General features: G+C 38.4%; 1 protein-coding gene across 1 annotated transcript; it reads left to right on the top strand.

The window, feature by feature from the left end:
• Window positions 1–36,546: 36,546 nt before the first annotated feature.
• Window positions 36,547–58,514, top strand: LOC143861924 (methyl-CpG-binding domain-containing protein 5-like). The gene is made up of 5 exons (XM_077372895.1): window positions 36,547–36,959; window positions 39,905–40,259; window positions 57,061–57,189; window positions 57,286–57,970; window positions 58,156–58,514. The coding sequence occupies exons 2-4, from the start codon at window positions 39,933–39,935 to the stop codon at window positions 57,460–57,462; spliced, it is 633 nt and encodes a 210-aa protein (XP_077229010.1). The 5' UTR covers window positions 36,547–36,959; window positions 39,905–39,932; the 3' UTR covers window positions 57,463–57,970; window positions 58,156–58,514.
• Window positions 58,515–72,089: the final 13,575 nt, after the last annotated feature.

Below are 72,089 nucleotides of genomic sequence, written 5' to 3'. Positions count from 1 at the left end.
GGGCTCTTTGAATGGGGGATTCGATTAATTTTCTTGGTTTCTTCCCCACTAATCTCAAGCTCTCTCTCTCTTTCATCTTATTTTGGTTCTCTAGATTGTAATACTTGGAATTTTCATCAACAAAGATCTCTCCCACTTGGAAATTTGGTTCAACACTATTCTTCTTCAAGTTTATGTTTCGGCACCGTCATATCTCTCGGCCAAGGATTCAATCATTGCGAAAAGACTAAGTGTTCTTTTATTTTTGTTCTTTCTTCCAAGAATTAGTTCAATGTATTTTTGTTTCAAATTCAATTAAAGTAGAGCTTTCTTTGTTTATTTTAATGGCAATTTCAATTTCTCTCTCTATTCTCTGTGTTTCTTTCCTCTTCTCCATGAGTAGCTAAACCCACAATACTTAGGGTTTAGATGAAGTCATGGGGAAAGAGAAAGAGAAGTAATTAAAACAAGTAGATTATATAACAAATTATGTAGGGTTTTGTTTCTGTACAAATCCCAATCATCTATGCCATTGGCTTTCCCCTTTCGTATGGATGATTGTTGATTGACAAAGATTAAATTCTATATAATTAATATAAATTAGGAGGTTAATTCGATTAAATACTCATAAATAATGACATCTTTTAGATCTTATTATTTATTGACTGTTTAGTTGGATTTTCAACCTAATTCAAATGATTGTTTTAATTAATCAATTTTATCCAAACCCATGGTGGATTCTAACCCTAAGTATTCTCTTATATTAAATTAAAGTTTTTACATTATTTCAAATTACTTTTGCAAATTTTCAATAAACTTAGGCCTTTAGAATTTTGGTTTTCTAATTAAATTAGATAAGTAGTTAATAGAGATCATTAGAATTTTGGTACACTTTGCCTAAATTAAGATTTCCAAATGAAGATTTTAGTTGAATTTGATTCTTAGATTGAATAGAATATACGCTTATATATAGTGTTGGCTCCGAGGTCTAAGTCCACGAAAATCCTGAGTCCATTCCAGGCAACATTATATCATAGCTAGTATTCTAATCTGTACAAGAATAGGATTGACAACTAGATTTCTCTTCCCTAAGTTCGACCCGTATTTACACGATCCGTGCACTTGCGGTTATTTAATATCTCTAACAATAATCATGTATACAATGGCAAGTCCAGAATATTAGACTTAGGCATAGTGTTATCAGCAGTTACTTACTGATGGAGTAGTAACTATAAATTATGTGAGATCAAGTCAAAACTTGGCTAATCCATTAACTAAAGGTCTTGCAAGAGATTTGTTATTAAAGACATCAATGGGGATGGGTCTAAAGCCAATAACCAATGATCACCAATGATGGAAACTCAACTCAACGCTTGAAGAGACATCAAGTCTTGAGTTCAATGAGCCCAAGTACATTATATGGAGTGATTGCAAGCACTATAATATATGTAATTTTCATCTCAAGGGAAAGTGCTTAGTACCTGTAATGTGTAACTGAGGAGGATGAGCAATAGGCTCTTAATAGGCTTGTAACAAGATGTTAGGGTGCTATAGTTACAAGGGCACTCTTAAGCCTACCTATGTGAGTGTGAAGGTGGTGCCGCCTTCTATGATACTTGGCTAGTCTCTAGAGCACTCATGAAACCGAGATAAAGACACAAGGCCAATACATGTGTCGGCTCTTAAAAACTACCTATAAAGATGAAATCATGTGTGAAAATGTATCCGGTTAACCTTATAGAATAGCTAGTTCAAAGATACATCTTCTAGGTAACTTTGATATGTCATCACTAAGTGAAGGTTCAAATCGTAAGATACCTTCATTTATGCATAACATTTCCAAGCCTTATGAGAAAGCTATTTTCATTTTGAAAATGGTGGGGGATTGTTAGAGATTTTCAAAATGCAAAGTGATATTTGAAAATTAAAATGATTTTACCCCGAGCGACTGTGGATTGGTTACTGGAAATTCCAGGAAGGTGTCGGAGGTCGACCGCGGTTCTTTGGATCGTAAAAAATAAAATGGACAGAAGTATGCCAATGGGCAACCGCGGTAGCCCGGTCGACCGCGGCTATTCGAAAAACTATCCGTTGGGAGAAAATAGACATGGCTTTTCACTTCCAGTTTTCATCCTTTCTTCATGTCTTTTCTTTCCAAGAGTCATAGATGTTTTTCAAACACAAAGGACACTTTGTGGGTGATCCAAGAGACTTAAATCACAAAGAGTTGTGATCGAATGGTCATTATTCAAACTAATCAAAGGGATGTCTTGAAGAGATATTTCTCTTGAAGAATAGACATCTAGTGCTCTATAAAAAGAGCAGAAATCTGTCTTTTCAAGTATGAAAAACTGTTATTGCTATGCAATTTTTTTTCTCTCAAAGCAATCTCTCTATTACTAGTTTTTCAAATTATTTGTTCATAAAACAGAACACTAAAATCTGTTTTCTGCATAAACAGTTTTAGTGAGTTTCTCTAAGGCTTGAAGTTCTTGAAAGGGGTGTTTTGGGTTTGATTCCGCTTGAGCAAAGCGTTATCGAACAATTGTAGGGTTGTCCCTACAAGGCTTCATTGTATCTTGGAGGCAATTCATGGATCCCCTTTGCACACAACTAGTGGGGGCGAATATTTCTTAAGGAAAGCGATTACGCGCCTTGAAGCTTTTCATTCTTCTTACTTATATCCTTGACTGAAGGAAATTCTCACCAACATTATCTCTATTCATGATACGACTGTATTTCTCTCCTTAGCCTAGTTTAGAATTAAAGTGAACCAATTCATATGGTGGGGCCCACCAATATCAGCCATGTGCGTAAAGAAAGGCGGAGTACGATCAATCAATCCGGGCCAATACTTTTCGCACTATTCATCATAGCCTATCATCGGATTATGAGAGAAATAGCAAGGAAGAAGCTTATCTAAAGCAATTGAAGGCACAAAAAGGGCCCACATTAGCAATCAAGGACAATCCAAGGTAATTTACCACTATTAAATCAAATTTTGATAATCAATTACAGCAATCAGATGTAACAATTAACCACATCATCTGTCAAGGCATACACGACAATTAGTCGATGCTTCAAGATTCGTGATCCAAGAAATAACAGTTGAAATATCAAGATAAAGAGAACTATGAGATAGGATGGGGCCTGCCTAGAACTAATTGATCAATTTCAGCATGTGACTGATGAATGGAGGCATTTGAAACAGTGGAGATTGACAATTAATCAGAAATGATGGACACACTATAGGAGGACCAACTAAGGCCCTGTTTGTTTTGGACTCTGAGAACCAATTGTGAGTCTGATAATCCATTTTGGGACTCACAATCAGTTCTCAAAACCCAAAACAAACAGGGCCTAAGGCAGAAGAAGATCCAATACTGCAATTAAGAGCATCGAAAGGACCACCAAAAGGAATTGGGCAGCGTTGGGAGCGCAAAGCCCTCCGATCCATCAATGGAAGGCAATCAGAGGACCAACAAAGCAACATGAAGCTATCAAAGGCCTCAGATCCTTCTAAAAAGAAAAGTCAAATGACAATAGCATAAATTATAAATTTATATGGGTCCAAAAGATTTGCATCTATTGAGCTCTCTAAACACACTCAAATTAAATATAACAGGATCCAACTGTTAGATCGATGAAATGGTCATCTCTTTTAGAAATCCAATGGTCAGATTTCATAATAATTATTTTTATTAATTTTGTAAGATAAATATTGACAAAGTACAAAAATTTTGCCCAAATCCCTTCTCTCATTAACCGGTTTTCCAACTGTTTTTCAGGAAATCCCTCCTGTGGACTCACATGCGTAAGTTCTCAATGAGCATCTCTCTCCGCTTTTCCAACATGGGAATAAACTTTTAGCATGGAAACTCAGTTTTTGAAACCAAGTGACAAAATCATAAATAAGTAGCACTTTTAAAAAATAATGTTTATAATTATTTTTTATTAAAATATTAACCGTCAAAATATCACCGTTTTCCGGTTTAACTTCGCCGTTATCGGGTTTAACTTCGCCAACGTTCTTCCCTCTTCATTCGATGCTTTGCCTACTTGACTTCATATATTGCAAATTTTGACTTGATGTTTTTCCAACTTGAGCTGATGTTTTTTCATACCAACTAAATCTTTTGAAAACTGAACTCTTTTTGGCATAACTTCAAAGTTAATGTCATTAATGGGACTGTTATGTTGCTTTAATTGGATTAATGGTGATGTTTTTCACACTCTACCAAATGATTTTCCAACTCAACCAAATTGAAAATTTTGAACCCATTTTTTGCCAACTTGAGGCGATGTTTTTCAAACAATCAAATCTTCTAAAAACTGAACTCTTTTTGGCATAAATTCATCGGAATAATGGCGATGTTTTTCCAACTTGACCGGATGTTTTCCTCACTCAACCTTCTTGTTAGTTCGTGGCTAGTCGTGAGATTGTAAGAATAAGGCTACTTTGTCAATGCAGTCGTTAGAGATCCCGATATGATTCTCCTTGCTTTACTAACCATGTCTTGATGATCCGGTGTACATCATACACACTAATTGTTCGGTGTTTCAAAATGACCACCATAAATTCCACCAGTCCATCGACTAAAACCGTTTGTATAAAATATTAAAAAAATAATAATAATAACTCACTGACTAAAACCGTTCATATAAAATAATAAAATAATAATAATAATAACTGATCGAGGAAAAATCATTTGTTTTATAATATAAAATAATATATATAATAATATAATAATAAAAATCTGTTACATTTTAAGATATTTATAATAAAAATACAATATTCATTACTATTGAGACACTATTCATAATTAGTATTCATGCACTATGCACACCTATAAATAGAGTTGCCAGGAACATAAAAGAATAACAATAAAAAGTGAGAGAGAGGGGGGAGAGAGAGAGAGAGGAAAGAAGAGAGAGAGAGAGAGAGAGAGAGAGAATGAGAGAGAGAAGGGGAATCCAAGAAGAAGGGGAATCCAAGAAGAAAGAGAAAAGAGGAAAAATCCTCTTTGTTAGTCATAATCCGCATGATTTATTTGCATGCAATGAAAATTCTTAGTTGTTCATGCTAATGACCTATAAAAAATAGTTATTTTTTAAGGATATGTATCTTATTCTCAAGTTTTTCTATACTAGCATGCAATTGTGAAATAATGATGTTACATCAATTTCTTACAAATAATGTAATGTTATAAATACTTGTTAAAGGAAAAAGTGGAAAGTAAGAAACTTGCTAAATAATATCTATAAGATATTGGAAAGGAAAAAGAATGTAGATGATATACCAGAAAAAACTGATAAGAAATAAATAACAATAAAGGCATTGGAAATTATGATTTGGTGGATTGGGTGGAGGACGACAGTTATGGGTTTATAGCGCACCTCCATGGTGGGAAATCCATCCTCTAGGGATAACAGTCTAGGGAGCTAGATTATAGTGGAGACATCATCCTTGGAAGATGTTCAAATCAAAGAGCTCAAGTTGAAGATCCCACAAGCAAGCCTAGCAAGTGCCAGTAGAAGCTTGGAGTTGAACAAGCATTGGTGACACCTCATGTACCTCTCAACATGCTTTGAAGAATGGAGGAAGCCACAAGAACCAAATCAAGTTGAAGAAGTTCACTCACAAGTCAGAGATGTCCAAGAAAGTGTGGAGGAGAAGTGCGGAGGAGCCAAGCAATCCAAGAAGACTCAAGAGTATACACTTTAGATTTTATTTGGAGTCCTCTTGTTATTTGTATTTGCACTTTCAAAAAGGGTTTTCAAAATAGTTTCATTAAAACATATTTGATATCTTTAGAAACCATGAATACTCGCCGAAACATGTTTGAAAACCTTCGACAAAAGCCCAAAGACCATGGCCCAAGTCCCTGAAATTTTAAAACTAAAACTGAGATTTCAAACCAGGGCCGGTCGACCGGGGTTCCCCGGGTGACCGCGGTAAGGTGGTTGGAATTCCAGCACCTGCCGAATTTTAGCGAGCCAACCGCAGATATGTTTCTGTCGTTCAGAAACAAATCCATCAGGGTCGGGCCGGTCGACCGCCATAGGGCCGGGCAACCGCGACACCTTGGTCAACCGCGACGGTAAGGAATTTTAAAATAAAAAAGGTGAGCGCCCGATAGGGCGGGCAACCGTGCAACCTCGGTCGATCCGTCGGTATCGAAAAATAGTTGTTAGGGCCTGTGCTGCTTAACTTTCACAACCCCGTTGTTTACGGTTTTACCCCCAAACCATCATATTTTCAAATGGGCTATTTATACCCTATCCAAACCTAACTAAGCAACCTTTTGGAAGATCATTTTCAAATCCCTTTGAGCTTACACTTGAAAATCTAAGGTTTTTAGTTTATCCTCTTCATGCCTTGATTTTGCAAATCACATTTATCAAGAGGACCTCCATAGGCTTTACATTTGTTATTCTTTTGGAGAGATTGTGAGCTACTATATTTGTAATCCGCCTATTAAGAGGCTTTGAGAGTTTTTCTTTTATTTAGTTCTTTATTTGTGAGAGGGTCTCCAATTCGGCCCGTTAAGAAAGGCAAATCTTGGAGTTGTATTGAGGGTCTTCGATTATGCCCATTAAGAAAGGCGAGTCGAGAATTGTGAAGGGGGTCTTACGCTTCGGCCCGTGAGAAAGGAGAAGCTTAACATTGTAAGAGGGTTGCTTGATCCCGCCCGATAAGAATGGAGGATCACATAGTGGAGTACCCAAGGAGCTCAATTTGGAAGAGTGGAGTAGGTCTTGTTGATAGACCGAACCATTATAAATCTAGGTGTTGATTGTGGTGTGCTGCTCTTCTCCCCTTTGCTTTTGGTGATTGGTAATCTCTAACCTTTATTTATACTAATGCTAAATTGAACAAGGGTTCGTAAATACACATACAAAGTAATATCTAAACCCTAAGTCTATTATCTTGCTATTTGAACAAGGGTTAGATTAATAATTGCTTAGTTGGTAAATTGATTTTTAATACCACATCTAATTAAGCCAAAAGTTTTTATTAACCAATTCATCCCCCTCTTGGGTTTCCACACTTGTATTTCATTTGGTATTAGAGCTAAGGCTCTTAAAGAGATTTTTAAATTTAAAATCTACAAGAGAAAAGAAAAGAAAATGGATTTTGAGAAAGGCCGATCTAGTCTAATTCCTCCATTCTTTGATGGAACGAATTATAGAGCTTGGAAAGAGCAAATGCTAGCCTATCTCAAATCCATAGATTTTGACATTTTAGATGTCATTAGAAAGGGGTATTTTCTACCAAGGAAATGTAATAAAAATGATACAAAATTATGTTCCTTAAATTCAAAAGCAATGATTATATTATGTTGTAGTTAAATCCCAAATATTTTTGAGAAAATTTTCACATGTTTAAATGCAAAAGATATTTGGATTATTCTTGAAAACATTTATGAGAAAAATATTTGTCTCGTTTCAACAAATGATAAAAATGTTGTCCTTGGACAAAAAGAAACTTTACAAAAATCCTTTGCAAAAGAAAATACTTTCAAACATTCAATTTTCGATATGGAAAGTCAAATTGAAAATTGAAAATTGAAAATTGGAAGTTAATGAAAGTTTGAAAAGAAATGAAAAAATAAGGCAACTAAGCAAAGTTTTGATAAACAAAAATGATGACTTAATCCAAATGTACAATGCCCTTGGAAAAGAAAAGAAAATTTTGGAAAACACAAATATGGAGTTAATTGAAAAATATAAATTTGTGTGTGAAAAAAAAGAACAATTAAGATCTAGCCCATCTCAACAAATTGATCACTTAGAAGATAAAGTTATTAAGATGAAACTAGAAAATGAAAAACTCATTTTGGATTACAAGAACCTACAAGAAAAAAATGATAAACTTGTTTGTAAACATTCTTGTAATTCATCTTGTTGTCCATCTACCTATTTATTTGCATCTTGTAATTATTGTGGTAGAAATGGACATTACAAATCTAGGTGTAGGGTTAGATTTGTAAAAAATTCCAAGTTTGTTTAGATAATAAAAGATACACTCCTGAAAACAAATTTGAGTGGAACCAAAGTAATTTGGGTTCCAGAGTCCCCTACTCAAACTATTCATTGAATATGTTATATTTAGGGGTTTGTGCTTATATTGTTAAATATTTTTAAAAATATTAAGAAGATACATGCATTTGAAGCTTATTACTTTGTATCCCACATGCACTTGATTGTCTTATCTATTAGAAAAGGTCCCCTAGATGTCCCATGTTGATATCTAGTTTATACTTGTGCTTAAATGTTTCATATTTTTATCTCCAATTCTAGATACCATATGCTTAGTAATTAATCCATCATTTTGTATCTAGTTGGAATGTGCCCAAAATGTCATATCATTTTAAAATAAACTATAGATACAATGTACTTATCTTGTTTTATCTATATGTATCTATGTATATGTGTTCATACCATTGATTACATGATATATTGCATTGCTCTCATGTTATTGTGCAAAATAAATTACACTCTCTTATTGTGGTATGATCATGTAGTTTGGTTAAGTGTTTTGTATCACTTGAAACTCTTTCATGCACTTAGTACCCCTATAGACCCATAGGACTTGCCTAGTTGATTAAAGATAAGTTTTCAAGTTTAGATATCTTATTATCTTGAACTCTAATAGGTCAAATTTAGTGTTTGCTAGATCATAAGGTATTCACCCTGTCTATCATGTGTTGTCTAGCAAAATCAAAACAAACTTGTGCTCCTAATAAGTAATCCTTAAAGAACTTAATATTTTTGGAGTCAAAATTAGCTAATCTAGATAAAGAAGATGAAATAGGATGGGTCAAAACAAAAAAGCTTAATGAATTTTCAAATATATAGGATATATCATGTGAAATTCATTAGTTGTTTCATGAGCTTAGCGTGACTCTCGTCTATGAGAAACAATTAAATTAACTTGGCTTTTGAAGTATTCTCTTTGAACTTAAAATCCTATTTCAATTAAGGAAAATTGATATTGGTTCAATATGGGAAATCCACATGGAATATCTTATTCTCTCATTGAACTAATCATGTCAATGATACTCAATTTGATTATTCATATATGACATGTACATCACTTGTCTTGATAGAACTCTAAGTGAAACCTCAAACAAACAAACAAGTGAAATTTAATTAAAGGATGTGAGGTGCTAAGAAACCTTGATTATCTTAATTCCTTCACATCAAACCTATGTGCACTAGAAAACTAAAAATCTAGTTAAAATCTCTAAGTGTGCACATTAGAACACATTGTCATTATTGAGTATGGTTGATATTTGTCACTTATATATCTTATCCATATGACATTGATAAGTTCACACCATAATTAAACTTGAAACATTCTAGATATGTGAACTTCAATCTAAGTAGAAGTAGCAAATGCTATGATCATTAAAATCCACTTAATGAGCGGCATGTGACATAAAGTGAGATATACACACATTTGCCTATATGTATGTGATTTGTACATAACATCGTAGAGACTCCCAAGATAGATCACCATAAGTTTGAGTCATTTGAAAATATTTACATCATATACTCAAACTTATATATCATGAATTTCATTGATTGTGAACATCATCAAAATCATGAGATTATGACTAAAAAGCCTAATAAGTGCTAAAAAATTGAGATATGTATTTAATTGATTTTAAAAGAGTAAAATTGAAATACAATGTGCTTTGATAATCACACTTAATCATTTAAATTGGACTTAATCTATCAAAACACATCTAACAAGCTAATAGGGAACATAAAAATCAAAATGAAAATGAACATTCCTTAAAAGTTAAAAAAAAACTAGTTTGCTCTTATAGAAAATATTCTAGAACTAGTTGTCTTCACAATAGGATAGAGTTGCTTATCCTATGATAGATTTCTTAAATACGTGTGATCATTAGCTATCCTTGGTATGTATATAATTGTCTATTTGTATAGCACTCTATATATGTGATATACCCTTGTATGGTATTAGCTGCATGGTAAAGATGGTAATCCTTAAAGTTAAAAGCTAATCAATAGGTGCTCATGCCTTCTTTTGAAGGAACGGTACCATCGCATTAATTAAAACATCTAATTACTTTGGCTTCTAGCCAACATCTTAACCATGATAAGTCATTTGTGCATTGAATTATTATATATATATATATATATTATATGCACATAGTTATGGGGAGCATGTGTTGTTTGGATATATCACCATCTCACTTGATATCAATTTTAATATCCTTAGCAAACATATAATTGTAGCCCAAGGGTTGTTTTTCAATTAATCACCTTTCAAACCCTTGGTCACTCTGTATTGGACATCCCATTGGATTCATACTATGTGTGAGTCTCTAACAAAGGGGGAGCTATATAGTTAATATTTGTCCTTCTATCTTATCATATGTTGTTTGATATAGATATTACATTACATATGATAAGATTTGGAGCCCCATTGCTCCATTTGTGTTGTAGTCAGGTTTTGTCTCATACTTTCATTCTGAGATAGTTTCTCATTCATGACAAGTACCTTTAGCCTGAGCCTCAGTGTTACATATTTCTTAGATTTCAAACTTATCTTGTATGGCCTCATGATAGTTATCTCATTTGCCATTGATAAGTTTCTATTCACGTGCCTTATCCTACAAATCCTTGAAATTCCATTCATAGGATCTTATCTGACTTGATCAATCTCTTTTCCTACGAATTCCTTCTCTTATCATGTACTTTTGAAGTTAAGTATATCACTCACCATGATAAGATCCATTGGCTATGCAATCATTGTCACATCTATAGTCATTTTGTATTGTCATGCATTGCCTTATAGGTTTCATCTAAGGCCAATGACAAATATTTAGGGGAGAGCTTAATTATTTTATTCTCATCTTTATATAAACTATTGTGATGTGCTCACAATGCTCATTGGCTCATTTATTGTGCTAAAATGTAAATCATATAGATTAGAAAAGAAAAATATGCTTATCATGCACTGTACTCAATATTTCTTAAAAAATCTCTATGATAAGCTTTAGATGAGCTTGAAATGTAATATCATTATTAGTTTCATGAGTCATAGAAGTAGATTATAGTATTTTGACACTAGTTACCCATGCCCATTACACTAGTTACCTATGCCCATTCATATACCAAACATAGAAGTGTTTCACACTGTTATCCCACATGTCTATGTTTCAGTGTTGCTATCATGCGTATTTCAATTTTATCATCTCAGAATCATGATAGGTAGATAGGGGGAGTAATCTTGGCACTGCTTTTGAATTTTAACTGTTAAAACCTTCTTTTTTGCTGTTGCCAAAAGGGGGAGAATTTTGGAATTGATTAGGCAATCCATAGTTTATATGCACCACTTGCTTTACATTTACATATTACACTTGTGCATATAGTGAGGGGGAGCTATGCTCTACTGTTATATCAATTGATGCTTATTTATCTATCTTTTTTATATCTCCTACCTCCTAATCAATTTTTGTTTGCCATCATCAAAATGGGGGAGAATGTAAGCCCAAGGGTTCCCATGGGTGCAATCATTCACCTTTACCTTCTTGTTTTGATGCTAGCAAACCAAAATTGATTAGTCTTTATGGATTAATGTGTTGTCTTTGAGTGTTGTATCTTGGACAGGAACTTGACATGTCATATCGCCATTACACAACTCAACACAACACATAGCTTGCGGATCAATGAACAATAGACCAAAGAGCTTGCACATACATTAGAGACATCATCCTTCGAAGATATTCAAATCAAAGAGCTCAAGTTAAAGATCCCACAAGCAAGCCCAGCAAGTGCCAGTAGAAGCTTGGAGTTGAACAAGCATTGGTGACACCTCATGTACCTCTCAACATGCTTTGAAGAATGGAGAAAGTCACAAGAACCAAATCAAGTTGAAGAAGTTCACTCACAAGTCAGAGATGTTTAAGAAAGTGTAGAGGAGCCAAGCAATCCAAGAAGACTCAAGGGTATACACATTAGATTGTAATTGGAGTCCTCTTGTTACTTGTATTTGCACTTTCAAAAAGGGTTTTCAAAATAGTTTCATTAAAACATATTTGATATCTTTAGATACCATCAACACTCCCCAAAACATGTTTGAAAACCTTGGACAAAAGCCAAAAGACCATGGCCCAAGTCCCTAAAATTTTATAATTAAAATTGAGATTTCAAAGCAGGGTCGGTCGACCAGGGTTCCCCAGGCGAGGGCGGTAAGGTGGCTTGAATTCCAGCACTTGCCGAATTTTAGTGGGCCGGTCGAAGGGGACCTCCCGGGCTACCGCGGATATGTTTCTATCGATGAGAAACAAATCCATCATGATCGGGCCGGTCGACCGCCATAGGGTCGGGCGACCGCGGATAGGGACCTGGACAAAAATAAAAAGTCCAGGCTGCTCACCTCGGGCGACCGCAACACCTCGGTCGATCGCGATGGTAAGAAAATTCAAAATAAAAAATGTGAGCGCCAGATATGGCGGGCGACTGCGCAACCTCAATCAACCGTGCCGGTATCGAAAAGTAGCCGTTGGGGCCTACGCTGCTTGACTTTTCAACCCTGTTTTTTCAATTTTACACCCAAACGGTCATATTTTCAAATGGGCTATTTATACCCTATCCAAACCTAACTAAGCAACCTTTCGGAAGATCATTTTCAAATCCCATTGAGCTTAAACTTGAAAATCTAAGGTTTTTAGTTTATCCTCTTCATGCCTTGATTTTACAAATCACATTTATCAAGAGGACCTCCATAGGCTTTACATTTGTTATTCTTTTGAAGAGATTGTGAGCTACTATATTTGTAATCCGCCTATTAAGAGACTTTGAGAGTTTTTCTTTTATTTAGTTCTTCATTTGTGAGAGGGTCTTCGATTTGGCCAGCTAAGGAAGGCGATTCTTGGAGTTGTATCGAAGGTCTTCGATTCGGCCCGTTAAGAAAGGCGAATGGAGAATTGTGAAAGGGGTCTTATGCTTCAGCCCGTGAGAAAGGAGAAGCTTGACATTGTGTTTTTAAATCATGGCCATTGACGCTATGATTTGTACATTTGAGACATAATATAGGGTGTACAATAAGGATAGAGTTCAAAACTTTTGGGATTGGTGTTATTAAATCATGGGCATAAACTTTTCAAAATTTAATTACCCTAAGATTCTAAATTACTTCGCAAATGTATCAATGTGGACCAACTGGGAGAATGTTGACGTTAATGTGTGCGGCCCACACTGATGGGATCCACTTTAAGGCAAAAACTTGTAATCCCCTTCGCTCTTTAGTTGTATTTTGCAAAGGAGCCTTGTGTTCTATTCCAAAGTGTTTTAGAACTTCTTGGACTCTTAGTGTTTGAGTTGAGGTTGGATGCAAATCGTGCGCTCCAAAACTCTACTAATAGGTCGGCGCTTGATGTGAACAAACACTTCGTTTTATAGCTAAAGTCCATCCTAAAGAGGGTCCCTAATCTGAGAGGAAGATTGTGCCTGCGATCCATCGTCGAGCCCTAAAGGTCTTCTCATGATTAGAAGATCCTCTCCTATTTGTGCACAGCGGTTCGTGTTCGTGGATCGACGGGATCCGTGATCTTTGATTCTAATCGCCATGGCCTAAGGTATGTTCCGCATTTGTTTTATTAGTATAGTGCTAACACCTTCACCTCGGCTTTTCGATTAGGACCGTTCATTTCCGAAATGATCCCAAGATAGCATTGATCATCTGAAGGCCAACCTCGAGGTAATGTATTCTTCTGAGATCAGCTAGGTAACTGACAGTGGATTTTTTATGATCAGTTGATCAATTTTGAGCATTTTGTACAATGGTATGTTGGGCCATCGACTATACACAGAATAATCCTTTTTTTTTCAGATCTGACGATTCCTCTTCCTAGAATCATGTTTGATTAAAGGCACAAAATGCCTTCTAGTCTGCCCACATGTGCTATGAGGATGTGATCTGGTCTGTTGATCTGACTAGGAGCAAAAGTCTGGCATTCTGCTGTTGACCCCACCTTGATGAAATTATCCTAGCCCCTTGATCCATCAAGTCTGGTTTGGGTTTCTGCCAATGCAAGCTAAACCATTCATTTACTAGTGCTAGTGGGCCCACTGGTAGAAGCAAATCAGGATGCTATTCTTCTTGCTCATTGTGAATCGGCTCGCTATTTCATCTCACTTGAGATATTTGGACAGGCAATAGCTAGGACAAAAACCCTCGTCAAACAGAGATTTATGTTTTCGGTCATCTGATACCTGTCATTATTACTGGTAAAAAATGCACGTACAATGCACGTGCCATCTATTTACATCAGAAAAACAATCCAGTGTTGTTCTAATTTTCATATCTGCACAGCTAAATTTAAATAATTAAGAGTAACATTTAGCCGTGGACGATCTTCACCGAGTATTATTTTTCCATTACCGTTGGGATCTGTAAAAAGCGGACGATAAGGAAGACCCAATATCTCGCCAATAATTCATGTTCAAACAGTAAAATTACAAAATTTTCATGTATAATGACATCATTCATATAAACATCTATTTTCAACTTTTCAAAAGATGAGTAGTTTTTTGTTTTCAAGTTTGAAATAAATTAAGTTTGCCCAAAACAATATGAAAAATGGTAGATGAAGAGAAGGGAGAGGACAGATATGACTTTCAGAATGAAATTTATTGGAACAAAATGATGATTATGACTACATCAGTAAAAAAAAATCACATTTCCACTATTACATCTGTTGGGTCTCTCTCTCTTTTTTTCTCACTTTAAATGGGTGCAAATATCATTCTTCCTTTTTCCCTTGTACAACTGCATAAAATTAGATGGATACAGCAGCCATTGAGTGCTAGTATGTTTCTCATTTAAGGTTCTATTTCATGTTGCAACTTTCAATTATGGTTCCTAAAACAGATCGAGGGCAAATATATCAAAAAAGAATAATATCAGATTGGCCGAAACGAGGCAAACCACTGCTAAATTTTAAAGTGTATTTTTTGGGTAGCTTTATTTTATTTTTATTTTAAGTGTTGTAGTGAGGGCAAATATGTACTTTTGTTTTCATGGGCATGTTGGTCTTTTTGCCTAGCTCGCACACGTGTGAGCCACACATGTTTGCTCCATCTTTTCCCACTACCTACCTATTTCAAATTCAAACCTTTACTTGGAACTCCAAACCCACTACTTCCTTAAGCATTTAAGACACCACTTTCCCATACCCACTACCACTTACCTAAGCTATCTTCTCTTTACTTTCCTTGACCAGGCCTATTATCATTAACTTCATTTTGGTAGAGATTCTCCACTACCTAGACCCCCATTGAAGCTCTCTTGTGTGCAAGCTTTCCTCTTGAAGCTTTCTTCTTTTTTTTGTTCTTTGTCTTGTATATTTTGTTCTTCTCTCATATATTGAAGCACATCTTTTTTGAGCATTGTTCTTCTTCTACTTTGGTTGTTGTTCTTGGGCTAGTGTAAACCTCGGTTGCACTATTTGAGGAGAGGATATTCTGGTGTTGTGAAATCTGTATTTCTCTATATGGTATCAGAGCCACAAGGGTGGTAGTTGGTGCTTGTCAAGAAATCCTTGGTGAAGAAGTCCAATCGGTGCTTTGAAGATGGATATGAGTGAAAGGGTTAATTGACTCGGCATTGAGTTGCTAAATCAATCAAATTACAAGATATGGAGAACATGCATGGAGTCTTATCTTGTGGGAGAAGATTTATGGGAAGTTGTTTGTGGAGATGCAAATGTGGCTCCGGAAGATACACAAGAAAATGGTGATGTGTTGAAGGCGTGGAGGATGAAGAATGCCAAGGCCAAATTTCTTTTGAAGAAGTCTATTTCACATGACTTGTTTGAGCACATCATTATGTGTAAATCGGCCAGTGAGATTGGGACTACCCTTGATGGATTGCTTAACAAGAAGAATATGGCTAGCCTACAAATGTTGGAGAATGAGTTGGCGAATACTACACAAGGTGGTCTCTCTATTTCTCAATTCTTTTTGAAGATCAACAATCTTTGTTCGAAGATTTCTTTATTGGATTCGGAAGAGCCTATTTCGGAGGCACGAATGAAGCAGCATATTATTCGTGGGTTGAAAAGAGAGTATATTCCTTATGTTACGTCGATTCAAGGGTGGGATCGGCAACCTTCTTTGGTGGAGTTAGAGAATCATCTTGCTTCACAAGAGTCTTTAGCTAGACAAATGGCGGGTTGTTCAATATCCGAGAGTGAAGGAGAAGCATTATTTTCAAGCAACAAGAAGCCTTCCAACAAATATAAAGAGAAGAAAAATATTCCAAGTAAAGGTGGATCATCCGTTATGAGTAATGGAAATCGGAAGGGTATCAAGTGTTACTGATGTGGTAAACTTGGGCATATACAAAAGAATTGCCGTGTGAAATTGAAGGATGGTAATGTAGCCGAAAATGTTGATGACCGAAAAAATGAAGAAGATTGGGGCAGATGTTTCGTGGCGGAAACTACTACAGTGGGTGCTTCGGCATCCATCAATTTTGAGAATGATTGGATTGTCGATTCCGGTTGTGGGCATCATCTTACAGGCAACGAATCCAAGTTCCTAAAGTTCCGAAAATATGAAGGCAATGATGCTATCATCACGGCGAACAATACCATACATCTGGTAGAGAAAGAAGGGGTCATCACCATTGGTGAAGCGAATGAGGATCCTATTACACTTAAGAGCGTGTTTCATGTTCCCGGTATGAAGAAGAATCTTTTCTCGGTCGCAAATGCGGTTGATGCGGGAAATTATGTTTTATTCGGGCCTAAGGAGGTGAAATTTCTTCGGAATATTTCAAGCATGAAGGCGGATGTTGTCTATACCGGTAAGAGAGTTAAAGATTTATTTGTTTTATCGGCTTCAACTTTATATGTTGATAAAATGAGTACAAATGATGGTACTTCAATTTGGCATGCTAGATTGGGTCATATTAGCATGGATAAATTGAAGGTCATGGTGAATAAGAATCTAGTGAATGGGCTACCAAATTTGAATTCTTTTGGTGGTGGAAAGGTGTGTGAGGGTTGTCAATATGGTAAGGCACATCGTCTTCCATTTGACAAGTCTCTTTCAAGGTGCAAGTCCCCCTTAGAGCTTATCCATAGTGATGTAATGGGACCTTGTAGGACACCTTCACTTTCCGGCTTCCGCTATATTTGTTGATGATTTTACTAGATTCACATGGGTGTATTTTATAAGGGAGAAATCTGATGCATTGTCTAAGTTTGTTGAGTTCAAGAAGATCGTTGAAGGTGTACTTCACAAGAAGATCAAGCGGTTGAGAACCGATAATGGTGGGGAGTTTACTTCCGATGACTTTTCTATATTTTGTCGTGATCATGGTATACAGAGGGATCTCCCTTGTGCCTATACGCCTCAACAAAATGGATTCGCGGAGAGGAAGATTAGGCATCTTGCGGAAACTTGTAAAAGTTGGTTGCATGCAAAGAACTTACCCAAGGCCTTATGGGCGGAAGATATGGCATGTGCAACTTATGTGATTAATCGGGTGCCTCTTAGTCCAATAAATATGAAGTCTCCTTATGAGTTGATGTTTGGAGTGAAGCCTAGTGTCAAGCATTTCAAGGTTTTTTGTTCAATTTGCTATGTACATGTGCCGGATGAAAGCAGAACCAAGTTGGATGCTAAGGCGAAGAAGTGTATTTTCATTTGGTAAGATGAAAGGAAGAAAGGTTGGAAGTGCATGGATCCTACAACTCACAAGTCTATTGTTTCAAGAGATGTTGTGTTTGGTGAAGTCTCTTCTTATCATGGTTTGGATGGTGGTTCCACTAATGGTGTGGGTGTAGGTGAGCACATCCTTGTTGAGGCTGAGCCTCAAGCAACAATGAACTTGCCGGTGACACCAAATGTTCTAATGGAATTTGGGTCTTCCTCTTCTTTGCCGATGGGGGAGCAAGGTGATAGGGGGAGTGATGTTGCATGTCATGTTCAAGAAGATGAGCAAAATAAAAAACTAATGAAGAGGAGTGTAGTGCATCACATCTTAGAAGATCAAAAAGAAAGATTGTCAAGCCGGCACGGTATCGGGATGAAAACATGGTGAGCACTTATTCTTGTTTTCTTTCCGGTCCATTTGATGATAATGAGCCTTCTTGCTTTGATGAAGCAAAAGGGGTGAGAGAATGGAAAGATGCTATGAATGAGGAGATGAAGGCACTTGTGAAAAATGAGACTTGGGATCTTGTTCCTAAGCCTAAATATGTGAATCCGGTTACATGTAAATGGGTGTACAAATTGAAGCGGAAAGCGAATGGGAGTGTGGATAGATTCAAAGCAAGGTTGGTGGCTAGAGGGTTCTCTCAAAAGTATGGAGAGGATTATGAGAAGACCTTTAGTCCCGTTGCCAAGAAGACTTCCGTTCGAGTTGTAATTTCATTGACCGCTTGTCATGGTTGGAAATTGTTTCAACTTGATGTGAAAAATGCATTTTTGTATGGTGAGATTGACAAAGACATCTACATGGAGCAACCGCCTGGTTACAATTCAAGTGATCATCCGACTCATGTTTGCAAGGTCAAGAAAGCTCTTTATGGGTTGAAGCAAGCTCCCAGGGCATGGTATGGTAAGATTGCCGAATACTTACAATTTTGCGGTTATTTTGCTTCTAACTCCGATTCTAGTTTATTTGTGAAGAAAGACAAAGGCTTGCTTGTCATTGTGCTTCTTTACATCGACGACATGATAGTTACCGGCAACAATGATGTTGAGGTTGCAAAGCTAAGGGAGGAGCTTTCTATTCGTTTTGAGATGAAGGACTTGGGAGAGCCAAGTCACTTTCTTTCTTGGCTTGGAGGTGGAAACTTTGAAAGACGGAGTGCTAGTTTCTCAAAAAGGCTATGCGGAGAAATTAGTTGGAAGATTTGGGATGAATCAAAGTAAAAGATCCTCTACTCCTCTTGATCCCAACATAAAGATAAGGCGAGGAGAAGGCAAGCTTCTTCCGGATGCGCGGCCGTATCGTGCTCTTGTGGGTAGTCTCATCTACTTGACTATCACATGACCATACATTTCTTTTTCCGTTGGGCATGTTAGTCGCTATATGCAAGAGCCACGAAAACCACACTTGGAAGTGGCAAAGAGAATTTTGAAGTATGTGAATTCTACCCTTGACTTTGGGTTGCTTTATAAGAAAGGGGTTGATTTTGTATTGAATGGATTTACCAATGCCGACTATGGAGGGGACTTGGATGATCAGAGATCTACTTCCGGTTATGTGTTTTTGTGTGGATCGGCTAGTGTTTCTTGGTGTAGTAAGAAATAAGACTCGGTGTCACTTTCAACAACGGAAGCGGAATATAAGGCCGCCGCTCTTGCGTCTCAAGAATGTGTTTGGTTGCGGCGATTGATTGAAGATGTCCATTTACCTATCCACAAGGTGACGACTATTCTTGGTGACAACCAAAGTGCGCTCAAACTTGCCACAAATCCGGTTTGTCATGCAAGAACAAAGCATATTGTGATCGAGCATCATTTCATTCTTGAAAAGGTGTTAGGTGGTACAATTGGTGTAGCGGAAGTGAGGAGCAAAGAGAACATTGCCGACATCTTTACTAAGTCACTTTCCAAAGAACCATTTGAGCTACTTCGGGATAAGCTTGGAGTAGTTTCCAAAAAATTACTTTAAGGGGGAGTGTTAAATTTTAAAGTGTATTTTTTGGGTAGCTTTATTTTATTTTTATTTTGAGTGTTGTAGTGAGGGCAAATATGTACTTTTGTGTCCATGGGCATGTTGGTCTTTTTGCCTAGCTTGCACATATTTGAGCCACACATGTTTGCTCCATCTTTTCCCACTAACTACCTATTTCAAATTCAAACCTTTACTTGGAACTCCAAACCCACTACTTCCCTAAGCATTTAAGACACCACTTTCCCATACCCACTACCACTTACCTAAGCTATCTTCTCTTTACTTTCCTTGATCAAGCCTATTCTCATTAACTTCATTTTGGTAGAGATTCTCCACTACCTAGACCTCCATTGAAGCTCTCTTGTTTGCAAGCTTTCCTCTTGAAGGTTTCTTCTTTTTATTGTTCTTTATCTTGTTTGTTTTGTTCTTCTCTCATATATTGAAGCACATCTTTTTTGGGCATTGTTCTTCTTCTACTTTTGTTGTTGTTCTTGGGCTAGTGTAAACCTCTGTTGCACTATTTGAGAAGAGGATATTCCGGTGTTGAGAAATCCATATTTCTCTATAACCACCTTCTAGGATTCATGAATGACAAAAGGTAGAAGCCAGTTTTCTTTTCTATTAACAGAAAACGGAAAGAGAAGTGCCCCCAATAATCCATTTGAGGTTAGAGATGAACCTCCTATTGCGGCTTCTCGCATGGAATATGTGTCATCAATCACATCATGAAGAATTCTATCTAAAACTGTATCTATGGCCTGTAGCAAACTGTATATTGTCTCTGAGGAAAAGGAAAGCAATGACACTATTCAATCTATCAACCATCCAAAGGAATCTGAATACAGATGCTAACTGGTTCTCAAGAATCACAAAAGAGCCACAAAGGCACAAACTATCATGCTAGAGGCAACTCATCACAACATGTGTATGAAAGCTAGTATCTACTCCATCACCGATAAGTATCTTCATCAGACATAAATATAGTTCAATGTTCATGTTCAATTATTCAACATCGCCAATCCCTTTCTCTCCAACTTAATATTTTGCCTCCATGTCTGTGTCCAGAAAAGGACACAGAGCAGTCCCTCACATTTGTTCTCAATGACTACCTCACAGGTCACAGTGCAGTTTTTACCTGATTGGAGGTTGGAGATATGGGTTGTCTTTCATTAATTATATCTTGAACATGAAATTATGAATGCCGATGAGCGTATAGGCCTATGCATGTGCAATTCTTTTAATAAAAAGGACAAATTACTAACATTGTGACGAGACCCAACAATTTCGTCTCCATTGGTTGGTGAGGAAGTCATCGAAACCAGAGAAAGACCTTAAATAGATGAGGACTAAATTCATTAGAAAGAAACCTATGACCATTTTTCTGATAGTTGAGAACGAAAACAGAGCCAACTTTCAAAAATAACAATGGAAAGTACTATTTTTTGTTTCTTTTAGGTGTAAAGACTAAAAAACAGCAAGCATGAAGGTGAAAAGGCTGGAATCAAGTTGCTCATTGAAGACCCAAGACTGGAAGAGCTTTAGTGGACACCAGTGAGAACACAGTGATGCATAAGAATAATCCTCTAAAATGAAAAACTTCCAAGTACCACAAAATGAAGACCAAATTACAGGTGACAAAGAATGCAGTCAAGTTTGTAATCCAATGGATATCTCACAAGAATACGAGAGAAGATGGTAAAAAATTATCTGACACAGTTACTGGAATTGGGCAGTTTCAAAATGTAAAAAAATTGGAAGACATGGATGGAAAATCACCATCCCTATGTGCTCTCTGAGAGATGCCTATTTGTAGCCAGTCCTGAAGTAAAAAAGGGTAACCATTCATCCAATACATCCCGAAAATGGCTTCCAACAATCGCACGCATTCTGTTCTGAAACCGATTCATCTTACCACCTGAAAGGAATAAAAACTATGACAAACTGTCCTTCCTCCAATTTTCTATTTTGCAATCAGAAAATGGGTAAGCTTTCAAATCACCCAAGTCACAAAAATCACTCACCAGGATTTCAGAGCAAAACAACTTCATGGATATATAAAAGAAGACTTCATATGGCATTGGTGTGAAGTTGAAAACCTGCATAGAGAAAAGAGACAAAGAAATGATAAGATTCAAAAAATAAAAGGGAATGAATTGCATTGAACCCTAGAATTCAGCTTGACAATATATGGAATTGATTTTTGGGGCACAACCTGTTTAGGTTATAGTTGATCAAATGGACGGTTTGGATCATCCTACTTTTTGGACTATATGGGCTTACACGATAGAAAATCTCTATTTATACTCAACTCAACTCAACTCAACTCAACAAAGCCTTTGTCCCAAACTAGTTGAGGTCGGCTAAATGAATCCTTTAGAAAAAATTCATGAAGAAGGTAAGAAGAATCTACCCGGCTCTAATCCTGGTTCTAGTTGGGTTCTTCTACGTGGATCATTTTCTTCCATTCTATCCTATCCAAGGTCATGTTCTATGTTATGTTCCTAGCTATCAAGTCTTTCCTCATTGTTTCTACCGAAGTTGTTTTCGGTCTACGCTTACCTCTTTTACTCCATCAATTTGGCATTAGTCGCCTCTTCTCACCGGAGGATCCAAAGGCCTACGTTGGATATGTCCAAACCATCTTAGGTGGTGCTCTCTCATCTTCTCCTCAATTGGTGCCACCCCCACCTTTTTACGAATGTCTTCATTTTTAATTCTATCTAACCTTGTGTGGCCACACATCCATCTAAGCATTCGCATCTCCGTTGCACTCATCTTATGGACATGCTGCTTCTTGGTGGCCCAACATTCTGAGCTGTACAGCATGGCTAGCCTCACAACTGTCTTATAAAACTTTCCCTTCAACTTGGTAGGGATTTTACGGTCGCACAGAACTCCTAAGGCAAGCTTCCACTTCAACCAACCTGCTCTTATTCTATGGTTAACATCCTCTTCAATCTCTCCTTCCTTACGTCGAATTGAACCAGGATAGCAAAAGATATCCCTCTTAGGTGCTTCCTTACATTACTAAAGTTTCATTCCATATATTCTGTCTTAGTCCTACTCAGTCTAAAACCTTCAGATTCCAAAGTAGTTCTCCATAACTCTAGTTTAGCATTTACTCCTGCTTTGGTTCCGTTGATTAATACTATGTCATCTGCAAATAACATACACCACGGCACCTCATCCTGGATACCCTCAGTAAGCTCATCCATAACTAGCATAAAGAGATAAGGGCTTAGACCTGATCCTTGGTGCAATCCTATTGTAATTCGAAACTCACTAGACGTGCCATCCGTAGTTCTGACACAGTTACTGCTCTATCGTACATATCCTTAATCACATCAACATATTAAGTAGGCACTTTTTTTCCTTTCAAGGACCCACCACATAACAGTCCTGGGAACCCTATCATACGCTTTTTCCAAATCAATAAAAACCATATGAAGGTCCTTTTTATTTTCACTAAATCTCTCCACTAACCGCCTAATCAAGAAGATAACTTCCATAGTCGATCGTCCGGGCATAAAGCCAAACTGATTCTTTGACACCTCAGTCTCTTTTCTTAGTCTATGCTCAATTACCCTCTCCCAAAGCTTTATAGTGCAACTCATTAGCTTAATTCCCCTGTAATTGGTGCAACTCTGAATGTCCCCTTTATTCTTATTATCAATAGGGACAAATGTACTCTTCCTTCACTCATCGGGCATCTTCTTACTCTTCAAAATATTGTTAAATAATCCAGTTAACCAAACCAAACCCACATCACCCAAGCAACTCCAAGTCTCAATAGGAATATCGTCAGGCCCCCTAGCCTTACCTAATTTCATATTTTTCATAGCTACTCTTACCTCTGATGTTCGAATTCAACGAACAAATCTCTGATTTGTATCATCAAAAGCATTATCAAGTTCTCCCAAATTTGCTACAGGTTCTCCAATAAACAACTTATCGAAGTAAATTCTCCACCTCTCTATAACTTCGTTTTGTTTTACTAACAATCTTTGATGCTCGTCTTTGATGCATTTTATATGATTTAAGTCACTGCTCTTCCTTTCTCTCATCTTAGAAAGCTTGCAGACATCTTTTTCACCCTCTTTCGTCCCTAACATGTTGTACAAATCCTCATATGCCTTGCCTCTAGCTTCCCTTACTACCTTCTTAACTTCTTTTCTAGCCAATTTATACTTCTCAATGTTCTCCTCATTTCTACACTTACGCAAACATTTATAACACTCTTTTAGACTTAATCGTCTTTTGGACCTCTTCATTCCACCACCATGTGTCTTTAGACGGCGGCTCACTTCCTCTAGATTCTCCAAGTACCTCCCTAGCCACTTTCCTGATATAACTAGACGTCGCATTCCACATAATATTAGTCCTCTCGTCAAGACTCCAAAGTCCTTCTTTAAGCAGTCTATCCTTAAACATCTTCAGTTTTTCCCCTTTGAGATCCCACCACCTAATCCTTGGATGTCTAACAACTTCATCTTTTCTCCTCCAACATTTGATGCATATATCCAACACCACCAGCCTATGTTGTGTGACTAAACACTCCCCGGGTATGACTTTACAATCTTTACAAGCAACTCTGTCCTCTCTCCTAGTGAGGATAAAATCTATCTGGCTACAGTTGTTGCCACTGCTAAAGGTTATCAAGTGTGAATCTTTTTTCTTAAAAAAAGTATTTGTTAACATCAAATCATATGCCACTGCAAACCCTAAAATATCTTCTCCTGCCTCATTCTTATTGCCAAAACCCAATCCTCCATGAACCCTCTCAAAACCTCCACTAGTTCTTCCCACATGACCATGTAAATCTTCTCCTATAAATAACTTCTCTCCATGTGGTATTCCTTGGACTACTTCATCCATATCGTCCCAAAATTGCCTCTTGAAAGAATCATTTAATCCTATTTAAGGGACATACACACTAATAACGTTAATCGTCTCTTCAGCTAATACTAATTTAATTAGAATAATTCTATCACCCTTCCTTTTAACATCTACAACCTCATTTCTTAGGCTCTTATCTATTATGATCCATATACCATTTCTATCCCTCTCCTTCCCTGTATACCATAACTTGAAATTCATGTTTTCTATTTCTCGATCTTTTTCTCCTACCCATTTAGTGTCCTGAAGGCAAGCTATATTAACTCTCCTTCTACTCAGTGTATCAACTAATTCCCTCAGCTTATCTGTTAGTAAACCTATGTTCCAACTGGCTAAACGAATCATACTCTCTTGGACTAGCTTCCTCGGCCCCCACACCCGTCCAGTAGAGTGCGAGGACCGTTGCCCATTTTCCACCACACTTGGGCGCCGACGTGCTGCGTCACTAAGGGAGTGATGGCCTAGGACTCGCCTCCTCATCCCCCGCACCCGCCCATGAAGGTGCAAGAACCTTTACTCATTTAACACTATATCCAGGTGCCAATGCAGCGCGTCTCTAAGAGGGTGTCCCCAGCCAGAACCACACATGCAAGTTTCCCTGCATGTTGCTCGTTCGTGCTTTCCGAGACGCTGCCTATCACTCAGCATGGGAGAAGGCGTTGAACTGCACACTTTTGTTTGTCAAAAGTCTTTTGACTATTTGAAGATGGCGATGGTGATTGAGCAGATGCTTAAGTTGTTTGAGTTTGATAAGCCATTTTCGGTTTCACTTTCTTCTGATTCCCCTTGTTCTCTCACTTCTTCAGGAGCTTCTTCAGAATGTGTAAGAAGGGCAAAATAGTCCTCATCCCTCCTTGTCAGGTGTAAAAATATGCATTGAGGAATTATGATGAAAAGGGAACAGGTAGAGAAGTTGAACGAATTAAGTCGTCGTGTTGGGTGTTTTCCTCTTCTCTCCCACTCTCCAACATGAAATGTTGGTGGGGCCCAACAATTGGTTTATTTAAATCTTTGAAAAAGATAGGCCCCACTCTTACTTATTATCAGAACTCTCACACTTCTCTCTTTGAACAAGTCCTATTAATGAACGGTTTAGCTCTTTGAAGAAGGTAAACACCATATAAATGTATTTAAAAAAAATACTTGGTCTTACTTTGTTCGAAGATCCAAGCCGTTCATTTGTTGTAACCTAATGTAAAAAGGCCTTGCTCCAAAAAAAAAGGTCGTTCCTAACAGTTTGATCCATTGAGATTCATATACAGTGTCGTCGGTCGGAGGGTTTGGATCATCGAGATGATTTTTGGGACATAGCTTATATACATTGAAGCTCAACAAATGAACAGTTTGGATTTTCAAACAAAGTGGCCCCATGAATTTCCTAAAATATACATGTTATATTATGCATGCACGTAGGTAAGCTGGGTCCTAGTATATATATTGTGTCTGTTTGTAGGTGAGCACATATTTCAAAAAAAAAGCAATGGAGGCCATCTTGTTTGAAGATCCAAATCATTCAATTGTTGGGCCTTAATGTTACTAGAATGTGCCCCAAAAATTAGCTCAATTGAATGATCCTAACCCTCTCTTTTGTATGGATAAACTACACCGTATATTAATTTCTATTGATCAAAGAGGTAGGTCATCCGATGGAGATGATTTTCATGGTAAGACATATTTACATTAGGGAATACCAAGTGAATAGTTTGAATCTTTGAATAAGCCGGGCTCCACTCTATTTTTAAAAAAATACGTACAACCCCGTACGTATTCCACATATAACGCATATTCATTACTAAATTCATTGTGACCCACATGATTCAAGAATTCAAACTATTCACCTGATGGGCCCCAACATAAGTGGCCTTTCAGCAAAGACCATCTCCATATGACAATCCTAACCCTCTGATCTGGAAAGGTCGATCGGAGGGTTCGGATCATCCTATGGAGTTGATTTTATTGGTAAGGACAATGTAAGTTGTGGCCCAACAAATGAACGGTTTGGATCTTTGAATCTGGAGGCCAAAAGTGATTTTTTCTATTAAAAAATACATTTTTATCATCTAAGGTGGGCCCAAGGAGGGAGAGAGTCTTACGAGGGACTGAATTTATCACCACTCCAAAAGAATCCTAAAAAAATCTGCATATGCATGTAGACACCCCATTTTGTTTTGTTTTAATCAACAAATAAATTAGTGTGTTAAATCCATGTGAGAACCTGTAGACACCCCATTTTGTTTTGTTTTAATCAACAAATAAATTAGTGTGTTAAATCCATGTGAGAACCCCCTCTATCATTGATTTATATGTTTTAGGTCATTAATATCTTGATCTGACTTTACGGATCATCAATCGGGACAAAATAAGCTAGGGTCACTTCATAGCCCGGACCCTGATTCCATTCCGAGACCCGATTTCCGTAAATCATTAGATCAATGGCAGATCTTGACCTGGGTCTAACCATCCAAAACCACCTAACCTCTCCTCTCATCCTAACCATCCAAACCTCACCTAACCTCACCTAACCTCTCCTCTCATCCTAACCATCCAAACCTCACCTAACCTCACCTAACCTCACCTAACCTTACCTAACCCCACCTAACCTTACCTAACCTCATCCTCTCATCCTAACCATCCAAAACCACCTAACCTCACCTAACCTCCTATCCCATTCTCCTATAAATACCCTCTCATCCCACCATCCAAGAGGAGAAGAAAAGGAACCCCTCTCTTAGAAAATTCATCCCTCTCCCTCATCTCTTCAAGGGTTCGGCCATCCTTGCCGGATCGGGTGATTTTATACGTTGGGTGATATATATCAAAAGCAGTCATTATCAAGCAAGGAATCATCTTCAAGGAATTAATATCAAAGAAAAATCAAACACAAAGTGGATTTTCAAAGAGGTAGGCATTTATTTCAATTCTATGTAGGGTCTGCTTTCATGCATATCTTTTACTTTAAAAGAAAAACCATGTTAGGAAGCATCTAGGATCAATCCTTAATCATATTCTTCTTGATGGTAGACTTTGAAGTTATACATGTTTCCCTCTTCTCTTAACCCATCTTATCTTCATTTTTATTTTTCCCTAATGGTTCACACCCTGGTTCCCCCTGGTTAGCCTCTGGTTAGACCCTGGTTGCACCCAGGTTCGTTGCTGGTTGCACCCAGGTTCGATGCTGGTTGCACCCTGGTTCCCTGCTGGTTCGCACCCTGGTTCCCCTGCTGGTTCGCACCCTGGTTCCCTACTAATTCGCACCCTGGTTCGCACCCTGGCCAGCCCCTGGTTGTACTCTGGTTCGCACCCTGGTTCACACCCTGGTTCCCCCTGGTTAGCCTCTGGTTAGACCCTGGTTGCACCCAGGTTCGCTGCTGGTTGCACCCAGGTTCCCCTGCTGGTTCGCACCCTGGTTCCCTGCTGGTTCGCACCCTGGTTCACACCCTGGTTCCCCCTGGTTAGCCTCTGGTTAGACCCTGGTTGCACCCAGGTTCGCTGCTGGTTGCACCCAGGTTCGATGCTGGTTGCACCCTGGTTCCCCTGCTGGTTCGCACCCTGGTTCCCTGCTGGTTCGCACCCTGGTGCACCCTGGTCCGCACCCTGGTTTGTACCCTGCTTCCTCCTGGTTAGACCATGGCTAGTCTCGGGTTTGCTCCTAACTTAGACCCGACTCACTAAACCCCATACCCATAAGCCTTAAACCCTATAACCATAGCCACACATCAACCCAAGCCATACCTTTGTCCACTCACTGAGGCACACCATTTATCCATAAATTTGGTTACATTAAATCTAACCCAGCCAGGCCACCTGCAGCTTAAGTCAAATCGCCCCAATACAATCCAACCAAGTGGGATCCCAACCCAGCTCAACTGAGTCAACTCTAGCCAACCTCCCTAGTCGAGTTGACCCAACTCTCTAGTCGAGTATGCTCAACCTCTTTAACTAATTGGACTCTCCCCTTAGTTGACTCAATCCAATTCCTTAATCAACCCATCCCAATGCAACCGAGTCGCATTCGACCAAGTTGCGGCCTTCCATGTCACAACCGAGTCATTCCCCTATTCTACTAATGCCCTTTTACACCTAATAGAACTTCCTCCCTTTTGCCTAACCAAGTCATATCCCAACACAATCTGAGTCGCATGTTTGAATCCATTTGGCCGAATCTCATAAGCCCGCCCATTTTGAATTCCCAAAATTCAAACCCTTGATGATTCCTATATGCTCAATTCTTTGATGCAAATTCCCAATTCCAAAATCCCATTGCTAGATCAATGTTTCTGAATCTCAAGTCCAATGCTCAAATACAAACCCGATTCCAGATCCAAATACCAATTCTGTCTTCCAAAATCCAAGCAACCTCCCCTGTGGAACTACGTGTGGCTTGATCCCCATCACGGGGTACGTAGGCAATTTGGCACTCCCAAGTTCAGTCGCACCTTTCTCTATCTTTCCCATTCCCTCACACTATTCATCATCTCGATTCATCTCGTGTCTCTCGGAACCATTGGATTATGGTTTCCGTCGTAAGGACCCTTAGAGCCCAATTTAGGAACACCGGTGTCGTGTCGTGTCCTAAGTTTTAGGGAGTCTTAGGTTTTAGGGAGTCCTAGAGTTAGGAGTCCAGCCTCATCACGGACGTTTGCTATGTATAGCAACCGTGCCATAGGTCTAGTTACACTAGTCACCCAATCTTTCCCTAGGACAAGCCTAGTAAACTAGGATGTAGGCAAACCTGCATTAGTCTAAGGGACCATTTGCATTTAGATGAGAATCATATAGCATCTTAGATGAAATCCTAAGATAATAAAATCCTCAACTTGAATTAAATAACTTCTCCTAAAACTGTTGAAACAGTCAATCCCGTCTAGGTCGGTGTCCTAGTTGAGTTAGGCATAAGTAGCTTAGCTTAGGTGCACCGAACTACGTCGACTCTGATCCCAGTGAGGCTTGGGTACGTAGGCAGCTTGGATGTCTGACGGCATACCACCCGCGAGTCGGCACCACAACAAATTGTGGTGTTTTGTATATTAATTTTCTTGTAAATACTTAATCAAATCAGTTAGGGTTTTCCATGAAATTAGAATTCTAGGAGAACTTTCACTTAGAATGAATCCAGACAAATTAATAAATCAAGATACACATCTAGGATTCACATTGAAATTAGATTCTAGGATGCATGTCACTTAGTTCGCACATTAACATAGAGTTGAATGAGCCATTTAAAATAAATTTAAAAGAGTTAGCTTTTGGAATCGAAGACCGATTATCGGGCAGGAATGGTGCATGTGGTGGATAACTCCCCATACCTTCCATTCTTGTAACCAGGTAGCGAGTCTAGATTTCTGGTTAATTATGGGTCCTAGATCCCACATCTAGGTGGCGACTCTGTCAGTCTCTTTCGTGTGGAATTCGGATTGCCTTAGTGATCCCAAGTCCACAGGAAAGACGAATTCAAATCAATAAATAAAATGCACACGCCAATCGCGTGGGAACGAGAGACCAAAGGAGAGCGCGCGGCGGCTCGCGCCCCACGCCCCTCTCGCGGGATCATGTCCCACAGTCTGGCGACTCTGCTGGGGATCACCTAACTTCATCACAATTCCAAAGGATAACTTATTTGAATCTATTTTAACTGGCTCATGAAAACTCTATCTCTTGTATACTTGTCAGATTAGTTTGTCTTGTTTTATTTTCTCATCACATTTTACTTGAACTTAATCTAACAAAACCTGAAGGCATCATAGATTGCGCAAACATATTGCACACACTTACATCACTTGCATCTAAACCCTTGCATCTCACGTGCACACACGTCCTATTTTAGGAACCCGGAGTGTTATCTAGCATGGTTGACTGGGATTTCATCACCTGGTGCCTCTGTGCTAGAGAAACATTCCACCCTTAGCCTAGTACCTTTATGGTACGTAAACGGATCTCTTGTTCACGTACTGATACGCCGGACACTGGTACAGTATATCGAACAGGGATTCGCGCTAAGGGAACTCTTGGCCTTACCCCTAGATTAACCCACACATGCATGTAGTATACGAACACATGTGCATCACGTGTGTGAGCCTAGTTTAGGATATCCTACCTATTTGTGTCTAGATTAGGCCGTAGACCATCTTCCAATGGCTACGATCGGTCCTAGGTACACAAACAAAGTCATGAGTCGAGATCCTCTCTCCACTCCGATAGATTAGGATTAGGGTTGATGCCTTCAGGTAACACTGTTAAAATGTGTGAAGATTAAAAACTTTCCCTTTGGGGTTAGGATATAAATCCCATCATTTCCAAAGATCTCATAGGATTAGTCATTCATGATCTATCCGTTGAAAGCAATCTTATGCTATCTCATCTAATCTCTTGATCGTGCGTCTTTGATTCTTCTATCATACAATTCAATCGTATCTTCATGCCATCCCCTAACTGGCAGATGCAGAATCTCACAATCTTTCGATTATGCGTTCTCATGATCTGATCATGCCTGGTCCAGATAATCCAATCTTGCTTGTACCCCTGGTCTGTTCCTCCTCTAGGGGCTACCTTTTTCAAGATTATTTTGCTAAGTCCTTCAGAGTTCACTCTCAGAATCCTTGAGCTAGGGGCATTTCCCTATGCGAATCAGTCATCATTGTCCAAAATTGAAAGTATCAGCCATGATGATGTTCAGAACGAACCAGCCTTCGCCGAGCCTTCAACGCCAAACAGTTGCAGCAGTTAAAGTTTTAGTCACTTACTATTTTATGTTGAGTCAGTCATCATGGTCAGTATAATTGTTGAGTCCGGTCTTACAGTTAAAGGTCAATGCCTAGTCCAGGCAAGTTATCTTCTGTTTCCCTTTCTTATTTAGAGTTGTGAATCCTGAGAATGTTCAGGATAGGTCGTCTGATGTAATAGCTTTTCTTTAAATAAAATTTCGGTCAGTTCCAAAAAGTTCACTTGTGTCTGTTCTTAAGTGTGCTTCTGATCTTAAAATAAGACTCCCTCTTCAAATGAGGACAAAATTGACGAAACTCCACTTGAGTCACAGCAATTACTTGAACGAGAGGAGGAGCGCCAATCCCAACCTTTCAAAGATGAAATTGAAATGATAAACACTGGCACTGAAACTTTGATTCAGTGAATGCCGATTGAAAATACATTACCCTCTAAAGAGTGTGAAGAATTGATAAAATTATTTCAAGAATAAGAAGATTGTCTAGAAAAGCTACAACCGATACCAGGGGCAAGACATAGATAGAAGGTTCAAGAAAGAATGAAGTGAATATCATATGCTATGCAAGGGGCATAGAGTGGAAATAACTTTCATATTTCCAATCAATGACCTTGGTTCTCAAATTCATAACATGAAGCCAACAAATTCAAGATAAGAAGTTCAAGAACAAGTATTGAAAAGTGGTCATCAGATATCAAGAGTTACAAATCCATAGATGGAGGATGTCAAGGAACAAGTTTCGCTCTATGAAAGCCGAAAGCACGCATTAGAATCTTGAAAGAAGAAAATCCATTATCTTACCTGGAAATGCCGTCAAACTCCGTGAAAAAAAAAAAGAGAAAAAAAAGAAATAAATAATCAGTACCAGACAGACTCTAGTAACCTAGATCGATTCCCAATCTGAACATCGAAAGGCCTCCTTTGGCCGATTAAATCCCAAAATCAAAACCCAATGTCAAAAGAATACCGATTTGCAAACCCTTCGAGCCTAAATCAAATTTTCTTGAAAACCCATCAAACTTGGGGCATTCCCCCGAACTACGCGAGACCTGATCCCTATACTGGGGTACGTAGGCAACTCGGTTGAACCGAGTTCGGTCGATTCAAAAAGGAAAAGAAATTCAATCCTTTCAAAAAAAAAACAGAGAGGGACAAGTTCCAAAAGAAGAGAAGTTAATTGTTCCAGAAAGAAAAGAAAAAAGGAAAAAAAAATCAAACAATTTATCTTCAAACTAGGGGCATTCGCCCTGAACTACACACGACCTGATTCCTACCTTGGGATATGTAGGCGACCTGTTCACAGGTTCGGTCGAAATCTTTGTTGAGCCTTAAGCCATTCTTTGAAAAGCCCTATCCTACCTATAAAAGTCCTTCTGGTGTTCAGAACTAATGAGCTAGGTCCTGAGATACAATAAAAAAATGAAATGATGATGAATAAGAAAAATAACGGAGTTTGAAGATCTGCTAGACTGAAAACCTGAAAGGGCGGTCTAGGCAAAATTTAAGATCATTCCCCTGCTAAGTTGAAAACCCGAAAGGGCGGCTTAGGCAAAAGCTAAGGGGATAGCCTGCTGGATCGAAAACCTAGAAAGGTGGTTCAGGCAAAAGTTAAGGCTAGCGCGGTCCGCCAAGTTAAAAACCCTGAAGAGGTGACTTGGTCACGGTAAGAGAATCAGTATAAGAAGGCAACAGCCGGTATCAAGACTGAAGATCAACTGAAGTTCAAGCAAATTCAAGTGATATCCTCAAAACTGGGGGCATTGAAGCTAAGCAATCTTAGGGGTCGTAATTAAATTCTTGAGGCATTACTGTTTCGAGGAAGAAGTCCGGTGTTTACCAATTGAAAAACTATTCCTTGAAAGGATAGACTTACCAAGCAAAACATTAACTAAGTCAGAAGCATCACTATGTTTGTCAGTATAGTCAGTCAATCTTTATTATTCTAAGTTCACTCCTTCAGGGCTGCTCAATCCTTTGAGTAGTGCCTTTCATCTAAGTTTTCTCTTTAGAAAGAGTCAATTGTCGTTCCTATGTCCAAATGATGTAACTGTCTTGGTGAAGGAGGCCAGGCCTAGGCAGCTCCCTGCAATTATACCTGAAAGAGCTCGAGAATTTAGTCAAACAACTTCATTTCAAAGAAGATCAGCTCAGAAAAATTCAGAAGTAGAAACATCAGAAAGCCCAGCTTCCGTAAAAAGATCATACCCCAGGAAGGCACCTTAAGCTTGGAAGAACCTCAGATGCAATGGTGGTTGAGCCAATTTCTCAGAAAGATGAACCATTCAAATTCATAATTCCCTTCCGGTTAGTTATCCTGGTCAAGAAATGTTTATCTAAACACCTGTCAAGAAGCAGATCCCGCTTTTCCATGAGAGTCGTTGTTCTAAATTACCAATCTCAAATGTCTTGTTCAAGGTTTCAGTTATCAAAACCCCCAGAAGACAAGACCAGCAGTCTCTTTGAGAAAAATCTTGTTGAAGTTTCATAAAAATGTTCCTAATCCATTCTTGCTAGTAATGGTTCTTCGTTCCAAAGGTTTGCCGTTTCATCATTCGTCAAAGTCCTAGTTTCCAACATCTTTGTCGGGCACGATCCATAATATCCCCGATTTCATTGAGTTCAAAAAAATAAAAAATTCATCAAATCCAATCTTACGTCAAATTCAAGTTCATGGAAAATCTCTAAATTCTTCGAGCCCGTTTGTGAACGGTACCTCTTTTCTCGAGCCCATTTGCAAATGGCCTCGTCTTCTCCTTGAGCCCGTTTGTGAACGGTGCCTCATCTCTCGAGTCCATTTGTGAATGGTTTCGTCTTCTCCTTGAGCCCATTTGTGAACGGTGCCTCATTTTCTGAGTTCATTTATGAATGGTCTCATGTCCTCCTTGAGCCCGTTTGTGGACGGTGCCTCATTTCTCAAAAAATCAAAAATTCATCAAATCCAATCCCCAATTCAAAAAATCCAATCCTACGTCAAATTCAAATTCATAAAAATCTCTAAATTTTTCATTGTTGAATTCATCAATCAAAGCTATCTTGTGTCGTCGAGCCCGTTTGTGAACGGTGCCTCATTTCTCGAGCCCATTTGTGAATGGTCTCGTCTTCTCCTTGAGCCCGTTTGCGGACGGTACCTCATTTTCCAAAAATAAAAATTCATCAAATCCAATCCCCGATTCAAACAAATCCAATCTTACGTCAAATTCAAGTTCATGAAAAATCTCATGTCCTCTTTGAGCCCTTCTGTGAAAGGTGCCTCATTTCTCGAGGCCGTTTGTGAATGGTCTCGTCTTCTCCTTGAGCCCGTTTGCGGACGGTACCTCATTTCCCAAAAATAAAAAATTCATCAAAACCAATCCCCGATTCAAACAAATCCAATCTTACGTCAAATTCAAGTTCATGAAAAATCTCATGCCCTCTTTGAGCCCGTTTGTGAACGGTGCCTCTTTTCTCGAGGCCATTTGGGGATGGTCTCGTCTTCTCCTTGAACCCGTTTGTGAACATGTTTCTCATTCTCTGAGTCCATTTGTGAATGGTCTCATGTCCTCTTTGAGCCCGTTTGTGAACGGTGCCTCTTTTCTCGAGGCCATTTGTGAATGGTCTCATCTTCTCCTTGAGCCCGTTTGCGGACGGTACCTCATTTTCCAAAAATAAAAAAATTTATCAAATCCAAATCCTTAATTAAAAAATAAAAATAAAAATCCATTCCTACGTCAAATTCAAGTTCATAAAAAAATCCCTAAATTCTTCGAGCCCGTTTGTGAACGGTGCCTCATTTCTCGAGTCCATTTGTGAATGGTCTCGTCTTCTCTTCGAACCCGTTTGTGAACAGGTGTCTCATTCTCTGAGTCCATTTGTGAATGGTCTCATCTTCTCCTTGAGCCCGTTTGTGAACGGTGCCTCATTTTCTGAGTCCATTTGTGAATGGTCTCGTGTCCTCTTTGAGCCCGTTTGTGAACGGTGCCTCATTTCTCGAGTCCATTTGTGAATGGTCTTGTCTTCTCCTTGAGCCCGTTTGTGAACGGTGCCTCATTTCTCGAATCCATTTGTGAATGGTCTTGTCTTCTCCTTGAGCCCGTTTGTGAACGGTGCCTCATTTCTCGAATCCATTTGTGAATGGTCTCGTCTTCTCCTTGAGCCCGTTTGTGAACGGTGCCTCATTTCTCGAGTCCATTTGTGAATGGTCTCGTCTTCTCCTTGAGCCTGTTTGTGAATGGTGCCTCATTTCTCGAGTCCATTTGTGAATGGTCTTGTCTTATCCTTGAGCCCGTTTGTGAATGGTGCCTCTTTTCTCGAATCCATTTGTGAATGGTATCGTCCTCCTTGAGCCCGTTTGTGAACGGTGCCTCATTTCTCGAGTCCATTTGTGAATGGTCTTGTCTTCTCCTTGAGCCCGTTTGTGAACGGTGCCTCTTTTCTCGAATCCATTTGTGAATGGTATCGTCCTCCTTGAGCCCGTTTGTGAACGGTGCCTCATTTCTCGAGTCCATTTGTGAATGGTCTTGTCTTCTCCTTGAGCCCGTTTGTGAACGGTGCCTCTTTTCTCGAGTCCATTTGTGAATGGTTTTCTATCCTCCTTGAGGCCGTTTGTGAACGGTGCCTCATTATCCAAGTCCATTTGGGAATGCTTCTTATCCTCGTTGAACCCGCTTGTGAGCGGCGTCTCATCTCCTTCTAAAAACTGTTTGAGAGCGATCTTTGTCCTTTCCCTTCAGAATCCATTCGAAAATGATATCTCATTCTCTAATTGCCCGTTTGTGAACGGCGCCGCATCGAGTTTTTATTATTATTCAAGTTCTAGGGTTTCATCTAAGGTTTTGCATTATGTTAAGGTGCGTTGTGTCTAGAGAGTCCTTTGTCGATTAAAACTACGCAAAATGGTTCTGTCATTTTTAACTTTGGTATTCAATGACTACGTCATCTCTACCAAAGAGGGGCATCTGTAGACACCCCATTTTGTTTTGTTTTAATCAACAAATAAATTAGTGTGTTAAATCCATGTGAGAACCTGTAGACACCCCATTTTGTTTTGTTTTAATCAACAAATAAATTAGTGTGTTAAATCCATGTGAGAACCCCCTCTATCATTGATTTATATGTTTTAGGTCATTAATATCTTGATCTGACTTTACGGATCATCAATCGGGACAAAATAAGCTAGGGTCACTTCATAGCCCGGACCCTGATTCCATTCCGAGACCCGATTTCCGTAAATCATTAGATCAATGGCAGATCTTGACCTGGGTCTAACCATCCAAAACCACCTAACCTCTCCTCTCATCCTAACCATCCAAACCTCACCTAACCTCACCTAACCTCTCCTCTCATCCTAACCATCCAAACCTCACCTAACCTCACCTAACCTCACCTAACCTTACCTAACCCCACCTAACCTTACCTAACCTCATCCTCTCATCCTAACCATCCAAAACCACCTAACCTCACCTAACCTCCTATCCCATTCTCCTATAAATACCCTCTCATCCCACCATCCAAGAGGAGAAGAAAAGGAACCCCTCTCTTAGAAAATTCATCCCTCTCCCTCATCTCTTCAAGGGTTCGGCCATCCTTGCCGGATCGGGTGATTTTATACGTTGGGTGATATATATCAAAAGCAGTCATTATCAAGCAAGGAATCATCTTCAAGGAATTAATATCAAAGAAAAATCAAACACAAAGTGGATTTTCAAAGAGGTAGGCATTTATTTCAATTCTATGTAGGGTCTGCTTTCATGCATATCTTTTACTTTAAAAGAAAAACCATGTTAGGAAGCATCTAGGATCAATCCTTAATCATATTCTTCTTGATGGTAGACTTTGAAGTTATACATGTTTCCCTCTTCTCTTAACCCATCTTATCTTCATTTTTATTTTTCCCTAATGGTTCACACCCTGGTTCCCCCTGGTTAGCCTCTGGTTAGACCCTGGTTGCACCCAGGTTCGTTGCTGGTTGCACCCAGGTTCGATGCTGGTTGCACCCTGGTTCCCTGCTGGTTCGCACCCTGGTTCCCCTGCTGGTTCGCACCCTGGTTCCCTACTAATTCGCACCCTGGTTCGCACCCTGGCCAGCCCCTGGTTGTACTCTGGTTCGCACCCTGGTTCACACCCTGGTTCCCCCTGGTTAGCCTCTGGTTAGACCCTGGTTGCACCCAGGTTCGCTGCTGGTTGCACCCAGGTTCCCCTGCTGGTTCGCACCCTGGTTCCCTGCTGGTTCGCACCCTGGTTCACACCCTGGTTCCCCCTGGTTAGCCTCTGGTTAGACCCTGGTTGCACCCAGGTTCGCTGCTGGTTGCACCCAGGTTCGATGCTGGTTGCACCCTGGTTCCCCTGCTGGTTCGCACCCTGGTTCCCTGCTGGTTCGCACCCTGGTGCACCCTGGTCCGCACCCTGGTTTGTACCCTGCTTCCTCCTGGTTAGACCATGGCTAGTCTCGGGTTTGCTCCTAACTTAGACCCGACTCACTAAACCCCATACCCATAAGCCTTAAACCCTATAACCATAGCCACACATCAACCCAAGCCATACCTTTGTCCACTCACTGAGGCACACCATTTATCCATAAATTTGGTTACATTAAATCTAACCCAGCCAGGCCACCTGCAGCTTAAGTCAAATCGCCCCAATACAATCCAACCAAGTGGGATCCCAACCCAGCTCAACTGAGTCAACTCTAGCCAACCTCCCTAGTCGAGTTGACCCAACTCTCTAGTCGAGTATGCTCAACCTCTTTAACTAATTGGACTCTCCCCTTAGTTGACTCAATCCAATTCCTTAATCAACCCATCCCAATGCAACCGAGTCGCATTCGACCAAGTTGCGGCCTTCCATGTCACAACCGAGTCATTCCCCTATTCTACTAATGCCCTTTTACACCTAATAGAACTTCCTCCCTTTTGCCTAACCAAGTCATATCCCAACACAATCTGAGTCGCATGTTTGAATCCATTTGGCCGAATCTCATAAGCCCGCCCATTTTGAATTCCCAAAATTCAAACCCTTGATGATTCCTATATGCTCAATTCTTTGATGCAAATTCCCAATTCCAAAATCCCATTGCTAGATCAATGTTTCTGAATCTCAAGTCCAATGCTCAAATACAAACCCGATTCCAGATCCAAATACCAATTCTGTCTTCCAAAATCCAAGCAACCTCCCCTGTGGAACTACGTGTGGCTTGATCCCCATCACGGGGTACGTAGGCAATTTGGCACTCCCAAGTTCAGTCGCACCTTTCTCTATCTTTCCCATTCCCTCACACTATTCATCATCTCGATTCATCTCGTGTCTCTCGGAACCATTGGATTATGGTTTCCGTCGTAAGGACCCTTAGAGCCCAATTTAGGAACACCGGTGTCGTGTCGTGTCCTAAGTTTTAGGGAGTCTTAGGTTTTAGGGAGTCCTAGAGTTAGGAGTCCAGCCTCATCACGGACGTTTGCTATGTATAGCAACCGTGCCATAGGTCTAGTTACACTAGTCACCCAATCTTTCCCTAGGACAAGCCTAGTAAACTAGGATGTAGGCAAACCTGCATTAGTCTAAGGGACCATTTGCATTTAGATGAGAATCATATAGCATCTTAGATGAAATCCTAAGATAATAAAATCCTCAACTTGAATTAAATAACTTCTCCTAAAACTGTTGAAACAGTCAATCCCGTCTAGGTCGGTGTCCTAGTTGAGTTAGGCATAAGTAGCTTAGCTTAGGTGCACCGAACTACGTCGACTCTGATCCCAGTGAGGCTTGGGTACGTAGGCAGCTTGGATGTCTGACGGCATACCACCCGCGAGTCGGCACCACAACAAATTGTGGTGTTTTGTATATTAATTTTCTTGTAAATACTTAATCAAATCAGTTAGGGTTTTCCATGAAATTAGAATTCTAGGAGAACTTTCACTTAGAATGAATCCAGACAAATTAATAAATCAAGATACACATCTAGGATTCACATTGAAATTAGATTCTAGGATGCATGTCACTTAGTTCGCACATTAACATAGAGTTGAATGAGCCATTTAAAATAAATTTAAAAGAGTTAGCTTTTGGAATCGAAGACCGATTATCGGGCAGGAATGGTGCATGTGGTGGATAACTCCCCATACCTTCCATTCTTGTAACCAGGTAGCGAGTCTAGATTTCTGGTTAATTATGGGTCCTAGATCCCACATCTAGGTGGCGACTCTGTCAGTCTCTTTCGTGTGGAATTCGGATTGCCTTAGTGATCCCAAGTCCACAGGAAAGACGAATTCAAATCAATAAATAAAATGCACACGCCAATCGCGTGGGAACGAGAGACCAAAGGAGAGCGCGCGGCGGCTCGCGCCCCACGCCCCTCTCGCGGGATCATGTCCCACAATGCAGTGCGAGTTAAATTTTCTAGATTTTGGTAGATTTTGTAGAATTTCTATTGCATCCCTTCAAATGTAGTCTCCATACACTTTTTCTCTTAATAACAGAATCACCACCAAATCTCTCCCGATTTTACTTGCCAAACATATACTATTCATTTAATTTTTACCGCCTGTTCTATCGTACACCTCTTACATCAACCTAAATAAGAAAGAAGAGCAGCATATTTTAGACTCCGCAATCCCATTCACCTACTGTAAAAACTGAAAAATCCACTCTCAACTGACTCACAGTTTCCCTAACCCCCAAATTCCATCTAATATGGACTCTGACTCCACACCTTCCCCACTGGCCGCATTCAATGTTAACGATAGTAAAGAAGTGAAACAAGATGACACCAAAGTCGACGATTCTTCGCCGCTGGTAGAGGATTTCGGCAACGTGCTAGAGCTTCCTCCTCCATCGAATGATAAAGGTACAGATGCTAATGTGAATCTCCCCTCCGGCGATGGAGGTGTACCGTCTCTAGCGACCTCGGCAACGGAGCGCCGAAGTACTGAGTTAGAGAGGCCGGAGTGGTTGCCAGAGGGATGGGTGAAAAAACCAAAGATTAGATCTTCTGGCGCGTCGGTCGGAAAAGTAGACTGGGTATTTGATCGTCCAACTCTTTTTTCTCTACACCTGTTTTTACTTTTTCTGTCTGGTAATTAGAAACTCTAGAAATCAAGACCTTGATGGTATTCTTTGATTTGTTTCATTTGGATGATGTTATTTCAGGGTATGGATTCTTAGAAAGTTTATGTGCTTATGTTGATCTTTTATATTGTTTTAGTTGCTTCTATTATTCCTAGGAATTCCAAAGACTTAAAATTGGAAGGTTATGCTATTCTAGTGATTTTTATGTTCTTTTATGTTGCTTATGTTATTCCTTAGCATTTTGAGGACTTGACATTCAGAATGTTATTACTTGTAGCCTAAGCAATTACTTTATATCCCGGTCTTAGGCGTCTAAGTTTGATAAACACAAGTTTTAACATAAAACCAAGTTGTGAGATTTTCAGACATGGTCAGATTCCATGCTTGTTTGATCACGACATAGTTGCTAGTGTGGGAAGCGAAAGCATGAAGCAAAGGCTTTTTAGGAAGGTGGGAAGATGGAGGTGTGAAGGGCTCTAGAAGCATGACGGGAATCAATGGGGAAGCAGAAAATAATTTAAAAATGACAATATTTAAAAGTAAGTAGATTCCAGTTTCCAACCAGCTTAGACAACTTGAATCCAACCATCATAAATTGCATATAGGATGTACTTAATGGAATATCACTGTTAGCTGAAATGAAATGCCTGTGTTGACCAATGCCCTACTCGGTGATTTTTTTAAAGACCAGATTATGAAACCTTTTGTACGGGATGTTTTGGATTTAATGTTTGCACACGACAGAATTTATGAATTTGTAGCTTTTGTACTAGAACTAGAAAGTTAACTTCTTGACTTTTAGATTTTTGTCTTGAGACTATTTTTAATAAATCCAAATAGGTGGTGTTTTCCTATTTACAAGTAAATCTTAAGTAAATAGGCAATAAAGATATTAACTTAAATAACTTTGCATAAAAATACACAGTCCCTTGTATTTCCTTGTAATTCTATAGATTCCATTATTTAATTGAGTTCGCATATTAAAGATATTCTTTTTAATTGAGACTTTATATTGTTTAAGTTGATTCTATTATTCTTAGGAATTCGGAAGACATGACATTGGAAAGGTTATGTGCTTCTGCTGATCTTTCTATCTTCTTGCAAGTCGTTTCTATTATTCTTTAGCATTCTGAAGACCCGGCATTGGGAATGTTAGTAATTGAAGCCTGAACAATTACATTATATCCTGATCTTAGGTGTCTAAGTGAAATCCAGTTTGGCAACCAAGAGGGGTGAATTGGTTGTCTTATAAAAATTTTATCCTTTTGAAAACTTTTCAAGTTCACCCTAGTTTTATCATTTCTTAATCAAGTTAGATGAAAATAATGATTTCTCAATTCTTTAGTTGGCTTACGAACTTGATTAAGTAATATTAGCCTAATTTTGAAAAAACATTAGGAGATATTTGACTGTGCCTTGACCAAGAGAAAAATCCAAGAGAGAAGGAGATACATTCTACTATAGAATACTCACTCTCTTGAATGCCTCTTTACTTAGCCTTCATTTGAACTTCACTTGAGTGCAAGGCTTGCTTGTGGGATCTTCAATTCGCGTTTCTTACTTTGGCAGCTTCCATGGATGATGCTACCATTGTGTTCAAGCTCCTCTGTCCTTTGCGCATGTTGATCCTCTAGTTAGGCCTTATATAATCTTTCTTTGGTTGTTCAAATGCTTGAGCTGCTTGAGTTCCAGCTCCTCCTTTGTTGTACCTACAAGATTTGACTGGTCCAAATATGTTTCAGCTCTTTGTCCTTGAAAGATCTTTCCTAAGCATTAGGCCATGTTTGGTGGTGTGCTAGCATGAGTCAACCTGTGAATAACCTGTCTATCGCACAATACTCATGTGAACACATTATTCCATAAGAGAACTAATCAATTTGTGTTTGTTAATGATCAAAACACGAGTGAAATGATTGAGCCCTTGGGCTTATACTAAGTTTGAAAAAAATAAAGGCTTTAAATTAAACTGAAGTTATCAGGTTTTTCGACATGGTCAGATTTCAAGCATGTTTGATTCGGCATAGTGACCAGTGTGGGAAGTGAAAGCAGGAAGTGAAAGCAGGAAGCGAAGGCTCTCGAGAAGCGGGAAGCATCAAGGGTTCTGGAAGCATCAAGGGAATCGACAGGGAAGTGTGAATTAACAGTTGGGTTCGGTCGAAATAACAACGAAGGCCCTCCATGTTTGAGATGTTAGCCTTAATTAGCACAGTTGGGCATTAAAATCCGGCCTCCGAAGTGTACCAAAGATAGTTGGATTTGGTGGAAACTGCGTCCTACAAGTTTCTCCAAACAAAATACAGTCGGAGCAGCAAAAGGTAATCCGGGAGAATCCGGTGGTGTAGGGGTAGTCAGAAATGCCTCTGCAGAGGTTAACATAGCCTATTTTTTATTATGAAAAGAGTACTAATATGGTAGCAAAAACAAGCGCACTTCTAGACGGCCTTAGGATTTGTGCAACCCTTGAAATGAAGTAGATCATTACAGTAAGGAGCTAACTTATATCATCAAAGGAATAGGAAATATACCATGGTCCATTAAATTGTAAAGCCTCCATACGATTGTATTTCCATCAATCTATCATCAGTACCATGACGCAAACATGGTGGCAGATGCGCTTGCCAACACGACTTCAAAATGGAACAGCATCTACAAAGGCTGGAGAGAGATGTGACGTGTTAGGCTTCTCAAACGTTCAATCGAAGACTTAATTTGCTTTTAGTTTTCTTATTGTATCTCACTTTGGTTAGGGGAGACAATATTTCCCCCTTTTATTTTAAGAGGTTAGGGATATGTCTTTCTCTCGTTGGCTCTTTATATCTATGAAATTTTGAGGTCCGCTCTGAGGTCGCACTCCTTTCCTGGTTAAACAGAAAAATTGTGAAATAATTGAAAATGACAAAAGTTTAAAATAAGTAAATTCCAGTTTCCAACCAGCATAGGCAAGTTGAATTGAACCATCATAAATTACATACAACATGTAGTCAAAGGAAAATCACTGCCAGTTGAAATGCATGTGCTGATTTGTGCCTGACTAGATGAATTTTTTTGTAAAGACACGATTGTTAGATTTTTTATCTAATTTTAGGGATTTAATAATGGTTGTACATGATATAATTTATGAGTTTTTAAAATTTACAAAATACATCATCGTTTGAAGTTGAGATTTTGACCCGGTCCAGAATCACCAAAAAATATTGGATTTTGTACTAGAACTAAAAATTTGACTTATTATCATTTTAGATTTGGTTCTTGAAACTATTTTTACTAAATCCAAATGGGGAGGAATTTCCATATTTATATGTAAATCTTAAGTAAATGGAAATTAATGACATTTACTTAAATAACTTTGCATATAATTACACTATAAACTATATTTCCTTGTAATTTTGTTAATCAAACAAAGCAAAAATTAAGGTTGCAACTTGGATCAGGTTCTACCCGCCATAAACCCAACCCGAAAATAGCATGGGTTGGTTTTAGAAATCAGAGATCTTGGGTTGGTTCAAGTCTTAGATTGAAAAAACTGGCTCAATGGTCGGGTTTAAAGGAAAAAAAATGCAAAACTCAAATCCCAACCCAACTCAAATAGATGGATTATGACTTTCTTAAATATCTCTTAAATAACATTGAAAATTATTTTCTAATAAATTGATATAATTGTTTTCATTCACATGATAAGTTTGTGATGTGAAAATATAAGCACTTGATGACATAAATTTAGAAATTTTTTGTTTGAGGATTTATTGTTTCTACAATCTTTAAAATTAGTAACTATCATACGCTAAAAAATAAATACGTGGCCCGACCCAAGAAACTATCTCAGGTAGGGACGGGTTTATGAATATTGGGTTTTCCTATAAAAAAAAATTAGACCTCACCTGACCCGACCCGCGATAATTTATTGGGTAAGGTAGGGTATTGGAAACCCCGACCCAGGTTGCAACCCTAGCTGAAATTGGTGAAACGGGCAGGGGGGGGCGAATATGCTTCCCAAATTAGGGAAACTCTCTTCTCAAATTCAGGAAATCCACTTCCCCAAGTTTTGGGTACTGCGGCATTTTCAGCTTTCAAATTTTCACCTTTCGGTGATGCTTCTGATAACTTTAGGTCTCTGTACCCAGTCACTTGAAGGTTCAAAATCCTTTTGATCTTATTTGGTTGCGCAACATAGACTAGGAGGGTGGTGGAATAAGTAGTCAACAATAGTGCAGCAACAAAAAAAGATATAACATAACCAAGACTCAAAATAACATTCACAAGTTGATACCCGGCTTTTACAAAACCCACAACACAATGAAAGACAAAGGCTAAAATTATTAAAAACCGTCCAAAAGTTCTCCACATTATTCTCAATCATCCAATATATATATATATATATATATATATTAAATTTTTGGGAAAGGTGTGCGTACTCGATCGAGTAGATAAGCTTATCTACTCGGTCGGGTTAAAAACAGTGGTGGCCCACATTTTTGGGGTGATCCAAACCATTCATTTGAAAGGCCCTTACCTAGATAGGGTGTCCACAAAAAATCAGCCCCATAGGATCATCCTAACCTATGCAACAGTGGAGGGAAAAATGGGGAAAAATGGACAAACACAGCTTGTCCACAAATCTGCCCATTTTTCCCTCCACTGTTGGATGTGTTAGGATGATCCTATGGGGCTGATTTTTTGTGGACACCCTATCTAGGTAAGGGCCTTTCAAATGAATGGTTTGGATCACCCCAAAATTGTGGGCCCCCACTGTTTTTAACCCGACCGAGTAGATAAGCTTATCTACTCGACCGAGTACGCACACCTTTCCCTAATTTTTTTTATTTTTATTTTTTTAAATATATATATATATATATATATATATATATATATATATATATATATATATATATATATATATATATCCTTTACAATATAAAAGAAACTTCGTCCTTAGAAAGGTTAGCTGCTTCTTATATTTTTTTTTTCCTTTAAGCTTTGTCTCTTATTTTTTATAGCATTCCGAAGACCTGACATTGGGAATGTTAGTAATTATTGCCTTAACAATTACTTCATACCCCGATATTAGGAGTTTAAGTTTGAAAAAACGCAAGATTTAACATAAACTTAAGTTATTGTGTTTTCCAACAAGGACATATTTCGGGCTTGTTTGGTCAGGCATAGTTGCCAGTGCGGGAAGCGAAGGCTCTCGCGACGGTGGGATGCGGGAAGCGTGAAGGGTTGTTGAAGCATTGAGGGAATCAATAGGGAAGCATGAAATAATTAGAAAAATGAATAATTCTTTAAATAAGAAAATTCAATTTTTCAAATAACATAGCCAACTTGAACCCAACTATCATAAATACATGCAACATGTACTTAAAGAAAAATCTCTATAAGCTGAAATTCGTATGTTTACTGGTGCCTAACAAGATGAATTTTTTTAAAGACCAAATTATGAGATTTTTAGCAGATTTTTGGGTTTATTAATGTTTGCACATGATAGAATTTACAAACTTTTAAAAGGGAGATGATATTTTCACCCCCCCTGCATTACATGCACGCTCCCCTTATAGCCTGATTTGACGTGAAAAGTGGACTACTTTATGTCAAATCACGTTATAAGGGGAGCGTGCAAGTAATGCAGGGGGAGTGAAAATATCATCACCCCTTTTAAAATTGGCAAAATACATCACTGTTTGGAAGTTAAGATTTGACCCGACCCAGAATGGTAGATAAAAGCCGTAACACTAAGAGAGTGAAAGTATAAACTTAATAAAAATCATCCAAAAGTTCCCCTCCACATTGCAACAGGCCATCCACTAAATGCCTTCTACAATGGACTAGATAAGTTATCCGGTCCATCACTATAAACAGGCTGGGCCCAACATTGTTTGGGAGATGCAAACCATTCATTTTTTGGGCCTTGACAAAGATAGGGCGTGCCCAAAAAATTATCTCCATAGGATCATCCTAACCCTTTATTTGTGGAGGTTTAAAATGGACGGCTATAAAATCTATTCATTTTCCACCTCCACATATCGATGGGTTGTGATGATCCTATGGAGATGGTTTTTTGGGCACCTCTATCTATGTATGGGTGCCTCAAATGAATGGTTTAGATCACCCAAACAATGTTGACCCCACTATATTTCTAGTCGATGGACCAGACAAGACATATGGTTGGTTTACCAGATAATATCAACCTTATATATATATATATATATATATATATATATATATATAGGGGAAATTGACTGTGAGCGGCCCCTCATATAAGCTTATATAAGGTGACCGCTAAAAACATGGCGGGCCCACATTTTTGGGGTGATCCGAGCCGGTCATTTGATAGGCCCTGACGTAGATAAGGGGTGCCCAAAAAATCAGCTCCATAGGATCATCCCAACCCTTCGTACTGTGAAGGTGAAAGAGGGGAAAATGGACGGGTAAGTGGGCAAATTTATACCCACCCATTTCCCCCTCTTTCACCTCCACAGTTAGTAGGGTTGGGATGATCCTATGGAGCTGATTTTTTGGGCATCCCCTATCTACGTCAAGGCCTATCAAATGACCGGCTCGGATCACCCCAAAAATGTGGGCCCACCATATTTTTAAGCAGTCACCTCATATAAGCTTATATGAGGGGCCGCTCACAATCACTTTCCCCATATATATATATATATATATATATATATATATATATATATATATGTATGAGAAAAGTGTTTCTAGTCCGGCCGACTAGAGATCATTCTCTAGTCCGCCACCCAAAAACACATGGGTCCCACATATTTGGGTGATCTAAAGCATTCATTTGATAGGCCTCATCATAGATAGGATGTCCACAAAAATTCAGCTTCATAGGATCTTCTTAACCCTTCGATTTGTGGAGTTAAAAAATGGACAGATTTGTGGCGGTTTATAGCCGTCCATTTTAAGCTCCACAAATCATAGAGTTGGGATGATCCTATGAAGCTAATTTCTTGTGGACACCGTCTCTATGTCAGGGCCCATCAAATGAATGCTTTGCATCACCCAAATATGTGGGACCCATGTGCTTTTGGGTGGCGGACTAGAAAATGATCTCTAGTCGGCCGGACTAGAAACACTTTCCTTTATAATATATATATATCCCTTAGAATATAAAAGAAACCTTTCCAAATAAAACTTCTAAACGATAAATAAACTTCAGGGACCATTCTTTATTTCACTTTCCTAACAGAACTAAAACACCTAAAGATATCCTAAAATATCTCACTACGAATTAACTGGTAGTTATAAAATCTCCAAGGTAAGGAAATTTTCTAACGTTCTTATTAGAAAGGTTACGTGCTTGTAGAGATCTTTTATATTGTTTTAGTTGCTTTTATTACTATTAGGAATTTCGTAGACCTGACATTGGACAAATTATGTGCTTGTAGTGATTTTTAATATTATTTTAAGTTGCTTCTGTTATGCTTTAGCATTCCAGAGACCTGACATTGGGAATGTTAGTAATTGTAGCTTGAACAATTGCTTCAGATCCTGCTCTTAAATGTCTAAGTTCGAAAAAACACAAGCTTAAACATAAACTCAAGTTGTCAGGTCTTCTGTCATGGTTAGATTTCGGGCTTGATTGGTCACGGCATAAATGCCAATATGGAAGAGAAGGCTCTTAGGAAGATGGGAAGAGGGAAGCATGAAGGGTTGAGGAAGCATGAAGGGGATCGATGAGGAAGCATGGAATAATTTAAAATTGATAAAAAATTAAAATAAGTAAATTTTGGTTTACCACTAGTAAAGGCAACTTGAATCCAACTATTAGAAATCACATGCAACATGTACTTGAAGGAAATTACTATAAGCTTAAATGGATGTGTTGACCAGTTCCTGAATAAATGATTTTTTTTAAAGACCATAAGATTTTTTTATAGGATTTTTGGGATTTAATAATGTTTATGCATGGTAGAACTTATGAATTTTTAAAATTGGCAAAATGCATAATTGTTTAGTAGTTAAGATTTTGAACCGGACCCACATTACTGGAAAATGTAAGATTTTTTACTATAACTAGAAAGTTCACTTCTAATCCTTTTAGATTTGGGGTTTGAAACTATTTTTAAAAAATCCAAATGCGGGGCAATTCCCTATTAACATGTAAATCTTAATTAAATGGACATCAACGATTGGGAAATGATGTTAGCGCTCCAATGTTTTTATAATAGGAGCACTCTATCCTGTCATTTAGTAGTTCAAAGGTTTGGAAGTGCTTTTGAAAACTGTAATATCCTTCTGATGGTCCTTTAAATATTAAACGACAACATAGAGTACGCCTCTTATAGAAACAATGGAGCACTAAAATCATTTCCCTAAAGATACTTACTTAAATGATTCTACTTATATATATATATATATATATATATATATATATATGAGAAAACGGTTCCTACACATATGTGTAGATAAGTTATCTACACACTAGCTTAAAATACAGTGGGGGCCACATTATCTGGGTGATCCAAACCATTCATTTTTAAGGCCCTCACATAGATAGGGTGTCCACAAAAAATCAGATCCATAGGATCATCCTAACCATTCGAACTGTTGAGGCAAAAAATGGACTAATTTGTGAAGGTTTAAAGACATCCATTTTACCTCCACAAATCGTAGGGTTGGGATGATCCTATGGATCTGATTTTTGTAGACACCCTATCTATGTGAGGGCCTTTAAAATGGATGGCTTGGATCACCCAAACAATGTGGGCCCCCACTATATTTTAAGCTAGTGTGTAGAGAACTCTCTATATATCTTTTATATTCTTTTTTCCATGTATTTCCTTGGAAATATGTAAACGATACAAAGCAAGGATTGGGTAAATGTGCAGGAAATGGGCTTCAAAATTTGGGAAATTCTCTTCTGAAATTGAGGAAATTCTCTTCCCAAATTGGGGAAACGTGCTTCCCTAATTTTTGGGAAATGCGGCGTTTCCCGCTTCTGAAATGCGCTTCCTTGGGTTTTTGATAACTTTGGGTTACTGTTCCCAATCGATTGAAGCTTTAAAATCATTTTAATCTAATTTTGTTGAGCGGGAAAGACCCAGAGAGTAGTGGACTAAGTAGTCAACAATAGTGCTCCAAAAGAAGAAATCGCAAAGCCAAGACTTCACATAATATTCACCACTTTGATTTACGGATTTTACAGAACCCTTAACACAAAGAAAGAGAAAGTATAAAATTATTAAAAAAAGGTCCAAAAGTTCTCCTCCTTATGCTCAATCATCTAATATATATATATATATATATATATATATATATATATATATATATATATATATATAATATCTGCAAAACACATTTTGTTATGGACGCGGTTGAAGCTGGTCGTTTCTTTTTTAATTGGCCTGTGAAAGTTTTTGGGAACCGTAATAACCTTTTCTACAGCTCTTTAAATTCTAGAAGACTAGAGAGGTGAGTCCTTTTATCAAAAGATGGCTATGCAGATATGCCCTCATCAAAGTTCTAGATCATTGAGTCCTTGAAATTTTGGTTTTGGAATCAGGTCATTCCGACCTATATTGAAGGAGATACGACCATTTTACCAAACTCACATGAATCTGTTTTCATGTAACCAATTCATTGTGCAATTGAGTGTCTTTCTTTGTCACTCTCCCGATCGTTAGTCCAAGAAGCCTAGGAGAGGCTTGCATCAATTCCTCTTCTCAGGTTGATTTTTTAGGCTTTCTTCGAGAATTGATCCTGCACAATATCGATCTCCATACCCAGGATTCCACTTCTCTACTGCTATTGCCATAACTTGTATGAGATTTACATATTGAGCTAAATGTAAATCTTGTTTGTTTTTTCTGTTATTCTTCACATGATTCCATACATGATAGAATTGGAAACTATCTATTGGTTTGAATGGCTATTTGGTACAATAAAGGTCGGGAATGTGCTATGTATCTGTTTCGGGGTTTGTGAAAATAGAATTTAATTGGATATTGGTTGGTATGATGGTGATGACCATATTTAAATTATTTACCATTTATAGAAGATGCATTATATTTACTACAGAAAGATGTTGAACTAAAGGTAAATGTTGGTGCGCTTGTTGCTATAATTTTCACAAATATTTGAACCTCTTAGAAATGGAAAAAGTCGGTATGGGCTAGCTGCAGCTTAGCATGATGAAATGTATGGACTGCTATATGGTTTACATCTAATTTAGGTTAGTGAAGATCGACTTTAGATGAATATTGCTCGATATGATCATTATGAAACAATTTGATGAATATGCGTAGACACCTCATTTTGACAAAATCAGACTAATGACGAGTTGTCGCGATGATAAATCCTAATGATGATATTTGGCTCCGCTCCACGGAGCCTTAGCTTTTGTTTATACAGGGTGAAAATGGTGGTGTAACAAACTCCTATCCAACATGACACCAAGCCCTAATCCCCTACCCCTTTTGAGTTCCTTCTTGCCAACACAAGGTTACCCACGGGGCCGCGTGCCAGTCACATTGATCCTACAAGTTCTGACTAAGAGAATCCGATAACAGAAGCTTCTAGTTCTCTCTCAAAAGAAACCCTTTACTGACGAAAAGAACCCTAACCATCCATCACCCTTTCAATGTGTTCCCTTTACGCCAAAAGACAGGTAACCCACGGGGCTGCGTGCTAGTCGCATTGATCCTGTAGGATCTAACTAAGAGAATCGGATAACAGAAACTTCCGGTTGCCTCCGAAAGAAACCCTAAACTGACAAAAAGAACCCAAACCAAAGCCAATACACTCCTAAAGCCTTAGGACCAGTCTGGACCTCGATCCCAAAGGCCAGACCAAGAAACCAGATGAGAACCGACAATTTTTGGTTCCTTCTGGAAAGAACCCTAGAACTATCGAAAATTATCGAAAACTGCCGAAGATCACCAGAAACCACTTAGTCCTACCCAGACCTCATTCCTGGGGCATTTGGGTTACTCTAAAACTCGATCTCACAGGTCTTAATGATGACATTTGGCTTCGCTCCAGGGAGCCATAGCTTTTATTTATAAAGGGTGAAAATGCTGGTGTAACAAACTCATATCCAACATGACACCAAACCCGATTGCCCTACCCCTTTTAAGTTCCTTCTTGCCAACACTAGGTTACCCACAGGGCCGCGTGCCAGTCACATTGATCCTATGGGATCTGCCTAAGAGAACCGGATAACAGAAGCTTCTGGTTCTCTCCCGAAAGAAACACTAGACTGATGGAAAGAACCCTAACGATCCATCCCCCTTTCAATGAGTTCCCTTTACACCAAAAGACTGGTTACCCACGGAGCTGCGTGCTAGTCTCATTGATCCTGCGGGATCTGACTAAGAGAATCAAATAACCGGAACTTCTGTTTCTTTCCGAAAGAAACCCTAAACTGACAATAGGAACCCAAACCAAAGCCAGGACACTCCTAAAGCCTTAGGACCAGTCTGGACCTCGATCCCAAAGGTCCGACCAAGAAACCAGATGAGAACCAACAGTTTCTGGTTCCTCCTGGAAAGAACCGTAGAACTGCCAAAAATTATCGATAACTGCCGAAGGTCACCGGAAACCACTTACCCCTACCCAAACCTCATTCCCGAGGCATTAGGGTTAGTCTAAAGCTCGATACCACAGGTCCGACTAAGAAACCAGCTAAAAACAAGGGATTCCTTGTTTCTTCCAATTTCTTACAGAAAAATGCTAAAACGACCAACCCGCTTGCCGGAATACTTCCGGAGCCTTAGGGCTAGTCTCGACCTCGATCCTAGAGGCTTGGCTAAGAAAATCGGGTAACATAAGCTTCCCTTTTTCTTTTGAAAAACCCTAGAAATCACCGAGAATCGCTAGAAACCACCAAAACTGAGAAAAAGACCCTAAAAAGACCCGATTGGACCCCCTTCAGAGAGCTGAATCGGCCCCAGCCGATTGCACAACGAAATTAGGGCAACATAGACCCACATCGGCCAGAACCAAAAGACAACCATTTTCAACTTCTATAAATACATACTAAGGTTTTATTTAAAACAAATCCAAGAAATACTCTTCTAGGAAAGTTTTCTAAGATAGAAAGATAAAATCTTTTCTCAGAAAACTTCGAAAAAGTTTGGAATAAGCTTTCGGCGGAAGGCAATTTCCCTCTGAGCGCGGAAGACCTTGAGGATTTTAACAGCAACGAATCGAGGTTATTCAACCCTAGGTAAAATTACATTTGTTTATTATTGTTTTAGTTTAAATAATTAGCTTAATTAGTTTATTTAATTAGCTTAGATTAGTTTAATTTATTAGCATAGCTTAGTTTAATTAATTAGCTTAGTTAATTAGTTAGTTTAGTTAGTTAATTAGTTTAGTTAATTAGTTAATTAATTAGCTTAGATTAATTAGCTAATTAATTACCTAAGTTAGTTAATTAACTTAGTTAATCAATTAACTTGGCTTAATTAATTAGCTCAGCTTAATTATTTAATTAATTAGCTTCGTATAATTAATTAAATTAACCTAATTTAACCTACATAGCTTAGGACAGCTTAGAGAGGGTAACCCTGGGTTCGGGGATCCTTCGGCCCTAAACCCTAAAGTACCAAAATCCCCGAATTAGGCCTAACACATGGGAGGAACTCTCCTTCTGTCTTTCCTTTCCTGATCGTCCTCCCTGGTCCTCTTGCAGGACTTAATTTGTGGGGATCGAACTTTGTAGAGATGACTGACAGAGAGGGAACCCTCCGACCAATAGTAGGTTCTTCACTTCCTCTATCTTTTCCTTATCACTCTCTCTGGTCCCGTGGCGAACTTAAGGAAAAGACTGATGAAGGGGGTGCCATCTACGGCTGTATATTTTTCAAAACAAATACAATCCCTCATTCCCTCAGTGCTCTCGATCCAACTTGAAGGGCACATCACCTTTCAATATGATGTTGCACTCCATCCGGGACATGAAATCAGCTTAATTGCTAACCAAGTGCTGGGATCTGTGAATATTCAAAATTTCCTCCAATCACTTTAAAGCTTGCATAAATTCCAACATAAATCCAAAGAGACAGGATTCATCAGGGCAGGGGTGGTGCCTAACACCCTCCACCTGTAACCACACCCTTACTCAGATCTGGTTAGACCAAACCCTTTTAAACAAAGTCAAAATGGGTCCTAGGCCCTAACCTAAGTGGTGACTCTGAATTCCAAAGTTTGGTCTACTCTCGATTCTTTCGAATTGGGAGTAGGACAAACTTCTCTTATCAAACACATCCAAGGAACAAACCGGCCCAGCCACAGTTAACGTAGAAGGTATTCCCTCCACCGGGACATACCTCATGCCTCCGAAGTCCTGATCTCACCGCCCGAGGTCGAAGATTTTCCCTGCCTCCCCAATATGGAAACTGCATTGTATTTGTAGCAAACACTTGAGAAAACATGTTCTTGGGTTTCTTGCGGTCCTTTGCAAGATACTGAATGTGATAGAAATGGAATCTGTCAATCAATTAGAATTGTAGTTTGATATGTTGAATGTGTGGAATGGTACCTAGATTGCATCTATTTTAGGGTAGTGGAGAGAAAATATTGATGAATATTGGTTAGTTTGATCATGATGACAAAATTTGAATTTGTAACCATATGTGAAGCTGCATTATATTTACGACAGAAAGATCTGTTGAGCTAAAGGTAAATGTTATTGGTTGGGTTGGTGTTCCTATCCATATTTCAAATGTGATAAAAATGGAAGCTTACATCTGTTTTAGGTTAGTGAAGAATAAATTTGGCTGAATATTGATTGGTCTTTTTTATATCTTTTTTGTGTCAGCGAAGAATGAATGTACCTAAATACTAGTCAGTATAATCATGAAGAAAAATTAAAAATATTTTCGATATATGGGAATTTCATTATATCCTTTGTTAAGTTTTCCTCAATTGAATTTTAGATCTAGATTACATTAGTTCTTTTATTTGGTCATATGCAGAATATATTTTTACGGAGGCTAGAATAGGAATTGAGAATTGCTATCTCTATTGTTAGGACTCCCAAAAGTAGTCGCTATGAGTGCAAAATTACTATTAGTATGATCTGTCCCATCTAGAAATATCAAACATGTGTAAAGAAGACAGAATAATCAACAATTCGTCTCATTTTTCTTTTGTTTATGACTCAGGAATCCTAGCAGGCAAGTAATGTGACACTTGCATTAGCAATTATCATGACTTGCAGACGGCTCCTATGTTGCCTGATCTATAGATTAGATGCTACTTTTACTCAAGTTTGCATCTTTTGTTCTAAATACAGAATGGACAACATTTGAGGTCACACATCTAATAAGATAACCGGCACCACCAGTTGAGATTTGGAAATCAGAACATCCATCCTACACAACTCAGACATTGAATTAAACTAAATCAAAATTATTTATAAATCTTTATTTGATCTATGAAAGCTGTTGGATTAAAATCTTCAACGTTATACTAAAGAATCCATAAGAAAACCATCATATGTTTGTTTTGTTTAATCTGGAAAGATCGAGTGTGAAACATCCATCACCAACACTGAATTATAGTCTAATAAACTTCAATCAATCATTCCTGGTGAAACAGATGTCAGGTGTAGGAACCACAAAGTTACAACCAATAATTTGCAGACCGACCTCGGAGGACTCTTGTCAGGTCTGGTGGATAGCCTCAAATATTTGATAATGAGATCCAATTTAAGAATCGCAAACCGGAATATTTATCCTAGTTAATGTGTGAGGATTAAAAACCAAATACCCATTTCACACAACTCTCAATTTCGATTGATCTAAACAATTTATAATGCTCCCTTGATCTATAAAGTTAATCTTGAACAAAAATCTTCATGCCTAAAATCAATTAAACTTGTTACATGTTTATTTTATTTAACGAAGAAAGATAGTGTATGACGTCCACACTGATTTATAATTTGAGGAATTCCAGTCAATCCTGATCTAACAGTTGTTAGATGTGGGCACCACTAAGTTACACCACCATTCGCAGACACTTGTAAGCTATCTAATCACATCCGGACAACAAGGAGTATCTTAAGCTGCAATTATGTGTAAGCCTTTCCAACCAAAATATTTATCGACCTTAATGAATGGGTATTATGTCCTTGTAGTATAATACTTCTATGAGATTGACATATGAATGATGGTTTGATAATGTGATGAACTCACCTTGTTTTACATTTTTAACAAGCTTTCAAAGGTTATTACAATTCCCAAAAGGCTCCCAGCAAACAGTCAGAGAACTCTAAAGCAACTTGAGTTGCCCCATTATCAAAACATGGTCGTACAGATATCAGTAGCCTAGTTTTAATGTATTGGCATTATATCCTTTGAATTAAGAAATATTAAACATTTGGGGTTTAGATCTCATGAGAAAGCTAGCAATACAGATCGAGTTTTGAAAACCAGAATATTCATCACCCAAAACTCACAGCTTGAATCCAATTGCTATTAAACTAAATATGTACAGAGATATCAATTAAACTAATTAATCATGTGCGGAGCTATCTCTGATCTGTGAAAGTTGATGTTGAACTAAATTCTTCAAGCTTTTTAGATCAGAAAATCAATAAATTACTCACTTCTTTTTCATTTTTAATGAGGAAAGATTGAGTGTGAAACGTCCACACTAACTTACAGCATGAGAAATTAGAGTCAATCAATCCGTGTATTCTATGCATGTACATGCATAAAAGGTTAGTGTCACAAAAGTAAATATCCTACAAATTGTTTGTCTAAGAAATCAAAATGACATGCTTTTGTTAGTGATGGATACTTTTATATAACTAGGCTAAAAAATAAGGGTTTATTTTAATTGAATTTTCTTTTAAACATTATTATAGATATATTTTCAACAAGGTTTAGACTCTATTACTGTATTTTTTAGAACATGAAATCCTTAATCCTCTATATCTTTAATAACCCGGAGGATTTAGACTCCGAGTTTTTATCTGCACTTGTGAAGATGACTTAGTTGTTGGAAGGATTTCTCCTCTTGAAATTGCTTCCCTAGAATGATCATCGAAGTTGTTTAAAATTTATCGTATTTCTTGAGCTACTTTCCATCTGAGCTAGTAATTTAGATTGTTTTCTAAAACCGGACATGTTGAGTTGTTTGTTAGAAGAGATTGTATCTAATTTGTTATTTTGTAGTTATCATTATGTTGGTAAAATTTAGATTATTTTTTAGCAACATATGCTTCTCTGAAACCCTAATACAAGCATACACCATAGTTCTTAACATTTGGAGAATTACTAAAGATCTTCAATATTTTTTACTCTATATCCTTCACTGAAATCCTGAAACCATGAGATGTTCAATTGCTAGTTGGTTGACTGTGAGAAGCACCATCAACTTATTGGAAGTCCTATCTTGATAGTTATCATTCTTTTGGGAAAATTTATCTTCTTTCTTATTTGTATGTGCTTCCTGTCAATTTTCTTTTCTTTTTATGTGAAAATTGTTTCCTTGAATTGGGATGTCGTGGCTAATTAGCTTGAGAAATTTTGTTGAGTTCTTTATTATTTTTAAGATCCTATCTCACATCAAGGCTACGATCAATGGAGGTTTTTGATATTTATGGTCAGATTGCATAATATATGTTTCACTTTTTATGTATTACCATTGTTATAAATTGCATTTCATATTTATTAATTGGGTTTTAATATAAGGTTTCCTGTCATTTTTCCACTCTTTTTCTTGGAAAATCGTTTCATGAAATTGATACGTGGTGGCTAATAAGCATGAGAAATTTTATTGGGTTTTGTAGTACTACTTTGATCCTGTCTCGCATAGAAGTTTCAGATCCAAGAAGGAGGTGATTGATTATCTGGGATTAGGAACTTCCCAAAGGCCCGTGCCCAAACCAATGGCCGAGGAATCCATGGATTGCTACATTGTGAGTTCTATAATTTTTTTGCTTGACTAGTTGAACATATGTCGGAAACTAGTATTTCATTGTTTGCCTTACCAATATGCATTTCCTCCTTTTCAGTCTTCTGCAAGCTCAGAGGCTATGGAGTTTGATGATAACAATGTACCCGAGACAGTCACATGGGTTTTAACTGGCCCTAGATCGTGGACACCATTTATTGGTGGCGAACAAGTTCCTGAGTCAACAAAGAAAGGATGGGATGATGTCTATGAGCGCCGTATGGGCGGTCAAAATTAAAAATGCTTTGAGTTCCAAAAACATTTCTTTAGTTGGGTGTTTGGGCCCTCTTGAATAGCCAACAACACATTCAATTGGCAAACATTTCAATCAGGGAACCCAAACTTGATGCAAATAAAGTACCTAAACTTGATGCAAGTAAAAATATTTTGTTTTCATTTTATCTTCCTTCTGTTGACGTTAATGTGTGTGGCCCACATTGGTGGGATCAACTCTAAGGCAAAAAAGTGTAATCCCTTTCCCTCTTAAGTTGTATTTTGCAATGGAGTCTTGTGGTCTATCCCAAAGTGTTTGAGAACTTCTTGGACTCATAGTCTTTGAGTTGTGGTTGAATTCATACCTTGAACTCCAAAACTCTGAGAGGAAGATTGTGACTGCGATCCATCATTGAGCCCTAAAGATCTTCTCAAGATTAGAAGATCCTCTCCTGTTAGTGCGCAGCGGTTCGTGTTCATGTTCGTGGATCGACGGGATTCGTGATCTTTGATTTTAACCCTCATGGCCGGAGGTATGTTCAGCGTTTCGTTTTATGGTTGAATCGAAATCTATTTGATGAAATTTTTGAAGAGCAGATGTTGTAAGATAAATTTGAATCACTAGAATAATGATTATGGGATAAAGACAATCATTCCCGTTCTGTTACGGCGAAAAAGGCAAGAAAATAATGTTTTTGTGTTTCTTGACCATCAGCAGAAATCCGTCCACCGCCGGAGCTCCGGCGAACATCTTCGTCGTCGATACAAATCCAACGCAACTGACAGTTTGTCAATCGGAGTTCTGTAGCGCCTACAATTTGTGTCTAAAGTTTGTCGTATTTTCGGGACGCGCCTGAAATTAACAGAAAATGTGTGCTGCACTGTTTGGGAAAACAACCGAGTCAACCCGCTGAGTCGACTCTGCCCAGCCGACTGAAACCAAGCTGGGCCGAGTTCACTCCGTCCCAGCCGAGCTGTTACTGTTTTGTTTATATATATTTTCCTTTTATTTTTTCAGAATGCTAATGACACTCTCATATTAAGTTAACATCGATGTTTACGCTCTTCCTAATCACTTTCTGGAAAACTGATAAACTGTAACCTAAAGTTTTTTGGCGTTCCGGATCCATTGAAAGTGGTTTTAGAGCCATCATAGAATCGGTTTGTACAGTTTTATTAAAATGGGTGTGTCTTCTCCCCATTAAAGTTGAACCCAAAATTTAAGTGTAATGTTTTGGGCCTTTTCTGATCACTGTTGGTAAAAGTGATGAACCGTACTTTAATAGTTCTCGGTGTTCCGGACGCAATGGCGATGGTTTCAGAACCATCAGAGATGCGTAGGTTGTTGTTTTGTCTATTCCAACTTTATTTGGCATCGGAAGTTGGGTTTAAGTTTTGGGATTCTCTCCCAAACTTTTATGGAACGTAACCAGCCTCATATGGTATTGTTTAGAATTGATTTTCGACGAATTGGATCAAAGGATTTGAATTTCAAGATGCCTAGGTTGTGTGTATTCGGTTTCACATGTAACTTGAAGCCCTTGTAAATTAGTCTGGAATCTCCACCAAGCGAATCCAATTGATCTAAAACTCTTTCAATAAAGTTTAAAGATTGCCTATGGTTTTTTTTAATTTGAATTTGAAATTTTTTTGCTATAGTTACATGTGCATGTTTCTTTAGATTCAGTTCGTTATGTTGTGTGCAATCTTTGAAATCAAGTTAAACATACCCCATGAAGTAAAATTGTAGTGATCTGATATAAATACCAATCATAATCCCTAGATACCATTATAAAGAGGTATTCAAATAGTCTGGGAGAGCCACAACACCCTATGGATATGAGGATATCAATGTCTAGAGGTGCATTTATAGTGCACATTGACACATAAAGTGCAACGTTTCAATTGCTTTATTCTAATAGTATCTAAGATTGTAATGGATTTATAATAGATAGCCGCTTGGCCCATAGGAAGGCAGATATGTATTATAAATCGATTGGATCCATGAGGTCAAAGAAGTTAGATGAAAGCTCTTATCCTAGGCCCACAGGTATGGAGAAGAGACTAAATTCTAATTTACTTGATCAGTGCGATTGATAAGGGTAAATCTAATGCGTGCTGTTGCTCGGTCCATGGAAGGGTTATAGTGATGCCATGCATTTACAACCGGAATTGACATTCTGGTATTATGGCTTAAATCAAATTTAGCACGTAAATAAGCATTTGTTTGTCTTTTATGTTTTGGAGCTAATCAGTTAGTGTTTTTAAATTCTGAATATAATGAATCCCTTTCCTTACTGGGGATAATTTCACTGAGTGGGAGGATAGGATTATGCTCACCTTCGGATGGATGGATCTCGACTTGCTCTCAGAGAGGAAGAACCACCCAATCCTACAGAAGAGAGTGCACACAAAGAGTGGGACCACCATAAAGAGTGAGAGATCAAACCACTTGAGTCTGTTACTCATTCAAAGCCACATTGCTCAAAGCATCAAGACTTTTCTCCCCAAGAGCACCAATGCTAATGAATTCATGGAAGCTGCTCAGGAAATGTTTGTTACTTCCGATAAGGCATTGGTGGCTACCCTCATTAGCAAACTTGTATCCTTAAGGCACACCATAGACAATGGAGTAAGAGAACATATCATGGAAATGCGCAATTACAGGACCCAAAAATCGATATCTCTGAGTCATTCTTGGTATTCTTTATACTGGACTCCCTCCCTATGGAATACAGTTAATTCAAAATTGGCTATAATATTCATAAGGTCAAACAGTCTCTCAATACGCTTCTGACCGTGTGCATACATGAGGAAGGGAGGTTGAGGCAAGAGAAGCTGGAACAACGAATCTTGTCGTTCGAGGAAAGAACAGAGGAAAGAAAGGTAGAAGTGTTTCTATGAAGAAGAAAGCAAACAACTCGTCAGTCAATCAGACTGGCACTAAGGACAAGAGTCAAATCAAATGCTTCTTCTGCAGAAACAAGGGACATATAAAGAAAGACTACATCAAGTACAAGAAATGGCTCGAAAAGTGAGGTAATCTGATTTCCTTTGTATGTTCTGAATCTCATAAGGTTAATGTTCACAATGACACGTGGTAGATTGGCTCTAGTTTTTCAATCCATGTTGCCAACACTTTGCAAGGAATGGTCAACCAGTGAACCTCGACGGACAGTGAACATTTTATCTTCTCAGGAAATAAGATACGCTCACGGGTGGAGGCTGTGGGGACCTACTAGCTTACATCACCTTCAGGATATTTTTTAGTTTTGGAAAAGACCTTTTACGTTCTAGCTTTTTCAAGTACCCATATTTTAGTTTCCAAGCTTTTATCTTCAAATATGAAGCATAGTTTTAGTTCATCTTCATTTGATATTATTAAAAATTCAGTTGTTATTGGAAATGGTTTCCTGGTTAATGGTTTATATCGGTTGAATGTGAATGATTTTCCTCAAAATTCCCTATTTGTTCAAAACTATGTTGGCATTAATCGTGGTCTTAAGAACATGGATTCCTCTACCTTGTGGCACAGGAGATTAGGTCGCATCTCCATAGAGTGCATTAAAAAGACTAGTTAAAGATAGAGTTCTTGAGACTCTTGATTTTCTAACTTTGGGATTTGCATTGACTACATAAACGGAAAGCTGACAAACAAGTCAAAGAAGGGTGCTAAGAGGAGTTCAGAAAAGTTAGAAATCATACATACTGATATTTGTGGGCAGTTTCCAACTCCTTGTCTGAATGGTCAAAAATATTTCATCTCTTTTATCGATGATCATACAAGATATATATATATACCTTCTCTTTGAGAAGAGTGAGGCACTAACTGCCTTTAAGGTTTAAAAAGCAAAAGTAGAGAGACAATCTGCAAAGAAAATAAAGATCGTTAGATCAGATAGAGGAGGAGAATAATATGGTAGATACACTGAAATGGGTCTAGGTCCATTTGCGGAATTCCTTAAAGAAGAGGGCATTATTGCTCAATATTCCATGCCGAGAACACCAAAACAAAACGATGTGGCTGAAAGGAGGAATCAGACACTAATGGATATGGTTACTAGTATGATTAGTCACTCGACGCTCTCATTAATTAATTTATGGATCGAAGCCTTAAAGACAACCGTATATGTTTTAAATAGGGTTCCCAGTAAGGCAGTTCCTAAAACACTCTTTGAGTTGTGGAAAGGTTTGAAACAAACTTTAAAACGTTTAAGAATATGGGATTGTCCTACTGTGGTTAAAGTATTCAATCCACATGAGAGGAAGTTGGATCTAAAGACAGTTAGTGGCTATTTTATCGGCTAAGCTGAAGGGTCTAACGGTTATAGGCTTTATTGCCCTAATCATAGTACTAAGTTTGTTGAAGGAAAGAATGCTAGTTTTCTTGAGGATGGTGACATTAGTGGGTGTGAACCATCTCAAGACTTAGTCTTCGAGGTAGTGCCGAATCTATTTTTTGTATCTACGCCTCAAGATCAAGTGGTCAGAATTCATGACCCTCCACAGGATGCGGTCATGGAGAATGAACCAGTAGTCGGTGTGCCACCCCAACAAAATGTTGTCATTGGAAATATCAATCAGAATCCGCATGCAGTGGATGATATAGTGGTATTAAGGAGATCTTCAAGGATAAGGAGACCAGCTATTTCTTCAGATTAAATTGTGAATCTTCTAGAGGTTGACCAAGAATGTGCGAATAATGGAGACCCTTTGACGTTTTCACAAGCTATGAGTAGTGAAAACTCTAATCTATGGAGTGAAGCCATGAAGGATGAATTAGAGTCTATGGCTAAGAACCAAGTCTGAGATCTTGTCAAATTGCCTAAAGGGACTAAAGCCATTGGCTGTAAGTGGGTCCATAAAATTAAAAGAGACTTTGCTGGCAATGTCGAAAGATATAAAGAGAGACTAGTGGCTAAAGGATTCACTCAAAAGGAGGGCAAGATTATCATGAGACTTTCTCACCAGTTTTGAAAAAAGACTCATTGAGGATTATAATGGCCCTAGTAGCTCATTTTGATTGGGAGCTAGAACAGATTCATGCTAAAAACGGCCTTCCTCAACGGTACTCTAGATGAGGAGGTTTACATGAATCAACCTAAGGGTTTTCAGTTAGAAAGTAATAGTTGTAAAGTTTGCAAACTAAGGAGATCTATATAAGGACTTAAGCAAGCCTCCCGTAAGTGGTACCTCAAGTTTCATGACATGATATCCTCTTTTGAATTCATTGAAAATATTGGGGACCAATGTATATATCTTAAAGTCACTGGGAGTAAATTTATAATTTTAATTGTATATGTAGATGATATTTTGTTGGCTACTAATAATTTGAGTATGCTAAATGAGGTGAAGCAATTCCTAACTCAAAACTTTGAAATGAAAGATATAGGTGAATCCTCGTATGTCATTGGCATTGAGATTAAAAGAGATAGGTCTAAAAGTGTTTTGGCACTATCTCAGAAGCCTACATTAACAAAGTCTTGGAAAGGTTTCGGATGCAAAATTGTTCACCAAGTGTAGCACCTATCCTTAAAGGTGATAAACTTAGTGAAGAGGAGTCCCCCAAAAATAATTTGGAAAGAAAACAGATGACGAATATTCCCTACGCTTCAGCGGTTGGCAGTTTGATATATGCACAGGTCTGTACCAGACCAGACATCGGATATGCTGTTAGGATGCTGGGGAGATATCAAAGTAATCCAGGGATGGATCATTGGACAACTGCAAAGAAAGTTTTTTGATGCCTTCAGGGTACTAAATATTACAGGCTTACATATAGACGATCATATAACTTGGAGGTGATCGGATATTCGGATTCGGACTTTGTCAGGTGCCTTAATACTAAGAAGTCAACATTGGGGTATGTCTTCCTATTAGATGGTGGTAAAGCAAAGGTTAATAGCTTCTTCCACTATGGAGGTGGAGTTCATTGCATGCTATGAGGCGACTATACAGGAGTTTTGGTTGTGAAATTTTATCATAGGGCTTAGGATTGTGGATTTAATATCTAAGCCATTGGTTATTTACTGTGATAATTCTGTTGCGTTGTTTTTCTCTAATAACAACAAGCGTGGTAGTCGAAACAAGCACATCGACATAGAGTATCTCAAAGTTAGAGAAAATTTTATGAATCATCAAGGGATATTATGCACATTTCTACCAAGCAGATGATAGCAGATTCCATGACTAAGGGGCTTCCGCCCAATTTGTATAAAGAACATGTGGATCATATGGGTATCAATGTATTTGGTGATTAATTAAATTTTCACTTTTGCTTCAACATTAAGGTGATGATTTTGTTCATATGTTTTTTACATATATTCTGCCTTATATAAACCGTATCTATTACTTATATATAAAGCTGGATGTGGTACGCTGAGGGTGTGCCACGTGGCATTCCCTCTGCAAACCGCATCCAGCCATTTTTTTTAACGCAAAAAATCCAAACCGTCCTTTTTTTAATACGTAAAAAACCCAAACCGTCCTTTTTTTAACCCAAAAAACTCAAACCGTTGTGCTGTGGTGCTGCCACGTGGCACCCCCTCTATAACCGGATTTTGTAAGAAAAATTTTTTTTGTAGGAATTTGCTACCCACCATCGCCGAGGCAACAACTCGCCTGTGCTTACTTGGAGGTCCAAAGATTGGCCGAAGTACTATTTGTGCAAAGGTGGCTAGCAATAAATCTAGCAAAAAGTAATAATCATTACGGCTATGTGAAAAAGGATTGGCAAAATACTAAGTTTAAAATGAAAAATTACGGACAAATGGAAGCAAAGTTGAAAATTTCCGGAAAAAATACCAAAACAATATAGTAAAATATGAAAATTACGGAAAAAAACTACAAATAAAATCCACATGCATTCCAAGATATATCTTTCAATCATATGTCCTATTTATTAAATTAATATTAATAAATATGTAAACCGCATTCCAATCACCATTCCACAGAAAAGTCTATACCGATGCGAATACCAATCGATACGAAATACCAATCGATGTGAATAGGTAGCTATCATTTAATCAAACATTACGCCTTTTCAGAAATGCCTCCTCCCCTCCACCAAATTAAATACATTTCAGCAGTGCATCCTTCTATTCCAACTTCAATATTCCAATCTAGAAGCTTCGATATTCCAATCTATAGTGTTCTACACCATCTTCTCCTTGTCTCTGTCCTTCGTCAATCCCATATCTATTTCTTCTAATTTATTTTGCTTCGGATCCAAGATTATTATCAGACACAGGTACTCTTTTATTGTGCTAATTTATGTGCTATTATTTTGCGACTCTTTTATTATTTTTTGAGAAAAGAGAAACAACACCCAGCCATTATTTTCCCCATTTTGGCTGGGCTTTGTTTCCCGTAACGAATATATAATTTTTAGTATATAGTGTTAGTGGAAACGTGCCAGAGATTCTTGAAGCCTAAATGGGTATTTTTAGGGAGGAAAAATGGAAAATGATTATATACACCCACCTTTTGCAGCATTTTTGCAATTATTGTTTGGATTTTTCTGAAATAGCATTTTCAGGAAAAGACAATTAAAAGCGGTGCAATTATCATTTTTTAGGTGTGTGTCGTTGGTTAGGTGGGTTCCACTGTAGAGATTGCATATATCAATTGGATCTAAAAATAATAAATAAGGTTTTGCTAGCGTCCATTGCGGAAGGTATTTCGCGGATGGTATGTTGCATGTGAGAGCAGCCACGTCAGATGAATAAATGAATGAAGACAAAAGCTGTTCAAAAGTGAGCCTGTGTGGTTGAAAGACCAAACAGAGGAAAATTCTTATACTGGGGCGTTTGTATCTAAGAAAAAGAAATTTTTCCAAGGAAAAAACATTCCATGAAATACAAAGTATCTGGTCTAGGGCGTATGCAATATTCCTTAAAAATAAAAATAAAAAATAGATTTTGTAAAACAAAATCTCATAATTTTCTCTATATCCAAACATCGTGTCATAAATGATAGAAATCTGTGAAGAAAAATCTTCTGAATAAATGATGGGTACCATTATCTTTTTGTCAATTATAAGTTATAACACTGCGTTCAATCCTAGAGGAAATAAAGGAACAGGTGGGCCCCACTGCTTGAATAGTCTAGATCATGTTGATTCATCCAATGACACCTTATTTTTTAATACCATATTTTCGGGTGAACAATTGTACATGGTACACCCCTTTCCATTGGCCAAAACAAAAAACAAAAAAAATTCAGCAAACTATACACCTTTGTACACTCCTTGCCTATTTGCTATATCAACACACTTTTAAAGGTACCGCATTAACTTCAGACCCATTTTTTATAATAAATCAGGTCTCAATGATATGTATCTATTTACCGTATTTGAAATATAAATAAGGTATTAAAAATCAAGGAATTTATCAACACACTTTTAAATATAACCCATTTTTTAAACCTTATTTTGGAATTGAAAAAAAGCCTAAAATCAAGGAATGGAAAAAATCGCCTAAAATCAAGGATTGATTAAAATAATCTCTCTCTACGGATTAAATTTCCTAAAATTATTAGGGTTATCAATATTTTATCACATATCCATCTCCATCCTGATTTTATCAAGATCATATCCCATTTTATCACGATCATAATTTTTTCTTCGCCCGTGCATCGTACGGGACTGCAACTAGTATACATAAAAGTTTGATAAGACAGACTATCCATGAGGACAAATAAAGTTGGACCCGAATAAGCATTTGTGAGCTTATTCAATAAAGTTTAAATCATACATGAGGTGTACATCAGTGTGAATCGTTGTATGTGATACATAGAATGTAACATTTCCCGTTGGAGTTTATTGCCGCTATGATTCGTACATTTGAGACATACTATAAGGGTATACAATAAGGATAGAGTTCAAAACTTTTGGGATTGTTTTTTTTAAATCATGGCCAATGCTGCTATGATTCGTACATTTGAGACATACGATAAGGGTGTACAATAAGGATATAGTTCAAAAATTTAGAGATTGGTGTTTTTAAATCATGGCCGTAAAGTTTTCAAAATTTAATTACCCTAAGACTCTAAATTACTTTGCAAATATATGTGGACCAACTGGGAGAATGTTGACATTAATGTGTGCGGCCCACATTGATGGGATCCACTTTAAGGCAAAAACATGTAATCCCCTTCCCTCTTTAGTTGTATTTTGCAAAGGAGCCTTGCGGTCTATCCCGAAGTGTTTTAGAACTTCTTGGACTCTTAGTCTTTGAGTTGTGGTTGGATGTAAATCCTGCACTCCAAAACTCTATTAATAGGTGGGCGCTTGATGGGATCAAACACTTTGTTTTATAGCTAAAGTCCATCCTAAAGAGGGTCCTTAATCTGAGAGGAAGAATGTGCCTGTGATCCATCGTCGAGCCCTAAAGACCTTCTCATGATTAGAAGATCCTCTCGTGTTTGTGCGCAGCGGTTCGTGTTTGTGGATCGACGGGATCTGTGATCTTTGATTCTAATCGCCATGGCCTGAGGTATGTTCCGCATTTGTTTTATTAGTGTAGCGCTAACACCTTCACCTCGGCTTTTCGATTAGGACCATTCATTTCCGAAACAATCCCAAGATAGCATTGATCATCTCAAGGCCAGCCTCGAAGCAGTGTATTCTTCTGAGATCAGCTAGGTAACTGACAGTGGATTTTTTATGATCAGTTGATCAATTTTGTGCATTTTATGCAAAGGTTTGTTGGGCCATCGACTATACACAGAATTTCAGATCTGATGATTCCTCTTCCTAGAATCATGTTGATTAAAGGCACAAAATGCCTTCTAGTCTGCCCACATGTGCTATGAGGATGTGATCCGGTCCGTTGATCTGACTGGGAGCAAAAGTCTGGCATTTTGCTGTTGACCCCACCTTGATGAAATTATCCTAGCCCCTTGATCCATCAAGTCTTGTTTTGGTTTCTGCCAATGAAAGCTAAACCATTGATTTACTAGTGCTAGTGGGCCCGCAAGTGGAAGATATTGAACTAGAATAATGAGTTTTTTTTTTTTTTTTGCATGGAAAATGAATTTTCCAAACTGTGAATTTGTTCCAACATAAAAAATAATTCCTTATTTTCATGGTCAATCGCAAACTATTTAGTCCTTGATTTTTTTCCCTGGAAAATCAAAGTAGAAGGGCACATTTTCCATTTATCAGGATGCTATTCTTCTTGCTCAGTGTGAATCGGCTTACTATTTCATCGCACTTGAGATATTTGGACAGGCAAATAGCTAGCTTGGATAAAAATCCTCGTCAAACAGAGATTTATGTTGTCTGTCATCTGATCCCCATCATTATTACTGGTAAAAAATCTATTTACATAAGAAAAACAAGTTCTAATTTTCATATCTGCACAGCTAAATTTAAATAATTAAGAGTAACATTTAGCCGTGGACGATCTTCCTCAGATGGGACATAAGTAGACGAAGTAAGGTTAATTTTCCTCCAGTTGCTCAAACATAATTCACTCCACCAAGTACTCTTTTTCCATTACCGTTGGGATCTGTAAAAAGCGGTAAGGAAGACCCAATATCTCACCAATAATTCAAAGTTCAAACAGTAAAATTACAAAATTTTCAAGTAAAATGACATCATTCGTACAAACATCTGTTTTTAACTTTTCAAAAGATGAGTAGTTTTTTGTTTTCAAGATTCAAATAAATTAAGTCTGCCCAAAACAATACAAAAAATGGTAGATAAAGAGAAGGGAGAGGACAGATATGAATTTCAGAATGAAATTTATTGGAACAAACTGATGAATATGGCTGCATCAGTAAAAAAAAAGAAGTTTTCAAATTTCCACTAATACATCTGTTGGGTCTCTCTTTTTTTCGCACCTTTAATGGGTGCAAATATCATCCTTCCTTTTTCCGTGGTAAACCTGCATAAAATTAGATGGATACAGCAGCCATTGAGTCCTAGTTTGTTTCTCATTTAAGGTTCTATTTCATGTTGCAACTTGCAATTATGGTTCCTAAATCAGAGGGGAATCATATCAAAAAAGAAAAATATCAGATTGGCCGAAACAAGGCAAACCACCTTCTAGGATTCATGAATGACAAAAGGTAGAAGCCTGTTTTCTTTTCTTTTAACAGAAAATGCAAAGAGAAGTGCCCGCAATAATCCATTTGAGGTGAGGTTAGAGATGAACCACTGATTGGCTTCTCACATGGAATATGTGTCATCAAACACATCATGAAGAATTATATCTACAACTGTATCTATGGCCTGTAGCAAACTGTATATTGTCGCTGATGAAAAGGAAATCAATGACACTATTCTATCTACGAACCATCCAAAGGAATCTGAATACAGATGCTAACTGGTTCTCAAGAATCACAAAAGGGCCACAAAGGCACAAACTATGCAGCTAGAGGCAACTCATCACAACATGTGTATGGAAGCTAGTGTCTACTCCATCACCGATAAGTATCTTCAACGGACCTAAATATAGTTCAATGTGTTCGGCTTTTCGCCGAAAGAACCCCACTTTAATTACGAAGCAAATAAATATGTGGATAAAAGAAACTAACAATCAAGAGAGCAATCACACAAGAGAACACAAAGTGATGCAGCCCAAACCCATGAGGTTGACAAGTTTGAAGCCCAGATGAACCATCCTAAGCAAGTGAGAAGGTCAGCCCGCATCCAAGCCCAACACAAAGCCCATGTCCAACTTGAATCCATTAAGCATAAAGACCACCATGGACACGCTGATCGAGCTGGAGTCCCGCATTAATGAGTCTGACCACTTTTTGGAGTCCGTTTTGAGACCTCTAGATGGACGAATCAGAGCAAATGCTTAACTAGGAAGTTGTAGGTCTTTGTATTATCTTTCCAACAGATATTCATGGTCCTGATTTGGCTCAATTGTTGAAGAGGTATGGCTATTTTGGTAGACTGTGTTTGCTAGCTTTGACTAGTTAATGTGTTTAGAGTTCCTAAAACTATTAATGATGTATGTGAGTCCCTAAACTAGTTAGTGGACTAGTTTGAACGAATTTTCTCATGTATTTATCTATTTAAAGAGTATCAAACATATGTAATGGGGTGAGTTAAATATTTGAATGAAAATTTGCTTAGTGCATTTTTCCCTTGAACCTTGAAGAGTTCTTCCTTGAAACCTAGAAGAGTTTCACTCCTTCCTTATAGAGTAGGAGCTTTCCCCTACTGTTTGCATCCTTGAAGAGTTGCAACCATCAATCTAGAAGAATTGATGTTACCTATCTTCCTTGGCAACCTAGAAGAGTAGCCATTAAAGTTATCTTTCTCTATTTTGCCCCGTTCTATTTTCAGAAACCTGTCCATTCGCATTCATCCACTTCCATCACCATTTCAAGCCCTTTCCAATATTTTTCTGAGCAAACTTTTGTCAGCAAAGTTGTAGATCTTTGAGTCCTTAAAATTTTGGCTTTTGAATCAAGTCATTCCGACTTGTATCGAGGGAGATACGCTCATTTTACCGAACTTGTGCAAATCTGTTTTTCTTGAATCCGAATTCTTGAGCATTTGAGTGTGTGTCTGTCACTCTCCCGATCCTTAGTCCAAGAAGCCTAGGAGAGGCTTGCATCATTTTGGTATCAGAGCTTTGGAGGAGAGGACAATGCCTCCAAGACAAGCCCGACGTCGAGGTGGTCGAACAATCCCCTTGGATGAAGTACACACACTTGCTGAAAACTTGCAGCAGCATATGCAACAACAAATCAATGATTTGACTCGAGAAGTTGAACGTCTTCGTGCTGAAGCAAACAATCCTTCACCCCATTCCAGATCCGGAAGAACCAATGGTGATTCTTCTTCTTCAGAAAGTGTTCAATCTTTGCGACAAGGTAGGCGCCCTCAACCCCACACACAAGGTGTTCGAGAACCGGATTGGGAAAAGGAAATCAAGAGAGACATTCCAGAATTTCTAGGAACTGATTCCCCTGATGAAATCATTGATTGGTTAACACTTGTGAATGAAGTTTTTGATCATAGAAATGTCCCGGAAGAGCGTCGTGTTGGCATCATTGCCATGCGATTCCGAGGCAAGGCCATAGCTTGGTGGAGACGTGAGAAGCAAACCCGCCACTCCGCCGGTAAAGATCCTATCACTCGATGGAGAAAGATGGAGGACAAGATCCGCAAGTACTTCCTTCCCAAAGGTTATAAGAGGGATTTGTACCAACGGTACCAAAATTTGAGGCAAGGTACGCGATCGGTAGAACAATACACCAATGAATTCAATGAGTTGGTAATTCGCAACAATATTCAAGATCCGGAGGAGATGCTCGTGAACAAGTATTTGGGAGGCCTTCAAATTCATATCCAAGATACCCTTGATGTTCTTGACATCTGGGATTTGGGAGATGCACACCAAAGAGCTCTCAAGGTGGAGCATTTGCGCTCTCGAAAGCAACAAGCCACATCCTTCACAAATCGAGCAGTTCAAGGTTCGGTTTGCACCACCAAAGCCGGAAACACAAGTGCACACACCAATAGCATCAACAAAGCCTCTACCCCACCCAAGGGTTCTAATGAACCCCCTCCTACCGGTCAAAGCTCTACAACCGGTATGCGTTGTTATTCATGTGGAGAGATAGGACATCGTGCTAGCAATTGTCGAAAGCGACGAGCGGGTAAAGCATTACTTGTGGAAAATGAATCTGATGATCCGGGTGAGGAAGACACTGATATTGACCCAAAGGATGATGAGAGTAACTTGGAGGATGAGGAAGTGCTTAATGCCGATACCTGTGAGTTCCTTATGATGCGAAAAATTTTTCTAACTCCAAAACAAGAAGCTGGAAATCGTTGGTTGCGCAACAACATTTTTCACTTGGCATGCACCGTTTCTGGAAAGGTATGTCAATTAATCATTGATTCCGGATGTTGTGAAAATGTAATTTCTGAGGCGGCGGCAAGCAAGTTGAAATTGGAGTTGAAAGAACATCCAACCCCTTACAAGATGTCTTGGTTAAAGCGAGGTATGGAGGTAACCGTTTCCAAACGTTGTCTTGTCAATCTTTAAATTGCTTCCATCTACTTTGACAAGATATGGTGTGATGTTATAACTATGGATTGTAGTCATATCATCCTTGGCCGTCCATGGCAATTTGATAAGAAAACAATCCATGACGGGTATCGCAACACTTACTCTTTTGACTATGGAGGAAAGAAGATTACTTTAGCACCTAATAAAGAACCAATTCAAACTCCTTTGGTTGAAAACTCCCCATCCTCTAATTTTCTTGTGATGAAAGATGTAAAGAGTGCTATGGAAGGGGTTAGTGTTATATACATCTTACTTAACAAGTCCGATATTGGAGATGTGGTTGCACCAATCATTCCGAACCAAGTCAAGCCTCTTTTGGAAGAATTTAAAGATATATTTCCATTAGACCTTCCCTCTGGCCTTCCCCCCATGAGAGACATTCAGCACCAAATTGACTTGCTGCCCGGTGCATCTTTACCCAACCTAGCTCACTATCGGATGAGTCCAGTGGAGCATGAAGAACTACAACAGCAAATCATGGAACTATTGAACAAAGGTTTCATAAGGGAGAGCCTCAGCCCATGTGCCGTTCCAGCCCTTTTGGTGCCGAAGAAAAATGGCACTTGCAGAATGTGTGTTGATAGTAGAGCCATCAACAAAATCACCATCA

This window comes from Tasmannia lanceolata, unplaced genomic scaffold, assembly GCF_043159265.1.
Source record: "Tasmannia lanceolata isolate RefF3 unplaced genomic scaffold, GAP_Taslan_0.1 ptg000037l, whole genome shotgun sequence".
In the NCBI taxonomy this organism is placed as follows: domain Eukaryota; kingdom Viridiplantae; phylum Streptophyta; class Magnoliopsida; order Canellales; family Winteraceae; genus Tasmannia; species Tasmannia lanceolata.
Note: the sequence above shows the minus strand (reverse complement) of the source record. Positions and strands in the feature narration are given on the sequence as shown.

Coding starts and splice junctions, on each gene's coding strand:
- LOC143861924 (XM_077372895.1), top strand. CDS start 39,933: ATGGACTCTGACTCCACACCTTCCCCACTGGCCGCATTCAATGTTAAC. Junction 40,260..57,060: donor CGGTCGGAAAAGTAGACTGG/GTATTTGATCGT, acceptor TGGGTTTTGTAG/TACTACTTTGATCCTGTCTC. Junction 57,190..57,285: donor AATCCATGGATTGCTACATT/GTGAGTTCTATA, acceptor CCTCCTTTTCAG/TCTTCTGCAAGCTCAGAGGC.